This window comes from Papaver somniferum, chromosome 4 (assembly GCF_003573695.1).
Source record: "Papaver somniferum cultivar HN1 chromosome 4, ASM357369v1, whole genome shotgun sequence".
Taxonomy (NCBI): Eukaryota; Viridiplantae; Streptophyta; class Magnoliopsida; order Ranunculales; family Papaveraceae; genus Papaver; species Papaver somniferum.
In genome coordinates, this window is record NC_039361.1 from 29,030,811 (window position 1) to 29,102,899 (window position 72,089).

Genomic DNA, 72,089 nt, shown 5'->3' on the forward strand with positions numbered 1-72,089 from the left:
CTTATATTTTGTCCTTAGGTTTTGTAGGCACACCTCTGGTAAACCTTCACGAGACTTCACTCGTCCACTAGGGACACTTAGTGGTTTAAAAGGCTTAGTGCATACGCTAAATGCATTCGAGAGACCAGCGACAGTGGTATAGTTAGGATTTCCTTAGTTTTGTTTTACTTGAGGACAAGTAAAATTCAGGTTTGGGGGTATTTGATGAGTGCCAAATATTGTATATATTTATCCCTTTTTGTTGGCATTTAACTCATCTTTTGTGCAGTAATTCTACATTTTATCCCATATTCTGTATTTTCATTGTTTTCAAGAATAAATATTTTTCTTACTTAATTTTGCATTTTTAGGTAATAAATAAAGTCTGGATGACTTGCGGAGCGGAAAAGAGCAGAAAAGTAGTGAAAAGCCGGAAGAAATTACGTAAGGAAGCCGCAAAGAATGGAGCGCACGTCCAAAAAGCTAGGAATGGGCTCAAGAAGGAAGAATTGTTCTTGAAGAAGATATGGGCTTGGCATACCCAAGGCCCAAAACCCTTACCCAAACCCATTTTCTATAACCAAAACCGCCTCCATCTTCAGCCGTCGGATTGGATCCATCTCATCATCCGATGGTCGCTCCTTCATCGCGCATCAAAATCTGAAGCTCCTACAAAACACCATAGTGCCTAAATTCCAAGCCTTCAGATTAGATCACATTTAGATCCTACGGTCGCTTCTTTGCCTGCGCATCAAACCTCGATACTTCCGCTTAACACTACAACACCTAACTCCATCCGGCACCGTTAGTTTCGTTGTATATCTGCATCCAACGGTCTCTGCCAGCCTCTTCACTTTTAGCCGTTAGATTGATCCATCATCTCCACATCCCACGGCTCATCCTCGTTGTTCATCCAATTTGCTACAACCGCCCAACACCCGAGCACCCGATACCTATACCCATGCCAAATATACACAGACCATGCGGCTTTGAAGTATCTTCTTTCCAAGAAGGATGCTAAAGCTCGCCTTATTCGATGGATACTCTTATTACAGGAATTCGATCTCGAAATCCGTGATAAGAAAGGTTGTGAGAATGTGGTTGCTGATCATTTGTCTAGATTAACTTTAGAGTCTATTGATGAATGTGAGCTGATTAGAGAATCATTCCCAGATGAACAGCTGATGTCTATCTCAGACCTTCCTTGGTTTGCTGATATTGTTAACTACCTCGCTACAGGAAGGATGCCCTCACGTTGGTCGAGACAAGACCGCTCTAAATTCCTGGCTGAAGTCAAACATTTCATTTGGGATGAACCATATTTGTTTAAGTACTGCCCAGACCAAATCATTAGGAGATGTGTCCCCAACACTGAACAGAAAGATGTGATATCTTTCTGTCATGACCAAGCATGTGGAGGCCATTTCAGTGCCAAGAAAACCGCTGCAAAGATCTTGCAGTGTGGATTCTATTGGCCATCATTGTTCAAGGATTGCCATGATTATTGTGTTTCTTGTGAACGCTGTCAAAAGCTAGGAAGCATTTCGAGGAGAAACATGATGCCATTGAACCCCATTTTGATTGTGGAGATTTTTGATGTTTGGGGGATAGACTTCATGGGTCCATTTCCCATGTCTGACAGCAAGTTGTACATCCTAGTCGCAGTTGATCACGTTTCTAAGTGGGTAGAAGCCATAGCAACAAGAACAAATGACCACAAGGTGGTACTTTTATTTCTAAAGGAAAACATATTTGCACGTTTTGGTACCCCTAGAGCTATCATCAGTGACGGCGGTTCACATTTTCGTAACAAGTACTTTGAGTCTTTAGTACGCAAGTATGGCATAACTCACAAGGTTGCTACTCCGTACCACCCCCAGACGAGTGGACAAGTAGAAGTTTCTAATAGGGAAATTAAGCACATTCTGGAGAAGACGGTCAACCCGTCCAGGAAAGATTGGTCATTGAGATTGAATGATGCTTTGTGGGCCTATATAACATCTTATAAGACACCAATTGGCATGTCCCCCTATCGTCTAGTGTATGGAAAGCCGTGCCATCTACCTGTGGAATTAGAACATCGTGCCTACTGGGCAATCAAAGAGCTGAACTTCTCTCTGGACGAAGCTGGAATTCAAAGGAAACTTCAACTCAACGAGTTGGAAGAATTGAGAAATGAGGCTTATGATAGTGCCAAGTTATATAAGCAGAAGATGAAGATGTTTCATGACAAGCGTATTCTACGCAAATCCTTCACTCCTGGTCAGAAAGTCTTGCTGTATGACTCCCGATTACATCTTTTTCCAGGAAAACTGCGTTCCAGATGGAAGGGTCCGTACCTAGTACGCACAGTTTTTCCTCATGGAGCTGTAGAGCTGGAGGATGTCTCCAACAAGAACGTTTTCAAAGTCAACGGGCAGAGATTAAAGCCATTCCTTGAGCCATTTCCACCCGACATTGAAACAACCAACCTGGAGGACCCAGTCTATGTGGACTAAACTGGTCCACTCTTTCCCTAAATAACCAAAAAGTTTTCCAAATCTTTCCCTAAAAACCAAAATTTTTCGTTTTCCCATCAAAACCAAATGTATCCCAACAAAACCAAATTTTTTCCAAAAAGTCCAATCCCATTAAAAACCAAATTTTCTTGTAGATAATGTGTTAGTTAAATTTCCCTTTGTGTATATTTTGTGCTCATCCATTGTGACTCCTAATATGATGGATTTTTGCCTTGAATAACGGAGTTTTAATCAAGCTTTCGCCGTACAATCGGGTATTCTCTCTCCTTTTACTCTACTCAGCATGTTCCTCTTCATATATTGTTTTATAATTCTTTCCATATTTTGAAACATTGAGGACAATGTTTAGTTTAGGTTTGGGGGTATAGAGTAGATACCATGATAATTTGCCATAATTGAAAACGAACTCCTTCTTTTTTTGAAAAAATTGAAAAATTCGAAAAAAAATTTGAAAAATCAAAATTGAAAAAAAAATTAAAAAATGAAAAATCATAAAAATGGAGCTCATTTACCTTGAAATGTTGACTCTTGTGCAAATATGTAATTATTAGGAGTCTTAGTCTAGATATTTAGGCACCCTGATTCTAGCACAATTCACATAGTGATAAGAAATTTGCACGCGCACGATCTACCAATACATGTATGGCCTCGATCTTCAAGGTGTTTGATAGGAAGTTACGATTGCCAATCACTTTAGAATACTGAACGAAACTTGACTAGCTTGTTCTTTGGTTGGTTGGGATAGAAGGTGGAGGTTACATTAAGAAAGACAACCATCGAATTTAACTGGGTGCATCAAAAAGGGCTACCTCTTGCAAAGTGTCATGTAATATTTTGTTTCCTTTTGTATATGTATCAAAAGTGTTTCCTTATCAATCAAAAAAAAAAAAAAACGATGTATTTATTCAGAAGAAAAAAAAAATATATCAGAAAAATACAAAAAAAATCAAGTATTTATCAATTTCATCATCTCTTGTTCCAAAAATAAAAAGAGAGTAGTCAATGTAAATAAGAGTCATGTAAATAGTCATTTTGTTGTTTCATTGTAATAAGCAAGGAGGGTGTATGCCATTGATGTACAACGCGAGTAATTGTGAAATACCTCCAACTCATTCACAATTATCGTAAAGTCCGGACAGCTAGCTAGATTTCGACCTTGGTTCTTAGCCTGAGAAACTATCTCTTGGTGATTAGTAGTCATAACTTCAGATCTTTCTTTACACATGTGTAGATACACTTTACACTCTTATCACATGTCTTTATTTGTTATCAGTGCTAGGATTGTGCCTTTGATAGCTAGATTGACATCTCCATTTTGCTGTGAGCTTAACTATTTTGCACATGTCACATTTGATGGAATCTGAGCTTATATTTTGACCTAGAACTTTGTAGGTACGTTCTAAGCAAACCTTCACGAGACTTCAACTCGTCCACTAGGGACACTTAGTGGTTTAAAAGGCTTAGTGCATACGCTAAATGCATTCGAGAGACCAGCGACAGTGGTATAGTTAGGATTTCCTTAGTTTTGTTTTACTTGAGGACAAGTAAAATTCAGGTTTGGGGGTATTTGATGAGTGCCAAATATTGTATATATTTATCCCTTTTTGTTGGCATTTAACTCATCTTTTGTGCATTAATTCTACATTTTATCCCATATTCTGTATTTTCATTGTTTTCAAGAATAAATATTTTTATTAATTAATTTTGCATTTTTAGGTAATAAATAAAGTTCGGATGAGTCGCGGAGCGAAAAGAGCAGAAAAGTAGTGAAAAGCCGGGAGAAATTACGCAAGGAAGCCGCGAAGGATGGTGCGCACAACCTCATTTTCTACACACAAAAGCGCCTCCGTTCTCAGCCATCAGATCAGTTCTCAGAAGCATCCGACGGTCGCTCCTTCATAGAGCATCAAAATCTGAAGTCTCTGCCGAGCACCACAGCGCTGAAATTCCAAGCCTTCAGATTAGATGGTTGTCGAATCCAACGGTCGCTCCCTTTCTGTTCATCAACGTTTGATATCTCCGCCTTACACTACAACACCTAACCCCATCTAGAGCCGTTAACTTCGTTGTATCAAAGAATCTGACGGTCGATCCTCGCTTGCCTCCGCATCACCATCCGATCTACCTACCATCTTCGCATCTCGCAGCTCAGAGTCACAGAACATCAAGACTCGATGAAGCCGCCTAACACCCTAGCAACCGAACCTATACCACATACCCAAACACCCCCCTTCTCCCAAACAGTCGAGCCATCTCCTCCATCACCCCTCCTCTGCAGAACCATCACCCTGCAACTGTCGCCACCATCATCGCCACCACTCCCTGTCGCCACCAAACACCACCATACCACCTCCGTCATCATCCTACACGTGATTGAACACCTTCCCCCATCATTCTAGCCCTTTATCCCATCAACTCATTACCTAACCTAAACCCTAGGTTATGGGTTGATGGATTAACGTGTGCTAGAGAAGCAATTGATGCATGGAGGTGATACAGGAGAACAAATAGAGTAATGGGTCGAGCTCAATTTGATGTTGCTACATCAAATTAGGTGAGTAATCACCAACCCTAGCTACTGTTATTTTGGGTGAAAATGGGTAGAACCCTAATTATGTTGTGGGTATAAATATGTATTGTGGGATTGGTGTAGAAACTTTATGCTTGGAGTAGCCAACATCCAGGACTTTCATGTCCTGTTAAATGTTAATTTTAGTTCACATGTTAATTTCAGTTCATGTCTGTTAATGTTGTTTCTTTTTAGTTCAATTTGCTGTTCTGTTAAATGTTCATGTTTCAGCTCAAATTTCAGTTTTGTTCATTGTTAGTTCAGTTAGTTATGTTCATGTTTGTTGTTGCTCACTGTCAGTTACATGTTCACTGTTGTGTTTAATTTGCTGTCACATTTGATGGAATGCTAGGCTAGATACATTTGAAGCAATGAACTAATTGTGCAATGGAAGAAATCAGTGCTCATAGCAAGCTGATTATCTTGCCATTCTTGTTGTATGCTTAGGTTGCACTGTTGATTGAGCATTGGGAGAAATTAGTGCTCACTAGTGACAATGAGCAAGCTAATTCTCTTCCCATTCTTTTAGTATACCTCCTGTAATCTTGCCTTAGCTTAGCCTTGCTCTGTTAGCTTCACCACATCCTTGCCCTTGGCCTTAGGCCTTGGTTCATCTTGTTTTGTTCTTTGCTTTTGCCATGTGTTGCCCTGTTTGTGTTTCCTTTTGTTTATTTTGTTAGCCATCTTCTTTATTGCATTATCTTTGCTTCACTGCCATCTTTGCTTCCACTGCCCTGCAACTCTTTTGTTCATCTTTAGTTCACTACCCTGTTGCTTAGGTCTTTGCTTGCACTGTTTTCTGTGGCTTAGGCCTTTGCTTCTGTTGCTTTGGTTCATCTTTAATTCACTGCCCTGCAGCTGCTGTTGCTGTTTTCTTTCACTGCATTGCACTGCCTTAGTGCTGCTATTTGCTTCCCCTGCTGCTACTCCTTTTCCTGTTAACTGCTTTTCCTTCTTCTTGGCCTTGTGCTGTTGTGCACTGCTTGTGCAGCTGCTACATTGCCTTCTCTGCCACTTCTGCTGCTGCATTGCCTTTTCTTTCCCCTGCTGCTGTGCACTTGCCTTGCATTGCTTGTGCAGCACTGCTGCTGCTGCTGCTTTCTTTTCTTTGCTGCTGCAGCTGCCTTTTCTTTCCACTGTTGCTGCTGTTGCTGTTGTTGCTGCTGCTGCTGTTGTTGCTGCCAGGCCTGCTGCCAAGCAAAAGCCCATCAGTCCACAGAACCTAACCAAAGGCCTAGCTAAACCAAGCCCAGTCTCTAAGACCCAAAACCCAAACCATTCAACTGTGGGCTTAACCCAAAAGCCTAACTCAAAAGACTGAGCCCAATTCACAAGTGAACTGTTGAGCCCAAGTTCAGTTCACTGTAAGGCCAAAGCCCATTTACACTTCAGAGACCAACTGAGCCCAAGCTCAGTTCATTTTATTGTTATTCAAACCCATTAGCACTCAAAGCCCAATTTAAGCCAAAAGGCTTCATAGCCCAATAGCAATTTAGGAACCCAAATAGCTAAACACTCCAAAACACACCCGATCTCCGTGGATCGACCCGTACTTGCACGAGCTACAACCGACGACCGTGCACTTGCGGTATTACTGTAGGCCCCCGTTTTTATTGCGCTCAATTTCTATACACTTCTCCGGGCCTGCCAAGTTTTTGGCGCCGCTGCCGGGGATTGTTTTGCATTTAAATATAATATCTTTGAGGCCTATCAAGTTTTTGGCGCCGTTGCCGGGGATTGGTGCTGTGTTTTATCTGTGTTTTTCTTAGCTATTTTTGCATTTCACTGCATAGCATTTGCATCTGCATCTGCTTCACTTCATTTGCTGTTGGACCTGCTGTTCTGAACCTGTTTTTCCTCTGCTGGGACGCCACCAAGGAAAAGAACCAAAGCCCAACTGGGCTTTTGCAACAATATCAGAGCAGCTGGGCTGTGCTTAAAAGGTAACCCATTTAAGAGAACCCGAATTGTGGGCTTCCAATTTTTAATTGTGGGCTTGTAATATTAAAGCCAATTTTTGGGCTTTTTATTTTCTGTTGGGTTTGTAATTAATTTTTGTGGGCTTGTTTGTTTAATTTGTGGGCTTGTTTAAATTCTTTCATTGGACTTGTATTTTGGACTCTGGGTTTAAACCCAGCTGAGCTTGTAACCGATTGTGGGCTTGTTTCCACTCAAGAGTGGACCTCGAAACCAAAGTTTTAAAACAAACATCGGGCCTTAACCAACTGGGCCAAATTAAACTTTCAAAATTAAAACTTAGTGTTTCGTGGGCCGCAGCCTTCCTCCCATTCCATTAGAGGACCAACAGTGGGCTTGCTCCCAAATTCAAAAAAAAAAAGAAAAAAAGAAAACAAATTTATTTTCTTAAATAAATATTTTCTCTCCCATTCAAAAATCAAAAATTTCTCCCATAAAAACCAAAGTTTTCCAAATGTTTCCCTAAAAACCAAAATTTTTCTTTTTCCCATCAAAACCAAATGTCTCCCGACAAAACCAAATTTTTCCCAAAAAGTCCAATCCCATTAAAAACCAAATTTTCTTGTAGATAATGTGTTAGTTCAATTTCCTTTTGTATATATTTTGTGCTCATCCATTGTGACTCTGAATATGTTGGAGTTTTGCCTTGGATAACGGAGTTTTAATTCTGCTTTCGCCGAAATCGGGTATTCTCTCTCCTTTTACTCTACTCAGCATGTCCCTTTCCATATGTTGCATTTTAATTCTTTCCATATTTTTAAACATTCAGGACAATGTTTAGTTTAGGTTTGGGGGTATAGAGTAGATACCACGATAATATGCCATAATTGAAAACAAAACTCCATCTTTTTGAAAAAATTGAAAAATTCCAAAAAAAATTGAAAAATCAAAATAAAAAATTTAAAAATTGAAAAAAACAAAACATAAAAATGGAGCTCATTTACCTTGAAATGTTGACTCTTGTGCAAATATGTAATTATTAGGAGTCTTAGTCTAGATATTTAGGCACCCTGATTCTAGCACAATTCACATAGTGATAAGAAATTTGCACGCGCACGATCTACCAATACATGTATAGCCTCGATCTTCAAGGTGTTTGATAGGAAGTCACGATTGCCAATCACTTTAGAATACTGAACGAAACTTGACTAGCTTGTTCTTTGGTTGGTTGGGATAGAAGGTGGAGGTTACATTAAGAAAGACAACCATCGAATTTAACTGGGTGCATCAAAAAGGGCTACCTCTTGCAAAGTGTCATGTAATCTTTTGTTTCCTTTTGTATATGTATCAAAAGTGTTTCTTTATCAAAAAAAAAATATTAAAAAAAAAAAAAACGATGTATATATTCAGAAAAAAAAAATATCAGAAAAATACAAAAAAATCAAGTATTTATCAATTCCATTCTCTTGTTCCAAAAATAAAAGAGAGTAGTCAATGTAAATAAGAGTCATGTAAATAGTCATCTTTTGTGTTTTATTGTAATAAGCAAGGAAGGGTGTATTCCATTGATGTACAACGCGAGTAATTGTGAAACACCTCCAACTCATTCACAATTCTCGTAAAGTCCGGACAGCTAGCTAGATTTCGACCTTGGTTCTTAGCCTGAGAAACTATCTCTTGGTGATTAGTAGTCATAACATCCGATCTTTCTTTACACATGTGTAGATACACTTTACACTCTTATCACATGTCCTTATTTGTTATCAGTGCTAGGATTGTGCCTTCGATAGCTAGATTGACATCTCCATTTTGCTGTGAGCTTAACTGACTTGCACATGTCACATTTGATGGAATCTGAGCTTATATTTTGACCTAGAACTTTGTAGGTACGTTCTAAGCAAACCTTCACGAGACTTCAACTCGTCCACTAGGGACACTTAGTGGTTTAAAAGGCTTAGTGCATACGCTAAATGCATTCGAGAGACCAGCGACAGTGGTATAGTTAGGATTTCCTTAGTTCTGTTTTACTTGAGGACAAGTAAAATTCAGGTTTGGGGGTATTTGATGAGTGCCAAATATTGTATATTTTTATCCCTTTTTGTTGGCATTTTAACTCATCTTTTGTGCAGTAATTCTACATTTTACCCCATATTCTGTATTTTCATTGTTTTCAAGAATAAATATTTTTATTAATTAATTTTGCATTTTTAGGTAATAAATAAAGTTCGGATGAGTCGCGGAGCGAAAAGAGCAGAAAAGTAGTGAAAAGCCGGGAGAAATTACGCAAGGAAGCCGCGAAGAATGGTGCGCACAACCTCATTTTCTACACACAAAAGCGCCTCCGCTCTCAGCCATCAGATCAGTTCTCAGAAGCATCCGACGGTCGCTCCTTCATAGAGCATCAAAATCTGAAGTCTCTGCCAAGCACCACAGCGCTGAAATTCCAAGCCTTCAGATTAGATGGTAGTTGAATCCAACGGATGCTCCCTTGCTGTTCATCAAAGTTTGATATCTCCGCCTTACACTACAGCACCTAACCTAATCTAGCACCGTTCGTTTCGTTGTATCCCTTCATCGGACGGTCGCTCCTCGCTTGCCTCCGCATCACCATCCGATATACCTACCATCTTCGCATCTCGCAGCTCAGAGTCACAGAACATCAAGACTCGATGAAGCCGCCTAACACCCTAGCAACCGAACCTATACCACCTACCCAAACACCCCCCTTCTCCCAAACAGTCGAGCCATCTCCTCCATCACCCCTCCTCTGCAGAACCATCACCCTGCAACTGTCGCCACCATCATCGCCACCACTCCCTGTCGCCACCAAACACCACCATACCACCTCCGTCATCATCCTACACGTGATTGAACACCTTCCCCCATCATTCTAGCCCTTTATCCCATCAACTCATTACCTAACCTAAACCCTAGGTTATGGGTTGATGGATTAACGTGTGCTAGAGAAGCAATTGATGCATGGAGGTGATACAGGAGAACAAATAGAGTAATGGGTCGAGCTCAATTTGATGTTGCTACATCAAATTAGGTGAGTAATCACCAACCCTAGCTACTGTTATTTTGGGTGAAAATGGGTAGAACCCTAATTATGTTATGGGTATAAATATGTATTGTGGGATTGGTGTAGAAACTTTATGCTTGGAGTAGCCAACATCCAGGACTTTCATGTCCTGTTAAATGTTAATTTTAGTTCACATGTTAATTTCAGTTCATGTCTGTTAATGTTGTTTCTTTTTAGTTCAATTTGCTGTTCTGTTAAATGTTCATGTTTCAGCTCAAATTTCAGTTTTGTTCATTGTTAGTTCAGTTAGTTATGTTCATGTTTGTTGTTGCTCACTGTCAGTTACATGTTCACTGTTGTGTTTAATTTGCTGTCACATTTGATGGAATGCTAGGCTAGATACATTTGAAGCAATGAACTAATTGTGCAATGGAAGAAATCAGTGCTCATAGCAAGCTGATTATCTTGCCATTCTTGTTGTATGCTTAGGTTGCACTGTTGATTGAGCATTGGGAGAAATTAGTGCTCACTAGTGACAATGAGCAAGCTAATTCTCTTCCCATTCTTTTAGTATACCTCCTGTAATCTTGCCTTAGCTTAGCCTTGCTCTGTTAGTTTCTCCACATCCCTGCCCTTGGCCTTAGGCCTTGGTTTGTTTTGTCATCTTTCTTTGCTGTCTAGTATTATCTTTGTTTAGTTCTTGCATTGTTCTCTGCTTGTTTTCTTTATTGTCTTCACTGTTTAGTTCACTGCCCTGTTGCTTAGGTCTTTGCTTGCACTGTTTTCTGTGGCTTAGGCCTTTGCTTCTGTTGCTTTGGTTCATCTTTAATTCACTGCCATGCAGCTGCTGTTGCTGTTTTCTTTCACTGCATTGCACTGCCTTAGTGCTGCTATTTGCTTCCCCTGCTGCTACTCCTTTTCCTGTTAACTGCTTTTCCTTCTTCTTGGCCTTGTGCTGTTGTGCACTGCTTGTGCAGCTGCTACATTGCCTTCTCTGCCACTTCTGCTGCTGCATTGCCTTTTCTTTCCCCTGCTGCTGTGCACTTGCCTTGCATTGCTTGTGCAGCACTGCTGCTGCTGCTGCTTTCTTTTCTTTGCTGCTGCAGCTGCCTTTTCTTTCCACTGTTGCTGCTGTTGCTGTTGTTGCTGCTGCTGCTGTTGTTGCTGCCAGGCCTGCTGCCAAGCAAAAGCCCATCAGTCCACAGAACCTAACCAAAGGCCTAGCTAAACCAAGCCCAGTCTCTAAGACCCAAAACCCAAACCATTCAACTGTGGGCTTAACCCAAAAGCCTAACTCAAAAGACTGAGCCCAATTCACAAGTGAACTGTTGAGCCCAAGTTCAGTTCACTGTAAGGCCAAAGCCCATTTACACTTCAGAGACCAACTGAGCCCAAGCTCAGTTCATTTTATTGTTATTCAAACCCATTAGCACTCAAAGCCCAATTTAAGCCAAAAGGCTTCATAGCCCAATAGCAATTTAGGAACCCAAATAGCTAAACACTCCAAAACACACCCGATCTCCGTGGATCGACCCGTACTTGCACGAGCTACAACCGACGACCGTGCACTTGCGGTATTACTGTAGGCCCCCGTTTTTATTGCGCTCAATTTCTATACACTTCTCCGGGCCTGCCAAGTTTTTGGCGCCGCTGCCGGGGATTGTTTTGCATTTAAATATAATATCTTTGAGGCCTATCACTACTATGGTTCCCGTACTTTGAATAACTTGCAACAGTTAGCATACAAGAACGCATACTATGCTATATCCAATCAATGGTTAATCGTTTTGAACTCCATCTTAATCATTGAAACATTCTTGGAAGACGGGAATAACTGTCTCACACAGACTATTAGCTTGAAATCAATTTCAAGTGATCAATAGATCAATACGAAACTGAGTCTATATCAAATGACTGTCTCATGCAAATCATGTACGATGTTACCAGGCGATTTTCATATGATCATCTTTTGACTTTCGTCAATAATAAAGATGAACTTGGTTAAAGAGAAAGCTTACCAACACATATTTCGAGAAATATGTAAGCGAGTTAAACTCAGCTCGAAATATCAAATGTGTATAATGCAAAGACTATATAGCTATACGACTTTTGTCTCAATAGGAGATAGAATAGAAATAGACTTCTGATTGATAGATGAGTTCAAGTCTCCACATACCTTTTGTTGATGAAGTTCTACAAGCTCCCCTTAATAGTTCTTCGTATTCAATCGATGAATGCCGTGAAGTCTCAATTATGGGTTTTGGATACTCTTCATTTTCTTCATTCATTTAGATTAGCTCATTAAATATGGAGAAAAAAAATTAGTATGCATATATAATTGAGCTTGATTCAACAAAAACAGAGATACAAAAAAAATGAGATTACAAAGAGTTTTTGTTTGGTTACTGTTAATTTTAGTAATTGGACTAGAAATTTCAGTAATTGAAGCTTTGCCTAAGAGGATTCTACTGGATATTGATGTTGTTACTGATGATATCTTGTTGAGATTATTAGTCCCACATTATCTGGGCAATCTAAGATCCTGCAATTTATAATTATTAGGGCCACTCCACTCATTGCCAATTGGTTTTGAGTTGGATGTCCATATTCTAACATGGTATATCAGAGAAGGCTATTTGTGTCGAGTCATTTGACCGCACCTTCACTCCGCGTCACCCGATTTATTGTCCACGTGTTAGACCCAACAAGGCTACACGTAAAGGGGCGTGTTGAGATTATTAGTCCCATATTGTCTGGGCAATCTAAGATCCTGCGGTTTATAATCCTTAGGGCCACTCCACTCATTGCCAGTTGGTTTTGAGTTGGATGCCCATATTCTAACATATCTTCACTCTTTTATATCTATTGAAGTTGAATACATCACTGATTGACTTGAAGGTACGAATTTCTCAAATTTGAAATTACCAATTTTATTTTATTAAAATTTCTTGTTTTAAGTAGGGTGGATGGGCTTCAAAATTGCAGGAAGTTACTATCAGCACTAATAAATGGACAGATGGTGGGCATTCAATGAATCTTAAGAAAACTAAAACTGAATCTAAAGTTGAATTAGAGAAAAAAAAATTACCGCATTCGAAATCCTTGAAAAAGAATGTGTTGTAATCATCCACAAATATTCTAATAAAACTTGAACTATTTGAGTTTCATGGTTTTATAAAATAAATACGTCGCAAAGAGTATTTTTGGACTGTATTTTTAACAGCAGGAGGAAGGAACTCGTACACATCATTGATCTCAGACCACCCACCTATTAGTTTGACTAAATTAACTCGTTCTGGGTGGCTACATATATGCACAGAGAGTACACCAATACCAACCTGTTTTCTTATATTTTTGACTTTGTGTTCTTCATTTTGCTCATAGTTGGTTGATGCTTTTACTTTTTTCTTGGATTCATCGGAAACCAGAAACTAGAGCCCTTTTCCAGTAGCAAGTACTAGGTCGAGCAGAGATAAACCGCGTAACGATCTTATCTCCAGAGATGCGGCTAAGTTTTTACACCGGCTGCCTGCAGGCTTAGACGCAACTTACCCAGAGGCAAGACTAATCCTTAACACATCCCGTGTCTTGTTCGTTTTCGGTACAGAGGGTGCAGTGTCCATCACTTCAGTGGGATTACGCGTTCGCGACCATTTAGGTGATGTATTCACATATTCCATGTCCCTGCTGCAGGGCTACAGGGGGGGTCCCCCATTCACAATTCTGCCTTAGTTGTTTACATGTTCGCGGTTTAGACAATCCTACTAATAATAGAGACATAAATTCAAAGGTAATAGGGTCAACTCATGTACCTCGTGTACATACCTCCTTCACGTGGATCGCTGCTTTCCACGTACTTCTGTCGAGCGCCAACTCTCTCCAAGCCTCGGTCAGTCAGATCTCGTTTAATCAGTTCATCCCATGTGAGTTTTGGTCGTCCCGGAAGCTTCATTCTACCTTCCGGTCGTGTGATGTGTCCTAAACGAACTGGGGCGTCAGGTGGTCTTCACTGGAGATGCCCGAACCAGCGTAACCGATGTTGTGATAGTATATCCTTCATTGGCGCTACCCCAAGTTTCCCACGGACACAATCATTTCTGATTTTATCGTGCCTTGTGTGTCCACATGCCCACCTTAGCATCCTCATTTCCGTCGCATGGAGCGCCATGAGGTGCGAGCTTCTAGTTGCCCAACATTCCGCTCCATACAGCATTGCGGGCCTGAATGTTGTCCTGTAGAATTTTCCTTTCAGCTTAACTGGCACCTTGCGATCGCAAAGGATCCCAGTCGCCAGTCTCCATTTAGCCCATCCTAACTGGGATCTGTGTCTAATGTCCTCCTTTATCACCCCATCACTGTGGATCATAGATCCCAGATATCGAAAGGATTCTTTCCTTGGTACAATCTGGCCGTCTAGTAACAGTTCTCCATCATCCGTCCCGGTTCCGTCAAAATCACACTTCAGATATTCAGTCTTTGTTCTACTGAGTCTGAAGCCCTTCGATTCCAGAGTCTGGCGCCACAACTCAAGCTTGCCTTCTGTCTCTTGCTTGGACTCCCCAATAAGTGCCACATCATCCGCAAAGAGCATACACCAAGGTATCTACCCCTGTATATCCTTCGTGACTTGGTCCAGTACTAGCGCAAACATATACGGGCTCAATGCTGACCCTTGGTGGAGTCCGGTTTCATAGGAAAGTCATTCGAGACACCGTCGCACGTCCTGACCCCTGTGACCGCTCCCTCATACATATCCTTGATAAGGGATATATATTTAGGTGACACCCTCTTCTGTTCGAGTGCCCACCACATTACCTCTCGTGAGACTTTGTCATAGGCCTTCTCCAGGTCTATGAATACCATATGCAGGTTACACATTTGTTCTCGGTGGCGCCCCATCATCTGTCTAACCAGGAAAATCGCTTCAGTGGTGGATCTCCCTGGAATAAACCCAAACTGATTCTTCGTAACACTCGATTTCCCTCGTAACCGACGCTCGATAACACGTTCCCAGAGTTTCATTGTATGGATCATAAGTTTGATGTCCATGTAATTAGTACAAATCTGGATGTCCCCTTTATTCTTAAAGATTGGCACGATGACGCTTCTTCGCCACTCATCCGACATCCGTTTTGAACGACAGATGCTATTGAAGAGCTTGGTCATCCAACTAATCCCTTCATCTCCCTGGGACTTCCACACCTCAATCGGGATGGTATCAGGTCCCAATGCCTTCCCTCGCTTAGTACCTTTTAGAGCCTCTTTTACTTCACATTCGAGGATGGTGGGAAAGTCCTCCTCTCGCAAGTCCACAGGTTCAAAGAAGCCCACCAGATTGATTGTGGGATTGTAGGCATCAGCATTGAAAAGGTTTTCAAAATAGTTCCTCTAGTGAGTCTTTATCTCTGCATCTTCAACTAAAACGCGGTCTCCAGTGTCCTTTATGCACTTGACCTGGATAAGGTCTCGAGTTTTCTTTTCCCTGGACCGGGAAATCCTATAGATACCCTTCTCACCTTCTTATGTGCCCAAATTTTGGTAAAGTCTTCGTAAGCTCTACCTTTTGCCTCTGACACCATTCGTTTTGCGTGTTGTTTGGAGGCCTTGTAGCTCATGAGGTTTTCTTCGTTTTTGAGGGCTCGAAATTCTTTGAAGAGATCTTTCTTATCCTTAATAGCCTGCTGCACCTCAGGAGACCACCACCAGGTATCTTTCGGATCACGTTTTCCATTACCTTTAGATTCACCCAGTACTTCTACCGCTAGTAGTCTGATCCGACTAGAAGTTTCTTTCCACATGTGATCCGCTTCTCCATCCTCACAGAGCACGCCTTCGAAGAGAACCTTATCTCTGAAGGTACGTGCGGCCTCTTCCTTGAGGTTCCACCACCTAGTTCTCGGTGGGTTCGTAATTCTTTTCATATTGTAGCGCGCCTTAATATGAAAGTCCGAAACTAGTAGTTTATGCTGGGTGACCACACATTCATCCAGTATGACCTTACATTTTGAGCATTCCTGTCTATCCTCTCTCCTCGCGAGGATGTTGTCGATTTGGGTCAAATGTTCAGCGCTCTCATAGGTAACCAGGTGCCTATCGTCTTTCTCAAAGAAGGTATTAGCAATCATGAGGTCAAAAGAGACTGCGAAGTTCAAGATATCATCACCCGCCTGATTCTTGTTTCCAATCCCAAATCCACCATGATACCTGTCGTACCCCGAGCCGCACGAGCCAACGTGTCCATTGAGGTCTCCCCCAACGAACAACTTTTCACTTGGGGGTACACCACTTACCATGCCATCAAATGCTTCCCAAAAGGCAAGTTTGACATCCCTATCAGACCGTTCATTGGGCGCATACGCACTGATAACATTCAGAAACACCTTCCCTATCAAAAGTCGCACAAATATTAATCTGTCTCCCCGTCTACGGACTTCTACGACCTTATCTGTTAGCTTATTGTTGATGAGGATTCCAACACCATTTTTCTCATTAGTTAACCCCGAGAATAAGAGCCTGGAGCCTGTGCCTTCAACTTCTTGGACCTTCGCGCCCTTCCATCTGGTTTCCTGCACACACAGGATGTCAACTTGTCTTTTGTGTGCCACCTCTGTCATTTCTCTAAGTCTCGTCGTCGGGGAACCAACATTCCAAGAGCCTAAACGAATCCTGGTCTTCGCGACTAACTTCCTTGCCTCCCGCAACCGTCGATTTGTATGCGAAGACCCTGTAATATTCCTATTACATACCATATCCGGGTGCCGACATGATGTAGCCCTTGATGAATTTATCTCTCCACCCGGGATCCGGCTCGGCGCGTTGTTGCTGCAGGTACGCTCCCACGGTTTATCAGTAGTTTGTAAATTCATAGAGGTTTTTGACAGTTTTCACATTGGTCTCATCGGTACCAACAACCCGCTCCTTTATACCTGGCTGGGGTACAGGCTGTGCGGGGAGAACACACGGTAGGAGCCTCTTGGCGCTTTTAGCACCGAAAACCGAGTTTGATTTCCAAGTCATAGCAGTGACAAGTCTCCCCTCTTATCACCTCGCTGGTTTCGCCAAAACCGGTTTAGGGAAGGTGTTAGTCAGTTCCCTAGCGGGTTCTAAGGTATGTCCTTTAGTCCCATCCTGGTGTGGGGAGCACACACACAAACGGGGTGACAATGAACTGATATCAGAAATCTCTTACCTGGCGTATCCATGATCATCTCCCATCCTACCATATCACCGGATACGCGGAACACGACTTAGGAAAGGTGTTAGTCATTTTCCTAGTGAGTTCTGACCCCTACCAGGGTAGCATACTTGTTTGTAGGAGATGATTGAACATGTTTGCATGTTGAGGGTTTAACCATCTAGATAGTGTGACCCTGTTGAATGTATGTAACTTTCTGAATACCCGAAGGGGGTTTTGGCTATATGCGTCACGAGAGTTATCGTATCTCGAGGGGGTTTACCCTAACGCAAATTTCGGACTTAATGCATCAAGAGATGCTACTTCACGAAGATTGGGCACTCGAGGGGTTTGACCCTAATGCAAACTATTAAATGCGTCAAGAGATGCTACTTCACGAAGACTGGGCACTCGATGGGGGTTTACCCTCACGAAAACTTCGGGCTTAAATGCGTCAAGAGATGTTACTTCACGAAGATTGGGCACTTGAGGGGGTTGACCCTAACACAAACTTCGGGATTAAATGCGTCAAGAGATGCTACTTCACGAAGATTGGGCACTCGAGGGGGTTTACCCTAACACAAACTTCGGTCTTAAATGCGTCAAGAGATGCTACTTCACGAAGATTGGGCACTCGAGGGGGTTGGCCCTAACACAAAACTTCGGGCATAAATGCGTCAAGAAATGCTACTTCACGAAGATTGGGCACTCGAGGGGGTTGACCCTAACGCAAATTCGAGCAGACACCTGGCTCCATCAGATGCTGATCCTAAATGGCCCTAACACCCAACAAGTTTGTTCTAATCGGGGGTAATCTGGCTTATCGTTCGCTGCATGATGCAAAGAGCCAAAAAGCGCTTGATTACCCTAACACCACTCATACGCCAACACATATTGTCCACCAGACAACGTCTGTCTATAGTAGAACTAGCAACTCGAGCCAATAAAGGGGGGAGAAACACGAACACTAGAGCGCAAACGTTCTAGAGGGACACGCTGAGCGTGCAATTATTCTTGGATTCATCATGGAAAAGAATTTGCTCTCGCAGTGCGAGATCCTTTTTTGATCTAACATGTTTATAACCATCAGATTTAGTACGATGTGACGTCATATAACTATGACTTAACCCCAGTTAGTTTTTCACTGAACATTTGACTTTTAATTCATATTCTTTTGGCTAAATAATATGGATAGTACTCTGCGTCCTTTGTTGTCGCCATGATATAAAGGATCCCTATTTTTTGCGAACCAAAATGTTTCCTCCAGCTTGATGTTGTCGTTACTTTTTAGTGGTGAGGATGGTTGTTGCTATGGGTATTGACGTTGGTGTTAATGGTCGTGATTATAATATAACTGTGAATGATTATAAAATTTGCGATGAAGATGTATGAGATGATGAACTTTGTTTTTGGTTGGTGTGGAAAAGAAAGTCATAGAAATTCAAGTTGATTAGTACTTAGTAGCCTAGTTTGATATGGGAGGTACTGAGCAGGATGATAATAATTGAAAATTTTAAGCTTTTATACAATCCTCACAAAATAAGGCATTAATTATTTTTGATCATGAGCTTGATTGATTAAATTTTTATCCCACTGAAACAGAAAATTCAAAAAAAAAACATTTTTCATATAGTAAGCAAGAACATCATCACCATTATGCTTAGCAGAACGAACTAAGGGAGATTTTAGCTGGTTGGTTTGTTTATGACGAGAATGATATACATTTGGTGATTCTCCGCAAAGCACTCCAAATAATATGACTTAACCAACAATCTTATATGGAAGAGATTTCACTTTGACCAATTATCTGGCGGGAATAATGGGTTTAACTCACAGTTAGGTGACATCACATCATCCAAGATCCAGCGGCCAAAAATCTGCTAGTTCAAAAAAGCTCTCGTGCTGCGAGAGTAAAATTTTTTCCTTTCCTCATCCCATAAAAAGTTTAGCATATAACAAAAAAATTTAGAGAGAAATATGAAAAAGGAGGAGAAAAAAAAGTAGAACAGGTGCAAAGGAAACAGTGGATCTATGTGGTGGAGAATCGACAATTAGTGGTAGAGATCCGACCGTCGGCGACATCGACTATATCGAGAGACATAAAATACACCGGTCAAGACTCGACTCATGACCGCTTGACTCTTAGTTAAAGACAAACACAGTACTGTATGCCATACTCTCAGACTCTCAGTTACGGGTTTTGGATACTTTTCGTTTTCTTCAATCATTTAGATTAGCTTTTTAAATGTGGAAAAATTATTAGGTATGCATATGCAATCGAGCTTGATTCAACAAAAACAGAGATACAAAAAATGAGATTACAGAGAGTTTTTGTTTGGTTGCTGTTAATTTCAGTAATTGGACTAGAAATTTCAGTAATTGAAGCTTTGCCTAAGAGGATTCTAGTAGACACGGATGTTGTTACTGATGATATCTTTGCTCTTTTATATCTATTGAAGTTGAACACATCACTGATTGACTTCAAGGTTTGAATTTCTCAAATTTGAAATTACCAATTTTTATTTTCTTGCTCTAAGTAGAGTGGGTTGGCATCAAAATTGCAGGCAATTACTATCAGTACTAATACATGGACATATGGTGGGCATTCAGTGAATCAAGTGTATGATATTCTTTACATGATGGACCGTGATGATATTCCGGTTGGAGTTGGAGGTGAAGGTGTGATATTGCCGAATGGTACTATACTCCCTGATGTTGGCGGATATCTTCCTTTAATCGATCAGGTGCACAGGAATAGCTCTTGCATTTTAGTAATGAGTATATCATTTGCAGTTATCATTTGTGAGGATACTTGCGTTATGCTGTTTAGATATGTAAATTTGAACATTGGTGTAATTTGGGCAGGGCATGTCAACATTTGGGAATTGTAGGTACAGACAAGCTATTCCTCTAGTACTTGGAGGACGGTTAGATACTGATACAAATTACGGCTTACGGAGGGGTTTCCTTCCACAGGTAATCATAGGGAAGCTTATTTGGTAATGAAAATAGCTTTGTTAATATGGGGAATGGGCGTTGCTGTTTTTGTATCACATATTCTTACTGTTTATTATGTATTTTGGTTACCATATCCCGTTGATGGCGTCCGAAGGCTAATTGAGGAAGTCCCTGTCTTCCCTCTTTTGCTTCTCAAGTTAAAATGCACTGTTCATATCTACTCTATGATACTGATATAACTAGTGACTAGGGCATTACATTTTTGTTTGAAGTCTGGTTTTGTTGAAATATGGGAATAACTAAGATGATACGAATGATGTCTGGTAGAGGTTGAATAGGGTTGTGGGGGTAAATCCCAGTATCTTCTGATTCATTGATCTCACTCTTTTTGAGATCTTACTCTTTATTACTTAATGAGATATTTGGTGTTCACATGTCAATTACCATCTGAATTATTCATAACGCTTAGATCCTAGCTGCTCTTTCAAACCAGCAACAGCAGTTACATTATGAAATCCTAGACTGCCGATGATGCCCATTTAGAAAATAGAGGTATAAAGACCAGACAACAAATACAAAAGACTGGACACTATGCATATAAACTGTAAAGGGGCAAAATTTTGTACTATCGGAGTTGACGAGAGCATGTTGGACATATCAGTATGACTGGGGATTGTTTTTCAGGTATCCACTATAAATTCCAATGAAGTTTTTGTGCCGAAGTGGATAGCTTGTAGACAATTTCTTATCATGTTCAAAACCATGAAAGTGATTGAATTTTGAATTTGTCAATACAATTCACTTTTTTTATTGATTCATTTTTTAGTGGGCAATTGAGTTGGTTTATCTATTTTATTTGTCTTCTTATACTATAATCGCGTTTTGTTGGTCTGGAGATATGGCCTTCATGTTTGCAGCCTCCCAACGTGTAGATCTTCCTGGTCTGTTAAGTTCTACTATTGTATTATTCTTGTTATTCCAGCTAATATTATACATTTAACTCTTGTGTATGGTCATGTAAAGAGCAGGGATTTAGGAAATATTCTCCTCTTCACCAACCTACTACACAGCAAGTGATGATTGATACAATCTCTAAGGGTCCCACTACTATATTTCTCATCGGAACACACAAATTTTGCCATTTTTCTTATGAGCAATCCTCATTTGAAGAAAAATATTGAGCACATTTATGTTATGGGTGGTGGTGTGAGGTCAAAAAATCCAACTGGTTGTTGCCCTAAGAATGCCAGCTCTTCCTGCAAGCCTCAACAGTGTGGTTACCCTGGAAATTTGTATACAAGCTACACTAGCAATCCATATGCAGAGTTTAATATCTTTGGAGATCCTTTTGCTGCATACCAGGTACAGAATTTGTTTCTGATGCAAATACATATTATTGAGCACACATTAGTAAGTTAGTGTGCAAAGTAAATTATACTGTTATATATACTGATAAGAGGTGCGACCGATTTCTGGTAGTCTAAGCTTCACTTGTTTTGAGTAAGATTCATGAAGAGGTTCCAATTAAGTACTACAATTATCACAGGTTTTCCATTCTGGCATTCCAGTTACCCTCGTGCCTTTGGATGCAACAAACACTATCCCCATAAATGAGAAATTCTTCGACTCGTTTGAGCGTAATCAGCACACGTACGAGGCACAATATGCATTCCAATCATTAAAGATCAACCGTGATACATGGTTCGATGATCAGTTCTATACGGTAATTCCCTGAAACCTGAAACGTTTTCATCTGTCTATTCTGTTGCTTTTCCTGGGTGCCTTCATCCTACATGATTATTCTGTAACATATTTCTTTACAGTATGTCAGTCATAACTTATACGTCATATTCTTTCAGAGCTATTTCATGTGGGACTCATTTACATCTGGTATAGCATCATCAATCTTGCACAACTCTAGTGCCAATGGAGAGAATGAATTTGCTGAGATGGAATATATGAATGTCACTGTAGTTACTTCAAATGCACCGTACGGCATATCGGATGGCTCAAATCCACTTTCTCTGGTTGTGCAACTCCAAAGTTTGATCTACAGAAAGATGGTGTACATAGCGGTCATGTTCAAACGGGACCGGATGATCCATTTTGTATTGTAATGAATGAGATAGGAAAATGCCAGGTAATTTCATATTTCTAGTTTCCTGCTTACAATTCTAGATTTTCTATTTATGTTAGTTCAGAAGAATTGTTCTCTTTACTCAATAGGAATCAAGTTATTTACAAACACATTAAGGTTTTTCGTTGCATGATCTGATAAATTGTTCTCGTAATGCATCCTAATCCTTGTTTTGCAAATGGAGAATGCAACTAGCTGTATGTAACAGTTGTACAGCTTTTGGGTTTTAGCTCTGCCCTTTTGAATCCATACCTTCAGTGATGCAATGAAGGATGGCTTGGATCAGAGTCGTTGTACAGTATAATCTTGAGATGTTGGTCCTTTTAGATTTGCAACTCCTTATTTAGCAAAAAAAAAAAAAATTTGCAACTCCTTATCTTCGGCAGTTTTCTTTTGCTACTCGCTCAAAAAGAAAAAAGATCGTACAGTTTTTATCTTAGCTTTTCAAAGTAGAATTTTACTAAGGCAATAGTCATTTGGGAGATTTTGAATCTTTTGATGCTTTGCTAACGAAAAAATCTTAGGCAAAATATAGTTTGTTTCATGAAGCAGCAGTTTATACATCTCTTTTTTGGAGATTACAGAAATAATCTCCTAACTAAATCGAAAACAAAACAGGATGGCTACACAAAGGAAGTAACTGGTGTAGATGGAGCTGGTATTCTTGTTGCTACAAAAGCAAAACCAAATCGAGATACTAGTAGCTTGCTTGACAGAGAATTTTTTGTAAGCTTTTTAGATGTAAGTTCTGCTTGGTTTCTTCCGCTAGAATTTCTATCTATTGTTATTTCATTTAATTGGTTAAAGTTTTCGAGGGAATAAAGTTAGGCTTGACCAGAAACATGACGTGAACTAACCTTATCCATGTGCAGGTTCTAAACCTACCTCAGCACACAGGGAGGTTCAACTTTACTACACAATTTCCTTACTACAAGGAAGTTTTTTATAAACCGAATTTTGGAAGCAGAAAATTGGGAAAATCTGTTGTTTTTGACATGGATATGAGTGCGGGAGATTTTATTTCTCTAATATATCTCTTGAAAGTCCCAGTGGAAGTAATCAACTTAAAGGTAGAGACACTTACCTTTTTAGTAGTTCTTTGATTGTGTCAACTAGGTTCATGATCTAAATGTGGTGATATCCGACATCTAATTGATTCTCCAGGGAATATTAGTTAGTGCAACTGGATGGGCAAATGCTGCTACAATAGATATCATCTATGATATTCTACATATGATGGGCCGCGATGACATTCCAGTTGGTCTTGGAGATGTATTTTCCTTAGGACAACCAAACCCATCTTTTTCTAGTGTTGGAGTTTGCAAGTACGTCGAGGCCGTCCCACAAGGTAGTGGTGGACATTTGGATGCTGATACTCTCTATGGTTTTTCTCGTGATTGGCCTCGAAGCCCTAGGAGGTATCTCCTAAGCTTATTTAAATATCTCTTTTATACTTTATTTTCTTTTTCTTTGTTGATTTTCTGGGTGATATCTCAGGTACACAGCAGAAAATTCGGTGGAATATGGAGCACCTAGGGACACTGAACACCCCGAACTAAGACAGCCATCAGCACTAGAAGTTTGGCAATCCATTTCAAACTCGATGGATCCTGGATCCAAAATTACTATCTTGGCTAATGGACCGCTGACCAATTTAGCTCAGATTATTCTTTCAAAAGAAAATTTGAGTTCAGTGGTAGAGGTAACGATCTCTTCTACATGTTAACCTAAACAGATTAGGAGTAGGTCCACAGAAATCCAACAAATGTATACCTGATACAACAAGTCTCCTGAACTTAATTGTAAGCGTGCTTCGTAAACTATATTCTGCAAAATAATATTGTTTTGTTTTGATTGCTGCTACAGAATGTATATGTTGTTGGAGGTCACATCAGCTATGGCACAAAGGACAGAGGAAACCTCTTCCCCGTTCCTTCTAACGAATATGCAGAATTCAACATGTTTCTTGATCCTATAGCTGCAAAAACTGTTCTGGAGTCAGAATTAGATATAACACTAATTCCTCTGAATGCTCAACGCCAAGTTAGTTCATATTCTGATATCCTTAAAAGATTGCAGCTCACGGAGAAGACACCTGAAGCTGTGTTTACATATCGTTTGCTCTCAAGGTTATACCATTTGCAACAAAAGCATCACAGATACCTCCACATGGTTTGTGTAACTTTAATTACTTGTAGTAATATGTCGTATCTCATCATTATATATTTCATTTCCTTGTTAGAGTGATATATTCACCAAGAATTAGCTTATGAATTGAACTAAATAATTAGTGCGTGCACATTGCAGTTTAGCGTATAGGTAATATGAGACTATAATTGGTATTTTAGATTGAACGTGTCCTTCATGATGAAAAGATCAACTTCCAAAAACTGTCTGTTAAGTAATACGAGACTAGTGCACACTCAATGCATATTCTGGTTTTGTCTGGAGGGATTTTAATTTACATGTGTTTTCCATTGTTCTTTTCTTATAATTGTTCTTTTCTCCAACAGGATACATTCTTGGGAGAAATCCTTGGTGCAGTGATCTTGGCTAGTGATCAACATCTGAATCCAGTTTACCAAGTTAAGCCAGTCAAAGTCTTGGCAACAGGGAATTTATCGGAAGACGGACAAATTGTCGTAGATGAGAAACATGGTAAGTTCGTGAAAATATTAGAGACTCTGAACGAACAAAGATATTATGGTGAGTTTGCCAAAATATTAGGTGAGAAAATGCAATCTGCTGTGATCGGGAGCTTTCGTGAACAGAAGAAAATATGGGGTACTAGACCAGCATACAAGTCGTACGTCAGTGAATCTTCTGAGGATATGGAAGTATAAGAAATGATTGTTTTTCACATGCAACAAATTCCTGTACATAATAGAGCGGTTGATTCGGTTGTGTTTATTGTTTGTCCTGTCGAAGAGCCATAAGATTGAAGTATCTTTTTTAGGTGGATGTTACTCTCTCGGGAGGCTTTGTAGGTGATTATGAGATCCCCTGCATATATAAGATGTAATATGGGTGGTGTTTTTTGTGATATTCTGAGAACTCGAACCTGATTTTTGGCTTCCAATTTGGCAAGATTTGTTGATAGAATTTCAGCACATATAATGAAAACGTATGAAGATATGGGATCACCTTGTCTTATGCCTCTCATTGGTGTGATGAAACCATGAGGGGTACCATTGATGTTGATGGCGTAGGTGACTGAGCTGATACATAGCATGATATAGTCTACAAATATTGTCGGGAAGCCTAATTTAGTGAAGGTTTTTTTTAATGAAACCCCAGTCAAGGCTATCATATATGCCTTTTGAATATCTAGTTTAAGAGCAATTGTGGGCTCTTTGGTGATGGCTGAAGTTTTGATGTAGTGGAATAGCTCTCATGTAATAGTGATGTTATCATGAATTGAGCGCTGAGGGACGAAGACGCTCTGATATGGGCTTATTAAAAATAAGAGAAGGGATTGAATGTTGTTGACCAGAATTTTTTATATGATTTTGTAACAGACATTGCAGAGGCTGATAGGTACGAATTGAGATGGTTTTGTTGGGTTGTCCACTTTCAGAACTAACGTAATGTTTGTGCGGTTCATGAGGGGTGAATATTTAAAGAACTAAAAAAACTTTGTACCATGGCTATTATTTGAGTGTGTGGTATCACTGAAAACTTTGAAAAACTTACTTATGTAACCATCCGGTCTTCTGATAAAAAAAAAAAACCATCCGGTCCAGGGGCACTTTCTGAGTTGATGGAGAATAGAGCTTGCTTGATTTCTTATACTGTTACTTCCGCCGAGAGTAAATCACATTGTGTTGTCGCTAATTTTGGCTTATTTCCTCAAATAGATTTTCATCTATTATTATGCTCGGAGCTGTGTATTGAGTTGTGAAATGATCTAGGATGATCTGAATTATTTGATCTTTATCGGAAAACCAGTTGTTTTGCGGATCTTGTAATTGTTGAATGTTGTTGCAACTTCGGTGTATGGTTGATTTGGTGTGGAAGAAGGTCATATTATTATCCCCCGATTGGAGCCATTGTATTCTGGACCTTTGTTGCCAATATGTTGCATGACATTGGAGTAAGGTTAGGTGTTGATTCCTTATCTCTTTTTCTTAATTTAGCCAATATTCTATTTCCTCGCTATAATGAATGGCACACTGATGTTGTGCCCTCTGAATTTGCATTGTTGACTTGCATGTTAATTTTGGAAGTTGCCCAAAGGTGTCCTTGTTCCAATCCACAAGAGTTTGGCCAATGGTGATTAGGTTTAGATGAAGGTCCAGTGCAGGTTCAACATCGCTTTGTTGGGTCCACGAAGATTCTACAACTTGCTTGAGATGAGGGTGCGTCAACCAGATATGTTCAAACTTATAATTTTTTGTCCCTTCCATTCAATTGCTTTGGTGTGCAAAAGGATATGGGCGTGATCATACACTATCCTTAAGAGATGAGTGACACCAGCATGAGGATTTGTCCTACGCCAATATGGGGTTGCAAGTGTTGTGTCCAATCTCTATAGGATGTTGTCTTGACCATGTTGATTGTTCGTCCAAGTGTATGGATCCTCATGAAATCCTAGGTCGATGAATCCCATTTGATCTATCATTGTGGGGAAAGGCTGAGTCTCGCTATAATTGACTTTGTCTTCCTCCTTTCTTCTCCGATTGGTTCGTTACTTCGTTAAACTATCAACACCTATGAGGTTGAATTGCTTATGTTGGGGAAGATTTTTGGGAAATCCTTCCAAAAATTAGATCTTGCATCTAGATGTGGAGGACCGTAAATGCATGTGCAGAGCCATGGTTGTGCTGGAGCTGGGGAGTGACAAGGACATGGATTTAACTCCGGATCGAATTAGCACTCGAATGTTTAGGTTGTTCCACATGAGGCAAAGTCCTCATTTTCAACCAGTTTTGGGGATTATGGTTAGGTTTTAAAATTGAAGGAATTGAGCAAGTCTTGACATATGTCTTTCATTAGCTAAAGTTTCTGAAAGGAAGAGAATATGGGCTTGTGTAAAAAAAAAAAGATTATATCTTTTAGGTGTTGTATTGTGGTTGAATTATTGATGCCCTGGCGATTCCAGACCAAAATGTTCATGTTTAAAAGTTTAGAATGGAACTGGTTGTGGGGAGGTGTTGAAAGCGCAGTCGAGATAAAAACTGATATGGCTGAGAGGTTTGGAAGAATGGCGAGTAAAAACCAAAGGGTGATACAGTATAAAGATTATTTAAATGGGCTTGCCGATAGGCTTTAAAAAAATTCAGCTAAAAAAATATTCCGGGCTTGAAAAGGTTGGAAAGATAAGGGAGAGAAGAGGTTCAACACAATTTTTGTTTCTTGTGAGAATCAATAATGAGTTTGGTAACGAGGCTGATATCGAGGAAAAGGAGATTGAAGAAGCTAAAGGGTTCTAAAAAGTGAAGTAGATGATAGAATGTTCGGTTAAGCTAAGGGCTATGACGAAGAAAATATGAGAAAATCACCTCCAGAAGCAGTCAGAAAAAGTTAATAAACACAGAAACAGAAATGGTAAAAGTGAAGTCCAACCAAAAAGGAAAACTACGAGTCAAATGCAACTAGGACAAACTATATTCTGAGCTAAGAGAGGAACAAAGAAAACCTATTAATGAGGACTAAAATGAGTGCTAAAATCTGATCCGTAATTAGGATATGATGGCTACTACAATACAACACACAAGACACACAAAGAGGAGACTAAACACAAGAATGAAAATACTAAGATTTCATGGAAACTTTAAAAACAGGCCCAATTAAAACACACAACTAGATCAAAAGCACTCTGTTGCCAGAGAGATTACACTTCAACAGACAAGTTAGAACTTATAGTAAAAAACTTTGACAAGGATGCGACCTAGAGATACTTATATCTAATATTCTAAAAATGCAGAATGCAAGGTTACATAAAGGAGTAAAAAACTGATGACAAACAGAAATAAAGTACTAAGACAGATATGCAAGATTAAGACACGATTATAACCCAAAAAAAGGAGGCTCCACTGGCCCCAAGATATATCTTCAAGTTAAGTCACTGTTCAAGTCTGATCGTCTTTGTTGGTGATGTGCCGCTGTTTTCATTCTCTTGAATGGTGTAGAATGAGCTCTCCATTGTTTTAGTTCCTCATTTGGTACTCTCCTAGAGCTGTCTGGTTCAGAAGAGGTGCCAATTCCATTCTTTAGGAGGAATGCTTGCTGCTCAGGGTTCAATCTTTTCAGGCATTGGTCTAGAATTTTGAGAGCTTGAAGATGAGTCAGAAACCAGTGCAAAATCTATATGGATGTCTGAGGTTAGGAAATTGACTGGACTAAGATCATGATTTTGCTGCGGAAGAGTTGATTCTTCTTCTAGTTGTATCGGCTGTGCAGCTTGTACTGAATCATCTGCTGAACTGCTGGAGATGTTGATATTATTGCTATTAGAATCTGTGGACATATGAGAATTAAATCCCCTTTGGTTATAGCCTTCAAAATCAAGATCTCCCTCCGAAAAAGAAATGGCAGATTGATTTTGGCCTGAGGAAACAGGTGAATGGTGGACCTCCAAACTCCAGTCACTCCAATCAGAGTCTGGAACATCAATATCCACATTAAATCTCTCTTCATCAGTGTAGTTGTCTTCAGGTTCAGGAGTGTTATGGGGAGGTGGAGGAAGAGGAGAATCTGGTGATTGCATTCTTTGCTGGGAGAGAATATAAATGTCTGTGCAATCTTCCACAACATGGCCCAACCTGTTACAGCAGTTGCAAAACAGCCTAGGGAGCTCTAAGAACTGGAAAGCAATCCAGTTAACACCATGATGATTATTTGGGGCTGGTAAACCAAAAATCAGAGGTTGAGATAAATCAATTCTTAACCTAATACTCATGCTGCTGTAACCATTTTGATGAGTGATAGGGTCATTGTATGCAATAAGTTCTCCTAGTTCTGAAGTGATTTTCTTGACATTGATAAACTGAGTTTGCTCAGGATACAAATTATGCATAAGTATTTCGAATCTCCATATTCAATTGAGAAAGTAAGAGGGTTTAAATATGGATTCCAAGAATGCAGCATGAAAATATCCCCTGCCTAAGGACATTAATCATTTCATGATGAAATTCAAACATAATAAGATAATAAAACTTACTGAACTTACTAGCAGATAACCCTCCGTCAATATTGCTGATTTCGCAACGAATTTAACTGAAATCATACTTGACAAAATGAATTATCTCCATGCAGCACTGACAGAGACCTTGAGGCTATACCCAGCCGTTCCAGTGGTAAATTTCATGGAAATTTTTAAAAAAAATTAGTTGCTAGATTTAAAGCTAATTTATGTTGATTTCTGATCAGTGCATAGTATCTTTGATAAATTATGCAGGATGGGAAGTGTGCAGAAAAAGATGATGTCCTCCCTGATGGTTATAAACTCAAGAAAGGTGATGGTATATATCACATAGCATATACCATGGGTAGAATGACTTACATTTGGGGAGAAGATGCTGAGGATTTCCGCCAGAACGTTGGCTCAATAATGGTGTTTTCACACCTGAATCACCAATCAAATTCGTTTCCTTTCACGTAAGTACCAGCTTAGTTATAGCTCAACGAGATTAACAACCTTTTGAAGATAATCGCCATGGGGGGGTGGGGGTGGGGGCCGTGTGGGTGGGTGGGTGTGGGTGGTGGGGTATCGCTTATCGGCAGATGAAGATAATCGCCATGGTTCTTCTTTACTGCTTTAGGTTAAAACTAGAGGATGAAAACAAACAAGTGACATACATACAGGACCATGTTGACACTTCACATGAAAGGAGGCCTCCATCTTAATGCATTTTCTAGGGTTTGAGTCTGATATGTTGCACCACATAATGTAGGATCATCAATAAGTTGATGTCATTAATCTTTGTCATTTGTATTTTCCGTCTTTTTAATTGTAATCCTAGAAAGGAATGAGTACATGTGAACTGACCGGGTGTTGACAAAATCGACTTCTCCTTTATAGACAGAATTTTCCTCAAATTTTAATTGCTGATGAAGCTGTTACCTGATTCACAAAGTTAATGCAAAGCAACCAACTAGTCAAAAACTTGGATGAACATAACAAACATTTTAGGCTTTTTAGCTACCAACATGGGCTCAATGGACAGATAAAACTACCTTTTTTTATTAGGAGTTCGGCATCCTCAGGTGATAACAGATTTTTGACAGTAGATATATTGGCTACCACTGATTTTTGGGAAAGAAAGTTCTTTCAGTCGCAAAAAACCGATTCATATCATCTCAAATCTCACCAGTCATCACTCCAGTAAGAACCATTTCTATCTCCTTCATCATAGTTACAGGACATCCACGCACTGAGAATTCATGAATGCTGCCATCTATTTCGATCTTACTACAACCAGGTACTATCTTTTTAATCCCTCTCTCCTCCATAGCGACTCTAATGCGTTTGACATCATCGAACCTATGAGCTTTTGCATATATGTCAGACAAGACCACATAAAAAGCATGGTTTTGAGGCTCCATCTTAATAAGATACGAAGAAACCCTCTCTCCTAACTCTACATTTCCATGCATCCGGCAACTTCCAAGCAACGCACCCCAAACATAGACATCTGGTTCCATTGGCATGCTTCTAATAATATCCTCGGCCTCTTCAAACAGTGCAGCTCGACCAAGTAAATCAACCATGCAAGCATAATGTTGAACCTGTGGCTTAATGAAGTAAACTTCTCTCATTATCTCAAAACACCACCGACCCTTCTCTACTAGCCCTGAATGAGCACAAGCTGATAACAACCCAACAAACGTAACATTATTTGGCTTTACCCCTTCCATTTTCATCTCTTCAAATAGATCAAAAGCTTCATTCCCAAGTCCATATAGAGCAAACACCGAAATCATAGCCGTCCATGCAAGTACATCTTTTTCCCCCATCTCTCTAAAGATGGCAACTGCATTTTCTAAACAACCACATTTTCCATACATATCCACAAGTGCAGTTCTAATCACGATATCACTCTCTAACCCACTCCTTTTCAAGTAACTGTGCACCCATTTCCCCTGATCTAGCGCACCAATAGAAGCACAAGCCGAAATAACACTAGCAATTGTTACCTCATCTGGACTTACCCTATCTTCTCCCAGAACCTGCATTTCATGAAAAAACTCCAAAGCCTCAATTGCCCTACCTCCTTGTACAAACCCGGTAATTATCGAATTCCAAGAAAACACACTCCTCTCCTCCATCACCCTAAACACCCCCAATGCAGATTCCAAATCTCCACAACGCAAATACCCAGAAAGCAGAGAGTTCCAAGAAACAATATCTCTATGCAACATTTCATCAAACACTTTTACAGCATTACCCAAATCCTCAAATTTCGAATAAAAATTGATAACAGAATTCTGTACAAACAAATCTATAGTAAACCCATTCTTAAACACATGACCATGAACAATTCTACCCATTCTATCATCAACCTGATTAGTACATCCCTTAATTAAGAAAGGGTATGTAAGATAATCAGGCTTAATCCCATTTTCAAGCATTTCTTTGTATAGAATCATGCATGAATTTCCAACCCCGGAATGAATATTACCACTATGAGCTCTAATCATAGTGTTGTATACAAACGGATTAGGCTTTTCGATGTGATTGAAAATGTTGATTGCGTAATGGTAAGAGTCATTAGATGAGAAGACAGTGGTGGTGATGAAAAGGAGTCTAGTAATGAGAAAGTAATGTTGATGAATGGGTAAGTTTGGAGAAACTAAAATGTGTGCATGGATTTGTTTTAGATGTTTTAAGTTCTTGCATTCATCAATTAATCTACCAAGAGATTTTCTCACATGAGACTCTATCATTTCTTTAGTTTGTTTGATAGGCGACATGGGCTAAAGGCGCCAGGCGATTTTGGTGCATGTCATACTCCTATTTAAGACTGTAGCTTGACTTAATCGCTGAAGTATTCAAAGGCTATATCTGCAGATGTTAATATCCCAGGGTATGGCACCTGCCATAACGGCACGTGCTTTGGGTTGTTGTTTTACGGTATATTGCGACTTTGAAACGCTGTGTACTTAGATACATATCTAGTAGGCATAGTGGTGAAATTAAAGAAAGAGAACATGGGAAATGGAAAAGAGAGATCATTGTTTATTTAGCAAGAGATGCCTATATATTTGGTTGAACTTGCAAGGAGGTGATGCAACATTTCATCAAACAGTGCCTCCGGCGATTTCATAATGGGAAAATCAAAATTTTCACTGAAATCATCAACCTAGTAGTAAAGTTTATTTCATTAACAATCTTGAATGGCAGAAAGGTTTACAATTGATTAATCAATTGTCTTGTGTACAGAGAAGAACGCAGAGACACTGTATTTAACAGACAGAAAGACACACTGACAAACTTACACACAGACAGCCAATCAGAAGAGGACAAGACAGTTATGAAAGCAAGGCAATGATGAAGACAGTTAACAGAGAGGGTGTAAGAAGAGTGTCACTCATACTGCAATTAGCCCCCCACCCCCACCCAAGTTGAAGATGCTGAAAAAGCGGGGTATAACGACCACACCTAATAATTCGTTCGGCAATCTGTATGGACTAAACTTCAATGTAATTCCGAGAGCACCAACTTAAAAGCGAGACTCAATCAAGAATTATATCAAAGAGTTTATATCTCTTTCTCAATACAATGAGAAAATCAAACAGATAGAAATCTACGAGTCTGATTTATGTGAGAAATAACTTGGACGGTAGCAAAGATCAATTCCCAAGTGTCAATCAAGTTCTATCCAACAAACAAGGTCAGATTTATCAACTAATTGAACTACGCACAACCTGTGATATTTCAATTATATAAAAATATAATTCGGAAAAAAAATAACACAGACACCAGAAGTTTTGTTAACGAGGAAACTGCAAATGCAGGAAAACCCCGGGACCTAGTCCAGATTTAAACACCACACTGTATTAAGCCGCTACAGACTCTAGCCTACTACAAGTTAACTTCAGATTGGAATGTAGTTGAGCCCTAACCAAGTCTCACACCGACTAAGGTACAGTCACGTTCCTTACGCCTCTAGAACCACGTCGGATTCTGTGCACTTGATTCCCTAAGCGGATCTCACCCACAACTAAGAGTTGCTACGACCCAAAGTCAAATACTTATAAACAAATTTGTCTCCCACAGATATGTTTATTCTTTATTTGGTTTCATCTTCGGATAAAATCAAGGTGAACATGAACCAATTGATAATCCGGTCTTATACTCCCGAGGATCAGTGATAAGCACGAAAGTACGACGTATTTTCACCCATAAATACATTAGCTGGGACTCTTTTTATCATTAATAAACTTGTTTTAGTTGTTTTTGGAATAATAAGCTCTTGTGGAGAATTGAATCGAAAAAACTGTTATTTGCACCCGAAGGACACATGTTATTCGGACTCTCGATGTAGGTTAAGGGGCGTCCAGTCGCTAAGGGCCACCTTCCTTACTATTTACACCCCATAAGACAAGTGCTAAAGGGACGCACATACAAGATTAAGGGGGAGTTCATCTTCAACAATTCAAATTTCAGTTTTGGCGGGAATTTTTGGCAGCAGCGAGCCAGATTAGGGTTCGTGTTTTGGAGGAAATTCAATTAGATTCAATGGCTGAAACTTCATGGGATGACTGGATTAAACTCAACAGGGATGGTAATGGTCTTCTTTTGGACCAGAATTGGCTAGAATAGTGGATTTAATGATTCAACAGATTCTCGGGTTTATCTTCCGGCGGAAACCCTGTTAACAATTTGGACAAATTTGAGTAAGACTTGAGCGCTGGATTTGGTTGCTTCGGGCCTGTTTGGACAAAACATGGATGGTATATGTGATGGTTTCGATTCAGTTGGGATGGATACTCAAATTCGAACAAAACAGAGAGAGTTCAAACAAATTGGTTTCTGCGGTATTCCTTGGATTTGGTTTGCATGAGTTCTACATGGATTCGGTTGCTGATTTGGTTTGCTATTATCCTGTTGCACTAAAATAGGACCGGTAAGTGACCTGGAATCGAAAAAAAGAAAAGAAGATATTGTGTCTACACGATACAACAAGGAAGGAAAGAATATCGAGTATTATTGGATTCTATTTCATTACGGAAGGATTTCGATATATCTTAAACAAGGAAAGATATCTTGAGCCAACTCAGTCAACAGCGCACGAAGAGTATTCCCATTCCAAACTCGTTCCGACAGGGTGTGAGATATTCCCGTGTTTACTGTGTAAATGGCCTGTGACTGATCGTGTTTGACTCACTCTGTGACTTATTGGAGTTTGTTTTCTGCGAGAATAATTCGTGTAGAAGATATTTGACAGCAGCAGAAGCCGTGCAGAAGTAAAGAAGGAAAAAAAATCTCAAGTTTTTCCAAGAAAAATAATGAGAAGATATTTGCATTTAATCGGAGGATTAGAAGGTGTTATGAGTATAAATAGGCTTTACAGGATTCGTAGAAGTATCATCGAGAGTTTGGGGCAGAGACTGAGTGTAAAATAGGAGGTTGCAGAGTGAATCATCACCTGCAGGAAGAATAAGCCACGAAGAAAATAAAACTGCAAACTGCAGTCGTTATTTCTAGTGTCTTATTTTTCCAACATCCTAGCGTCTTAAATTTTGTAACAATCCATTGTAACAAGTAGCTTCAGTTTGCAACAAATATTGTAACAGTGATTTCTGTAACGCCTATACAGCGTTGCAGATTCATTGTTTTATTAATAAAAACACCATTTGAGCTATAAATCATATTTTTTGAGTGCGTTTTTATCATGAGAAGCTAGACCCCAAAACTGGGTCGACGGAGGAAGCCGGACTTCATACATGGGTGAATTTGTTTTATAAAATGTATGTGATTGATTTCATTTGGATTCTTGTTCTATTCTAACTTTCTAATCTATCAAAATATATGCTCACTCTATGGAACAATTCCTATGACGGAATGAGAGTTTAGATTACATAACCATGTATTCCTTAATCCGAAGTTTTCGAACTTTGTTGATTGAGAGAAACCGGAGGAATTGGGTTTTACCAGTCCGCGAACCCAGTCCGCGAACTGACGGAAGTTCTCTTGCCGAGAACTTCTGCTTGGATTTTCCAAAAACTCGTTTGCGTGTTTAGTCCGCGAACTGGCAGAAGTCTTTTTGCCGAGATTTTCTGCTGAGTTTGGAAACTCTACTGGTGCCTTAAGTCCGCGAACTTGTTTGCGAACTTGAGTGGGTTATGATCTAAAGATGTGCTCTGAACATAAACTTAAAAAGACTAATGAATGCAGTATGCAAACCGTGGCTATAAGTTCATGAGCCGATTCAAGTGAATCGAATCATCTTTGTTTCAATTGTGTCTTGTGTAGTTACATAAGATCTCATAGCAATTGAACAACTCTCTAACTAGTTCATATGAAGTCAATTTAACTAGTTATGGTGAAGAAAAATATGGTTAATATGGAAGTGATCATATGGCTAGATACCACATGTATGAGTCTTAATTACCTAACTTTATTTGTGATTGAAATTCTTAAATTTAACAGGTTAGAAGCAATTATCAAAGCCATGGATGTTGGTTTTTATTGTCAAAGAAATTTTTTCATTCTCTTATGGTAACCATTCTTGGTGTAAATCCTTGTGGAAAAGTTTATTCTTCCTTCTAAGCATATCAAGTCTTGTTTATACAAGTTTGTATCTTAGAAAAGATGATCAGAATACTTGATCTTCATGATCACATATTGTGTATTGTTACCATGAGATAGTTCTAAACATTTTAGTAACATGATCTCATGAGAGACTTTCAATGATTGGTTCTTAAATCATATCTCCTTGTAGGATTTCTAAGATCCATTATAAATCTTTCTCTCTGGAGTAAGGTCGCTCTTGTTGTTCTTTCGAGAATGACATCAAATGTGGGAGAGTTCTTCTGAACTTGTGCTTAATGGTAATATCTTGCGGGGTGTGCAGCTGTGGAATTTTATAGGGGTTATCTTGTATCTTAAAACTCCTTGATGAATGCATTTAGCTTCGACTTTATGATTTCATCTAAATTAAGTTGGTATGTATTTTTTTTTCTTTTAGTCTATGAAACGTCTCTTCTCGGAAATTTCATTAGGATCCCGTTCTTGTACCTTTGCCAATTTATTGACAAAAAGGGGGAGAATTAATGTGTAGTTATATTACATATACATATGGTTTTCAGATCATTGTGTAAGGGGGAGTGGTTTCAATGTGAGATGGAGTATTGACTAAGGGGAGTGATACATATCACCGTAATATTATTGTCAAAGTTGTGATACAATGATACTTTGATGCTGTGTAATAATACTATGATGGATCTTCAACAAGTACAGGATGAACACATGAAGAGTTGAAGAACCAAGGAAATCAAGATTGTCGTTTTTACTTTTAACAAGTACAAGCCATATGTAAAATGGTTTTGTCACTAAAATTGACAAAGAGGGAGATTGTTAGAGCACTGCTCGGTTGAACCCACTAGCGTTGGTATGTCAAGTTAGTTGTCAATTTTAGTTGCCAAAATTCATTCTTGATTTAGCATACTAAAGATAGTTTCGGACTAGATTAGGTCTAAGAAGTTGAATCGAAGCTATCCTTAAAGGATGAAGATTGAAGACTACAAGAATACATCAACAAGTACTTCATCAAAGGTATGTGATTGATTTCATTTGGATTCTTGTTCTATTCTACCTTTCTAATCATCAATATATATGCTCACTCTATGGAACAATTCCTATGACGGTAAATGTACATTTATGTATATATACTTGAGGTTATTTGATTCATGACTTTGGTGTTAATAACCTTTATCCCTATAAAGGATCTCATGTTATAGTGAATGAGCTTGCGAATCCAATGAGCCAAGAATTACTCAATTCCGAGTTATAACAATAAAGTTATGAGTGATTTAAGTTCATTAGTAGGAAACATTCCATGGGCTTTGGAGTGGTCCGCGAACTTGGGCCCAACACGTGACTAAAAGGGATTTTTGGTCAAGTTGGTGATGTTTCCTTATCTAGGCAAGTTAGCTATTGGTCCAAACACTTTTGATTACCATATTAAAGTGTTTGTGATTCCTGCCTAAGTTAAAATGTGATTTATTCACATAAATATAATTTTTTGCTAAATAAGTTATTTATTTAATTATTTTGGCAAGAGTTTTAACTTAGGAAAGACTCCCATATTTAAGAGAGTCTTGTAAAAAGAAAATAGCTTTGCTTAGATTCCAAGCTATTGTTCATTATAAATAAGGAGTTCGTGAGTTTACAAGTTTTTCATCCCTTTGGAAAATTGGCGCAAGCTCTGCAGGTTGTTTTCCACGTCTTGCGTTCTTCGTGAACGACAGTGAGATAAAAGTCTTTGTATTAGGGATCACAAAGCCAAGTTGGATTTAATCTTCGTGATTAATCATACAACTTGTAATATAGGTTTTTCACCTCTTGTCTATTCTAAGGTATTTTCTTCTGATATAAAACCATTCAAGAGTTGTTGATCATAAACTCTAGGTTCTGATAGATTTCAGTTTCCGATCGTATACCAACACTTGTTAGTCGAAATCGGAGACTAGAAAGAAAAAATTCTATTGAGGCATCTCGTAAAAATCCTTGAGAAGTTTTAAACAAGATATATCCAGATTTATTATAGTTGTTCTTGTTGTAGAATTATTAGGGTTTTCTTAACTTGGAAATTGATCTTTGGAATCACCCAAGTTTACTTATGGAAATCAGGTTCACGGACTCCTTGTGTGTACGCATACTGATTGTAAGTTAAAACCCTAATCTACAAGTTTATTTTGATATTACTTTTACCTAGTAATTTTTTTTATCAAATTAAACACAAGATTTCCAAAACCTTAATTCACATCTAAAGGGAAATCAAAGCGGTGTTTTGTGCATACAAGATATCGAATCGTATCAATCGTGGTGGTGTGTCTTCTAAAGTGAACTTTGGGTTCTGCTAGAATATTTGTATGAAGAGTTCCTAAAGAGAATCGGTATTCTGCTAGGAGTTCTACAAGTGCTGAAGAAGGTATTACATCTAGTCCGAATAGGTAGTATGAAATTGGTGTAACAACTTATTGTTCAGTGTGTGTTTATTCTGGACTAGGACCCGGGTTTTTTTTGCATTTTCAGTTTCCTCGTTAACAAAATGCTGGTGTCTGTGTTATTTCTTTTCCGCATTATATTTTATTTATATAATAGAAATATCACAGGTTGTACGTTAAGATTAATCAGTTCTTATATCCGGCCTTAGGGTTGTTGAGTGAATTGATTGACACTTGAACATTGATCTTTGGTACCGTTAAAGTTAATTCTCTTATATTCAATCGGGCTCGCAAATCCCTATTTGATGATTGCGGATTGAATCAAGAGATAGAGATATAAAACTCTTTGATATACTTTTCATAGATTGAGTCTAATTGTCTAGTTGATTCTCTTGAAAGTATATTGAAGTTTGTCTATTCATATTGACAAACGAAATATTGGGTGGTGTTGTTAGACCCCCGCTTTTTCAATATGAACACTTTTGTCTTAGCCGTATTCATATAACACTTCTAGATCAAATATGAAGATCAATCAATCATGAAAAATAATCAAATGAATCTAATTGTGTTTCAAATAGATTTGTTCAATTTTTCACTATATCATAGAAATATACATGAACAAATTGAATCGAAATCGGTTCGATTCGTAATCGTACAAAGTACTTATACAAGAATCAATTTATGAACATTAAGCCACGATATGAAAAGATTGCATTCCTTATATCATAAATGTATTAGTTCATCATTACATGACTGATTCTAGAAATTTACCATTGTGTTCGCCAACCAAGTACGCGAACAGCAGCTCCGGACTTTGGCTTGTCAAGCCATTCGCAAACCCGGTTCGCAAACAGCCGTCCCGGACCCAACCTATATAAACCCGTTCGCATACTAGGTACGCAAACAAGAGTTCCGGACCTTCTCAGGTAAATCCTTTTTCATACTAGGTACGCAAACAAGAGCTCCGGACCTGAATCATCACAATACAGTTCGCATACTAGGTATGCATACTGTGTTGTATCCAGACATGGGTAATTGTTCTAAAATCTCATTTCAATAATTGAAACATCCTTGGAAGACGACAATGGTTGTCTCACACAAACCATTATCTTCAAGTAATTTTCAAGTGATCAAATGATCAATATGAAACTTCCAAGCTAACATCAAATGACTATCTCATACAAATCATATAAGATGTTCAAGGTAATTTTCACATGATCATCTTTTGACTTATATTTAGTTTCCAATAAATAAATTGTTTCCAACTAAACTCGTCAAGAATATGATGAACATAGCTAAAGAAAAAAGCTTTTGAAAAACCGAGGGTCTAACAACCACACCCAATATTTCGTTTAGGAAATCTGTATGGACTAACTCCAATATATTTCCAAAAGAATTAACTACAGTCAGACTCAATCAAGGAAAATATATCCAAGAGTTATATCTCAATTTGTCAAATCAATCTGCAATCGAACAGATAGAAATTTGTGAGCCGGATTAATATGAGAAATAACTTGGATGGTACCATAAACCAATATCCAAGTGTCAATCAATTTATATCAATAACTAAAGGTGGTATAATCTAATTGATTGGACTGCGCACAACCTGTGATATTTCAACTATATAAAAATATAATGCGGAAAAGAAAAAACAAAGACACTAGAAATTTTATTAACGAGGAAACCACAAATGCAGAAAACCCCCGGGACCTAGTCCATATTTGACAACCACATTGTATTTAGCCGCTACAGACTCTATCCTACTACCAATTAACTTGGACTGGAATGTAGTTGAGCCCTAACCAATCTCACACTAATTAAGGTACAGTCGCGTTCCTTACGCCTGCCTCTTGAACCACGCCGGACTCTGCGCACTTGATTCCCTTAGATGATGTCACCCACAAAAAAAAGTTGATACGACTTGTCTCACACAGAAAAGTCTATTGAATTGATAAATATGTATCCCACAAAAATACCTACGAGTTTTTGTTCCGTATTTTGATAAATCAAGGTGAACAAGAACCAATTGATACACCTGACTTATATTCTCTAAGAACATCATAGTAATATCAATCACCTCACAATAATCTTGATTGTATGGAAGCTAAACAAGATATTGTGGAATCACAAACGATGAGACTAAGATGTTTGTGACTACTTTTTATCTTACCTACCGGACATTAAATCTCGAGCAAATCTTAGAGAATATAGTACTCAACACGATAGAACAAAGTAAGATCAGAACATGCAACTACAAAGAAAATAGTTGGGTCTGGATTCAGAATCCCCATGAAGTCTTCAAGTCGTTAACCTATAATGGTTTTAGGAAAAACCTAGTTTAAAGGAGAATCGACTCTATTCGCAACTAGTATCATACAGGAGGTGTGGGGATTAGGTTTCCCAGTTGCTAGAGTTCTACCTTATATAGTCTTCAAATCAGGGTTTGCAATCAATGTTACCTTGGTAACAAAGCATTCAATATTCAACGTTAGATGAATACCTGATTAGAGTCAATCTAATATCTTTCAACCGTTAGATCGAACTTAGCTTGTTATACACAAATGAAATGTGACTTCATTTAGGTATGAGTAACCGTACCCAAACGTGTACACATAGTTGGATCAACAATACTTAACCGAAGTTAGCCATATAAACACTTTCATATCAACCTTGTTCATCTTAATCACAACTAGTTCAAATGACTCAAATGGAACTAGTTATGGAGTTGTTCAATTGTTTATATTCTCATAGAAGTATACAAGATACAATTGAAGCAAAATCGATTTTGATTAGCTTGAATCAATTCATGAACATTATAGCCACGGTTTGCAAAAGATTGCATTCCTTAATATATAAATATATTTTTCATGAACACACCGATTTTAGAACTTAACCCACTCAATTATGCAAACGGGTTACGCATACTTAGAGTTCCGGATTTGGTCTGGGTTCGCTAGTATGCAAACGGGTACGTATACTGTCGTATATGACCAAACTCAGTTGAATTACATAACTTGAACTTAAAAACCGGTACGCATATGGGTATGCATACTAAGTTCCCGAAACTTATCAAACCAGTACGCATACGGGTATGCATACTATGGTTCCCAGACTTTGAATAACTTGCAACAGTTAGCATACAAGTACGCATACTGTGCTACATCCAATCAATGTTAATTATCCTAAACTCCATTTTAATTATTGAAACTATTAGCTTCAAAACAATTTTCAAGTGATCAATAGATCAATACGAAACAATATATCAAATGACTGTCTCACACAAATCATGTAAGATGTTACCATGAGATTTTCACATGATCATCTTTTGACTTTCGTCAATAATAAATATGAATTTGGTTAAAGCGAAATCTTACCAACACATATTTCGAGAAATATGTAATCGAGTTAAACTCAGATCAAAATATCAAATGTGCATAATATAAAGTCTATATAGCTATATGACTTTTATCTCAATAGCAGATAAAATAGAAATAAACTTCTGAGTGATAGATGAGTTCAAGTCTCCACATACCTTTCGTTGATGAAGTTCCACAAGCTCCCCTTAGTAGTTCTTCGTCTTTAATCGATGAACGCCGTGAAGTCTAATAATCAACTACACATTCTATCCTAATCTGAGACATAGCTATAGGTAGACTAGAAATCAAGACTTATAGTTTTGGCAACTAAACTTGACAACGAGCTTGAGATAGCAACGCTTGCAAGTTCGACCGAGCGGTGCTCTAACAATCTCTCCCTTTGTCAATTTTAGTGACAAAACTATCAATACATATGGATTACAAAATAGATAAACTTTGGAGCTTCTCATCCAAATGCTTGATTTCCTTGGTTCTTTAATATTATTCGAAATCTTCGTCACTTCCAAGTACTCCAGTGATTCTGAACATGTTCAACTCAGCATCATAGTTGTTGAAGATCCGTAGTCATAACAATAAGAAAACAATTGTTCTCAATTATTGTTATACAGTGTCATAGTATTATTACACAACATCAAAGTCCAATTGTATCACAACTTTGACAATAATACTACGGTGATATGTATCACTCCCCCTTAGTCAATACTTCATCTCACAATCCTCTTACATAGTGATCCGTAAACCATATGTATTTATAGTGTGAACTACACATTAATTCTCCCCCTTTTTTCCAATATAAATTGGCAAGGTACGAAAACTAGTGTCATAATGAAATTCTCATAGAGATACTTCATGACTAAAAGAGAACATATCAACTTTGTTTCGATGATTTCACATAGTCGAAACTTAGTGTATTCATCAAGGATTTTAAGATACAAGAAAACTGCTACTATATTGCACATCCGCACTCCCCAAAAAGATTTGACAATTAAGCACAAGTTCAATTAAGAACTCTCCCCCATAAAATGTCATTCCCGAAAGAACAACAAGAGTGACCTTACTTTTGTAAGAAAAGAAGGATTTATTTGGACATCAACAAATCACATGAAACATGAATTTGTATCCAGAAGACTCAATTAAATTAACCACAAGAAAACTCATGATTAATTTAATCGGAGATGCTCAACATAAGAGAACTTACGGAGCCAAACAGTACTTTCACATAAAAGTGGATCAGGGAAAGATCAATACTGCGGAATATTCAAAGATTCATTCTATTTTTCATCAATATTTGCATAATGATATCATATACTTAATCTTTGCAATCAAAAGTTCATCCTATCTTCCATCAGTATTTGCATATTGACATAATAGGCTTAACTTTTGGCATATATGGGACAATCATAGTTCACGGACGTAAACACACATATCCAATAATTTTTTTGCAATATATAAAACCAATAAAAATTAGTACTGCAAAATCATCTTCCAAATAAACTTTAGAATTTGAATAAATAAATCTAAAAATATTGAAAATCACTGGCAATAACAATGTGTAATCACAATATATGCTATTCCAAACCCTAGTTATCCTTCTTAAAACACAAGAATAAATTCTCATAAAAAGTTTCCTAGACATTAAGGTCTCTAAAAAATTATTTATCGTCCCCGAACACCTTGTCGTCGCCATTGGACCATAAGGTTCATAAAGAAATTAAAGGAGTCAATTCCAACAAGCCTTATTGATTGATGCCGAACCAGGGCCTTCTGAATTTCAAGAGTCCTTAAAACAATAGCCTTTATTTTTTGAATCTCCTTCCTAGTTTCCTTCAACTCTTCATGAACGCCAGAAAACTTCTAAAGATTAAAGAGGATAGCCCTTGGTTTCTTAATGTTCTTCATTTTTCTCTTTAAGGTTGTAGAGGAAGGAGACTTATCTTTTTCCTTCATGATTGATGGCTTAACATTCATTTTGACATCTTTTCCATCAGAAGACATGATGCTTGGAGTCTCCATACAAGTATGGAATTGTGAAAGAAATACACAAATAAATCTCAACAAGCAATCTTGTGATAAAAAAAGTTTTTCAGGGAAGGAAAAAGGAATGTTGGGTTATAAAATCTATTATACAAAGTAGGACTCACGTACGACCAATTCATAAAGAAGGTAGAATTGTCGATTTTAACCCCTTTTTTAATGAAAAAGAAATTCTTTTCAATACCAATTTATGATATGAAAAGATCAACAAAATTCCAAAAAAAAAAAAGCAACAAGAAAGAAAAAAACTTTCTTTTCCTAAGGCCTGAACTGTGCAAAACTCTTGTCTCTTTGAAGTCAGGCACATGAGACAAGGTGCACTTTGAACACAATTAAGCTTTGTTGGGGTGAACAATAATTTGTCCACCATACACTTCTTGTACGAAATTCTTAACACCATTTTTCATAGAATGTTTAGACCTTGTTCTTTTCCGGAGAGGTCTAATTAGTTCTTTAGAAATTAACTTTTTCGGAGAAGAATTGAGTTTTTTACTTACCCTCAGGTGAATTAGACTTCTGAACAAGTTTGAGCTTGTTTGCTAATCGATTTGCTCCCCGTTGAAGTTTATTGACATATATTATTTTACGTTTGTACTTGTAACACACAGAGAGTTCATGACCCGTAAAAGTACAATAAAAACATGTCAATGTGGAGGACGGTTCAGACACTGTAGCTGAGAAAACATGTGAAATAGAATTTTCAGTAGACAGGGAAAATCCATTTTATCCTACATAGTAGTTGACGAAGTTTCTCCAAGAAGAATATCAAAATATTGATGTATGTATTGCTACAATTATCAAAATCAATATTTTCACAAAGGAGTGCAACACTTGGCTTTTCATCTTCATCTGAACCATAGTGATTAGACATCTCATCAAGAGTTACATCAAGACCTTTGTTCCCAGTGTATTTTATACGATTTGGATACTCATTAGCAAAATGACCAAAACCTTTACACTTGAAGCATTGTGGCATATCCTCATCATCAGTGTCGACGGTGTCTCTGTTTTTAGGAGGGGCACGGACGTGAGGTTTAACTGATGACCTGGGTTTATCTCTGATGAACCGTTTATTTCTCTTCAACAAAAGATCTCTAAACTGTCTAGTGATCAGTGAAACTGAGTTGTCAAGATCTTCATCTGATGAATCAGTCTCAATAAGATCAACTTCAGAGTTACCAACACTTTTACTTTTATCAAGTAATTTAGTGGTCTTTTGTGCTTTGGAAGTAATATCCTTCCCAAATTTGGATGTATGCTCATGATAAAAAATATTTAACTTCCCGACAAGAGTATTTATGGATAAAGTATTAAGGTTATTTCCTTCAATGATGGCATGCTTCTTAGAATCGTATTTGGCTGGCAACGATTTGAGAATTTTCATCATAATGTCCTTTTCAGGAATAGTCTTACCCAACGCAAAAGATGCATTAACAATTTCAGACACTTTGTGATTAAACCCATCAAAAGATGCATTAACAATTTCAGACACCTTGTCGTCGCCATTGGACCATAAGGTTCATAAAGAAAGTAAAGGAGTCAATTCCAACAAGCCTTATTGATTGATGCCGAACCAGGGCCTTCTGAATTTCAAAAGTCCTTAAAACAATAGCCTTTATTTGTTGAATCTCCTTCCTAGTTTCCTTCAACTCTTCATGAACGCCAGAAAACTTCTAAAGATTAGAGAGGATAGCCCTTGGTTTCTTAATGTTCTTCATTTTTCTCTTTAAGGTTGTAGAGGAAGGAGACTTATCTTTTTCCTTCATGATTGATGGCTTAACAATCATTTTGACATCTTTTCCATCAGAAGACATGATGCTTGGAGTCTCCATACAAGTATGGAATTGTGAAAGAAATACACAAATAAAGCTCAACAAGCAATCTTGTGATAAAAAAAGTTTTTCAGGGAAGGAAAAAGGAATGTTGGGTTATAAAATCTATTATACAAAGTAGGACTCACGTACGACCAATTCATAAAGAAGGTAGAATTGTCGATTTTAACCCCTTTTTAATGAAAAAGAAATTCTTTTCAATACCAATTTATGATATGAAAAGATCAACAAAATTCCAAAAAAAAAAGCAACAAGAAAGAAAAAAACTTTCTTTTCCTAAGGCCTGAACTGTGCAAAACTCTTGTCTCTTTGAAGTCAGGCACATGAGACAAGGTGCACTTTGAACACAATTAAGCTTTGTTGGGGTGAACAATAATTTGTCCACCATACACTTCTTGTACGAAATTCTTAACACCATTTTTCATAGAATGTTTAGACCTTGTTCTTTTCCGGAGAGGTCTAATTAGTTCTTTAGAAATTAACTTTTTCGGAGAAGAATTGAGTTTTTTACTTACCCTCAGGTGAATTAGACTTCTGAACAAGTTTGAGCTTGTTTGCTAATCGATTTGCTCCCCGTTGAAGTTTATTGACATATATTATTTTACGTTTGTACTTGTAACACACAGAGAGTTCATGACCCGTAAAAGTACAATAAGAACATGTCAATGTGGAGGACGGTTCAGACACTGTAGCTGAGAAAACATGTGAAATAGAATTTTTAGTAGACAGGGAAAAATCCATTTTATCCTACATAGTAGTTGACGAAGTTTCTCCAAGAAGAATATCAAAATATTGATGTATGTATTGCTACAATTATCAAAATCAATATTTTCACAAAGGAATGCAACACTTGGCTTTTCATCTTCATCTGAACCATAGTGATTAGACATCTCATCAAGAGTTACATCAAGACCTTTGTTCCCAGTGTATTTTATACGATTTGGATACTCATTAGCAAAATGACCAAAACCTTTACACTTGAAGCATTGTGGCATATCCTCATCATCAGTGTCGACGGTGTCTCTGTTTTTAGGAGGGGCACGGACGTGAGGTTTAACTGATGACCTGGGTTTATCTCTGATGAACCTTTTATTTCTCTTCAACAAAAGATCTCTAAACTGTCTAGTGATCAGTGAAACTGAGTTGTCAAGATCTTCATATGATGAATCAGTCTCAATAAGATCAACTTCAGAGTTACCAACACTTTTACTTTTATCAAGTAATTTAGTGGTCTTTTGTGCTTTGGAAGTAATATCCTTCCCAAATTTGGATGTATGCTCATGATAAAAGATATTTAACTTCCCGACAAGAGTATTTATGGATAAAGTATTAAGGTTATTTCCTTCAATGATGGCATGCTTCTTAGAATCGTATTTGGCTGGCAACGATCTGAGAATTTTCATCATAATGTCCTTTTCAGGAATAGTCTTACCCAACGCAAAAGATGCATTAACAATTTCAGACACTTTGTGATTAAACCCATCAAAAGAATATTCATCATCCATACGAAGGTTTTCCCAATCAGAACTTAGGTTTTGAAGCCTAACTTATATCTCAGAGGAATTTCCTTCGAATACGGTTTCTAAGATATCCCAGGATTCTTTAGACTTAGTGCACGTAGTCACATGGTGTTGAAGATCTGGGGTAATGGCATGTATGATAGCATTTAAGCCGTCAAAATTTTGCTTTGCATCAAGGATTTCTTAAGGCTCATATCTACCAATATCCTTTGGAACAGTTACATCTCCTTCTGTAACAACCGGAAGATCATAGCCATTAACTACACGAACCCATGTTTGAAAATCACGCGCTTGAAGAAGGCACGCATAAAAATTTTCCACCACGAGTAATTTGAGTCATCGAAGACTGGTGGTACGTTTATAGAGATATCACTTTTGTCCATAAAGTCAGATTGCTACAAACACATACTTATGAGGTCTTAAATGTGTTTGCCGGCTCTAATACCAATTGAAAAACCGGGGGTCTAACAACCACAACCAATATTTCGTTTAGGTAATCTATATGGACTAACTCCAATATATTTCCAAAATAATCAACTAGACATTCAGAGTCAATCAAGGAATATATATCTAAGAGTTATATCTCAGTTTCTCAAATCAATATGCAATCGAACAGATAGAAATCTGTAAGCCGGATTAATATGAGAAGTAAATTGGATGGTACCATAGACCAATATCCAAGTGTCAATCAATTTATATCAACAACCAAAGTTTGGATTATCTAACTGATTGAACTATGCACAACCTGTGATATTTCAATTATATAACAATATAATGCGGAAAAGAAATAACACAGACACCAGAAATTTTGTTAACGAGGAAACCGCAAATGCAGAAAAACCCCGGAACCTAGTCCATATTTGAATACCACACTGTATTAAGCCGCTACAGACTCTAGCCTGCTTCCAATTAACTTCGGACTGGAATGTAGTTGAACCCTAACCAATCTCACACTGATTTAGGTGCAATCGCGTTCCTTACGCCTCTTGAACCACGCCGAATTCTGCGCACTTGATTCCCTTAGCTGATCTCACCCACAACTAAGAGTTGCTACGACCCAAAGTCGAAGACTTGATAAACAAATATGTCTCACACAGAAAACTCTATTGAATAGATAAATTTATCTCCCACAAAAATACCTACGAGTTTTTGTTCCGTCTTTTGATAAAGGTGAACAGGAACCAATTGATACACCAGACTTATATTCCCGAAGAACATCCTAGTAATATGAATCCCCTCACAATAATTTTATTCGTATGGAAGCGAAACAAGATATTGTGGAATCACAAACGATGAGACGAAGATGTTTGTGACTACTTTTTATCTAACCTATCGGAGATTAAATCTCGAGCAAATCTTAGAGAAGATAGTAATCAACATGATAGAATAAAGTAAGATCAGAACACACAACTACAGAGAAAATAGTTGGGTCTGGCTTCAGAATCCCAATGAAGTCTTCAAGTCGTTAACCTATAATGGTTTTAGGAAAAACCTAGGTTAAAGGAGAATCGACTCTAGTCACAACTAGTATCACACAGGTGGTGTGGGGATTAGGCTTCCCAGTTGCTAGAGTTCTCCCTTATATAGTCTTCAAATCAGGGTTTGCAATCAATGTTACCTTGGTAACAAAGCATTCAATATTCGTTGTTAGATGAAAACCCGATTAGAGTAAAGCTAATATCTTTCAACCGTTAGATCAAACTTAGATTGTTATACACAAATGAAATGTGACTTCATTTAGGTATGAGTAACCGTACCCAAACTTGTACACATAGTTGGCTCAACAATAGTTAACCAAAGTTAGCCATATAAACACTTTCATATCAACCTTGTTTATCTTAATCACAACTAGTTCAAATGACTCAAATGGAACTAGTTATGGAGTTTTTCAATTGTTTATATTCTCATAGAAGTATACAAGACACAATTCAAGCAAAATCGATTTTGATTTACTAGAATCAATTCATAAAAATTATAGCCACGGTTTGTGAAAGATCGCATTCCTTAATATATAAATATATATGTTCATGAACAAACCAACTTTAGAACTTAACCTACTCAAGTATGCAAATGGGTACGCATACTTAGAGTTCCGGACTTGGTTTGGGTTCGCCAGTATGCGGACGGGTATGCATACTATCGTACATGACCAAACTCAGTTGAATTCCCGGAATTGAACTTCTCAGCCGGTACGCATACGGGCATGCAAAATAAGTTCTCGGACTTCAACTTATCAAACCAGTACGCATATGGGTATGCATACTATGGTTCCCGGACTTTGAATAACTTGCAAAAGTTAGCATACAAGTACGCACACTGTGCTATATCCAATCAATGATTAATCGTCCTAAACTCCATTTTAATCATTGAAACATTTTTGGAAGACGAGAATAGTTGTCTCACACAAACTATTAGCTTCAAAGCAATTTTCAAGTGATCAATAGATCAATACGAAACATTTCGAGTCTACATCAAATGACTGTCTCACACAAATCATGTAAGATGTTACCAGGCGATTTTCACATGATCATATTTTGACTTTCGTCAAGAATAAAGATGAAATTGGTTAAAGCGAAAGCTTACAAACACATATTTCAAGAAATATGTAAGCGAGTTAAACTCAGTTCGAAATCTCAAATGTGTATAATATAAAGTCTATATAGCTATACGACTTTTGTCTCAATAGAAGATAGAATAGAAATAGACTTCTGAGTGATAGGTGAGGTCAAGTCTCCACATACCTTTTGTTTATGAAATTCCACAAGCTCCCCTTAGTAGTTCTTCTTCTTCAATCGATGAACGCCGTGAAGTCTAATGCTCAACTACACATTCTATCCTAATCCGAGATATAGCTATAAGTAGACTAGAAATCAAGACTTATAGTTTTGGCAACTAAACTTGACAACAAGATTGAGATAACAACGCTTGCGATTTCGACCGAGTAGTGCTCTAACAGCTTCCAACACATATTTCGAGAAAAATATAAGCGAGATAAACTCGGCTCGAAATATGAAATGTGTATAATGTAAAAGTCTATATAGTTATACGACTTAGTCTCATTAGAAGATAGAATAGAATAGACTTATAAGTGATAGATAAGTTTTAGTATCCACATACCTTTTGTTGATGAAGTTCCTCCAAGATCCTCAATAGATCTTCGTCTTCAATTGGTGAATGTCGTGAAGTCTAAATCTCAACTACACATTCTATCCTAATCCGAGACATAGCTATAAGAGACTAGAAATCAAGTATATAGTTTTGATCAACTAAAGTTGACAAAAAAGATTGAGATAGCAACGCTTGCAAGTTCTAACGAGCAGTACTCTAACAGATGCTCTGGAGGAAAAATCTTTAACTTGTCTCTTAGTAAAGAAAATATTGGCCCTGCAAGTCCTTTAGTAAATACGTCAAAAACCTGTGGAAGTGTTGAGATATAATGAACATGAAATACTTTAGCCTGCACAAGCTCTCTGATGAAGTGAAAGACCACTGCTAGATGCTTCATCATGCTGTGAAATACAGGATTGGAGGACAAGGAGATAACACTGACATTATCACAATGAATAGTATGTAACAGTGGAAGAAAAATGTGCAAATCTATAAGTATGTTACAAAACCACATAACTTCAGCTGCAAATTGAGAGAAACTTATATATTCAGCCTCTGTTGAACTCCTAGCAACAATTGTTTGTCTTTTGGTTGACCAAGAAACTGGATTAGAGCCAAAGAAAATACAATAACCACCGGTACTTCTCCTAGAATCAGGTTCACCAGCCCAGTCAGCATCGCTAAAGCCATGAACATCCAAAAGACCTTTCGAGAAAAGTATCCCATAGTCAATAGTTCCCTTAATATACCTTAAAATTCTCATTGTAGCTATAAAGTGTACATCAATGGGATTTTGCATGTGTTAACACACTTGGTTGACATCATAGCTTATTTCTGGTCTTGTCCAAGTCAAGTATTGTAAGGTACCAACTAAAGACCTGAACTCAGTTGGGTTGGATAGTAGTTTTCCATCAGAAGCATAAAGTTTATAACCAAAAGGAACTGGTGAGGAACAAGTGTTAGCATCTGACATATCTGTTATGTCAAGAAGATCAAGAACATACTTTATTTGAGAGAGAAAAATTCCAGAATAATTGATCTTAACCTCAAGGCCCAAGAAGTAATGTAAAGCACCTAAATCATTGACTGGAAAATAAGTGCCTAAAATGGTAATGAACTCACTACAATAAGATTTATCATTCCCGGTGATTAGAATATCATCCACATAAACTATAAGAATACTGATTCTAGTACCTATTTTCTGAACAAATAAGGATACATCAGTTGTAGAAGTTTTGAAATTTTAAGATAATAAAACACTGTGAAGTTTTTCATACCAGGTTCTTGGTGTATGTTAGCAAACATGATTTGGTATTTCTGAATCAACAAATCCCGGAGGGTGAACCATATAGACCTCCTCTTGCAAGTGTCCATGAAGATGCATTGCTGATGTCTAGTTGAGAGATATGCCAGTCAAAGTGAACTGCTAAAGATAAAAGAATTCTGATGGTTGTGGGTTTAGAAACTGGACTGAATGTCTCAGTGTAGTCTAGACCTTCCTTTTGATGAAAGCCTTTTGTTACCAATCTGGATTTGAATCTTTCAACAGTGCCATATGGATTCTGTTTAATCCTAAAGATCCATTTACATCCTACCATGTTCTGAGATGGGTGTTGTGCTTCAAGAGTCCATGTACCAGCATCTCTGAGTGTTGTAACTTCATCAACCATGGATATTATCCACTTTAGAATCTTATTGGCTTGGGTAAAACAGGTTGGAGCAATATTTAACTGAGTGGCAGACAAGGCATGTTTAGTTGAGAATACTTTCTTCTTAGAAATTTTTTTTTACCTCTTGTAATCATTAGATGATTATTTGTAACTGTTGCATCTGAGTTATTGTTGATGGACTGAAAAGTCTGAGAAGACATTAAAGCAGTAGAAGTAACTGAAGTATCTGAAGTTGATGCAAAAGTACCAGAAGTAGTGGCAGTGACAAAATCATCAACCGGAGTAGAATCAGCTGGTAAGACATCTTCAAAATGAATGTTGTCAGAGAAAGCAGTTGGTTGGATAACAGATTTACTTGAAGTACTTGTTGTAGTAACAAAAAATATAGTATGTGGTCCTGATACAGATGCTAGTGAAGCTGAAACTCTTAATGAAAAGGTAGTTTCATCAAATATCACATGCCTTGAGATAAATACTCTACCTTTGAGAGGATTAAGACACCTATACCCCTTATGATGGGGACTATATCCAATAAATATACACGATATGCATCTTGGTTCAAGCTTATGCTGAGTATATGATCTGAGCCAAGGGTAACACAGACATCCAAAAGACCAAAGTGTAATCCGGTGATCTGTGATACATAACTTCAAAAGGAGACTTGAATGACAGAGACTTCGTGGGTAATCTATTAAAGGTATAATTTGCAATCTGAAAAGCTTCCACCCAATAAGAGTCTTTAAGACCAGATTGAACTAGAGAGGTTCTACCTACATCTACTAAATGCCTGTGTTTGGATTCTGCCACTCCATTCTGCTCAGGAGTGTGTGGGCAAGAAATTTCATGAACAATGACACTTTCAGATATAAAAGTTGATAAATCATTACTTAAAAATTCTCCACCGCCAGTTGTTCTTATAAAATGAATAATACAATGTAAAAAATTCTCAACTTAGGCTTTAAACTGAAAAAAGACTTTTTTAAAATCTGATTTCTCATACAAAGGAAAGATCCAGCAGTACTTAGAGAATTCATCAATGATGTTTACATAGTATCTGAATCCAGAGTTATAAGTTGCATTACTTGCTCCCCACAAGTCAAGATATAACAATTCAAGTGGCTTAGTCCTAGTAAAGGTAGAAATAGAAAAAGGTAGCTTATGACTCCTACCGATCTGACAATCATGACAAAATAAAGGTGATTTGAGAACATTACTTATTAAAAGTTGTCTACAAACATGTTGTAAAGTATGGAAAGAAGGATGTGCAAGTCTGATATGCCAAATGCTTGCAATTGTTGTAGAAGAATGTGATCCAACACTTATTATCTTTAGTAAATTTGTGAACAAATAATAGATTATTGGAGGCTTGTGATACTACGAAAACATCATTTAAAGAAAAATTATGAGCAAAAGTAGCCAGTATGTGTAATTCTCATACCTTCACCATTGGCTGTTTGGATTTCCTCAGAACCATCATAAGCAGACATGAGTTGTACCTCATTCTCATCCGAAGTAAGATGATTGTTAGCACTTGATCAGCATAACATGGGTTTTCTCCTAATATATTTGCAGTAACAAGCATGACACTCATATTGTGAGGTGTATTGACATTCTGGTACACAAAATTGAGCCTGTGTATACATGCTAAAGCTGAATGAGGAAACACTAAAACTTGGTGCAGAAGCAGAAGGAAATGAATAAGACTGTGAAGATGGCATTCTTGGTGGTAATTGAAAATTGCTCATATACTGTGAAGAATATCCTGTAAGAAGGCAAAAGAGAAGTTACCTCTTCCTTTTGGTCTGAATGAAGAGCTAGGTTGAGAATATCCAGAAGTAAATCTTTGATGAGAAAGAAAGCCTGTTGAGATTGAAAAGAAGCAAATGCTTTTCTGTTTTCCGTAGATAATAATGATTTAGATATTTCTTTGACCACAATTTCTTCACTCAACAACAGATTGTGTAACTCATGAAAATAAACAGGTGGATTACGGATGCGAATAGATATACTAAAAGAGTTTTAGTCTTGACCAATTCCATTAAATATTAGAACCACAAGTTCATCATTGGAAATCTCAAATCCAGATGCAGCTAATTGATCTGATAATTTCTTGACATCTCCTAAATAAGTAGACATTGTACCAGATCAAAGTCTATAGAGATTGTAATTGAGTACGTATCTGTATAACATGAGTAATTGAGGTTCTAGCAAATCTTGATTCAATATTCAGCCATATTCTCTAGCAGACTCTGCATCAACAACATATGAAACTACCGAATCATAAATAGTTGATTGTAGCCAAAGAATGAGAGTGTTATCATCATCGCAACAAGCAGTATAAGAAGAATTAACATTACTTTGATCCAGATTTGCTTCTGTGAGAAATTTTAGTGGACAATGTGTAGATCCATTCAAGAAACCAGAAACTTTGTGTCTTTTCATTAGAGACAGAATGAAACTCTTCCAGGTTAAGAAATTATCGTCTTTGATTTTGTATTGAATAATGTTTGAGATATGATTAAACGAAATGTGTGAGATTCTTGATTCATATGGTAAATTTCCCTTTGAATTGAGAAGAAAGAAGAAGATTGAAAAATAGGATTGAAACGAAAAGAATTTGCAGAAGAAAAGATTCACAGAGACACCATTAATGAGTAAAAACAGCGAAAGTAAGGATCGATGTACTATCTGATCATACCATAGTAGTAAAGTTTATTTCATTAACAATCTTAAATAACAAAAAGGTTTGCAATTGATTAATCAATTGTCTTGTCTACAGAGAAGAATACAGAGGCGCTGTATTTAACAGCCAGTCAAAAGAGGACACGACAGTTACGACAACAAGGCAATGATGAAGACAGTTTACAGAGAAGGTGAGAGGAGTGTCATTCATACTACAATTACAACCATTACCACACACAAACAAACATAACCAAATCAAAATTACAAGAGAGCAGGAATCAAAGAAAGCCTATAGTTGTCTATAAAATTTTAGTTTGATTGTGTTTGTTTGATTTACATGGGAGCAACGCAGGATGTTGGAAAATTGACACTAAAACAGGGTGAAGAAAAGAATGTTGTATTAGGGTTCAAGGCTCTAATGAAAGATTCTTTTCGACAATTATTCGACCCTTTCCCAATTGAATTGTCGAGTACAAACAGGTCAATGAATATTGCCGTCAGGATACTTGAAGCCCCACAACAGTACTGGATTCAAAGCTTGTACGACCTTGATCCAACCAAGAACACACTGGTTTTGTTTCTGATGATGCTTGTAAGAAAGAAAACAGAGAGAGTTGAGATGTATTTTGAATGGAAAACAAGTCTCCTATTTAAAGAGGAAATCACACCCTTTAAAGATGACTTTTCATCTCTACGGGCATCTTTTCAGAGTGAACAGGCGCGTCTCTTCCTTCTATGCGTCCATTGGTGAAACGAGATTTTTGTTCAATTTTTCTAACTGACAATGGAAACCCTATAACAGAAATTTTCCAACGAGACAGCCTAAATGCCTACAATTTAATGGTTTGTTGAAAATATCCAACACATGATTCATAGAAAGCCTATAGTTATCCATAAAATTACAATGGCATAATAAACTACTCGTGTTATATAAATCATGCCAATGATAACCGGGCTACATTGTGCACAAGCCTCGCATAACAGTAGGTACTGCGAAAAAAACATCAAACCAGCATAAAGTGTATATACAATGTTTCAAAAGATTATCTCCAACCCTTATTACTTTGATTTTAGCCTAATAGGTCGGCAGTAGTAGTAAACTAATTATTGAACTGTTCTCGGTTAGCCATACATTTGCGAAATCTATATCTATGCAACACGTTTCACCATAGCAGTAATCCTCTGGATCATAAACGCTGACCTCAACTAGTCTTGATTACAACCACATCATCATGATCTCCTTAACAAAGGAAACCAAGATACATGAAGATCGGACTGATACGAAACCATGATGATAAGAAAAACGAGAAGCACCCCAAGACCCCAAGGTGATCCACCGGCCCTGTGAATCGAGTCTTTTGCAGGCATCGGAAGCAAAGTTGGAATCCATCCTCCACTCTCTTTATTATTCGACGACAAGGTGCAGTAGACGAAAACAAGTAAAACGAGAGGCAAGATCATGAATCCAAACTTAAACTGATCCATTAGTCCTTCTAACATGGATTCGTAATTGATGTACAAAGTAAATCCTAAAAATGAAAATAGTACAGCAACGACCAAACATAACTGCATCGACATCGACGTTATGAAAGAAGAATAGTACGGAAGAGATGATGAATATGAAGATGTAGATGATGAGTAATATCCATTAGTAGCCATGATTGATTATCTACGAAACTCAATCAAAAAACTAAACCAGATCTAACAATAGTACTTAGTAGTAGGTAGTAATTTGTTTCCAAGCTCTTGTGGTGTGTTGTGCTAATGTACAAATGTATGCTTGGAGATGCACGCACTTGACTTGATATAAACATTGGCATGTGCCTGCCCACTTTACTTGGAGTTATTATAGTTGGATAAAATATGTCGACTGCAGGTACTCAATGAAATGTTGCCAAGTGCCACCGTCCATTCCCTCGATCCAAAACTAAATGACTTTAAAGCGAAATGAATGGGCAAGCATGGAACATCTCTAGCATTGGGTGAGGAGTTGAGGTCGATCAAGAAGCTTTCCATAAATTTTTGTCTGTTGTCAATTTCTTAATCAAAACAAGTGCTGCGTATTTGGAATTAGAGTGGGGACTCGGAGTTGTCTATTATGCTGAGACTACTTTAAGAAAAGGGGGGATTCGCTTCCTGTCTTTTCCTGTCCTACATATCTGGTGACCTCATACTGATACAAGACACTGGCCAAACAGGGTCGGTAGTGGAGGTGGAGGACAAAATGTTTTCAAACAAAAGTCTTCGTTTTAATCCATAGAGAGGTAACCTTTCTTTTATAAAGGTAGGACGCACATTGAGGTGTAATCCGGGCTGCACCAGCACAACACAAGAAGATTTGAGCACAGTCCAGCACGATACAACATGTTAGTTTTATGGAACTGGTAGGACGCACATTGAGGTGTAATCCGGGCTGCACCAGCACAACACACGAAGATTTGAGCACAGTCCAGCACGATACAACATGTTAGTTTTATGGGACGGACTTTATTTGACCAATCGGCACAGTAGTCCAGTCCAATACGCGGTATGCATAAACACGTGACACGACACAGCACAACACGTAAGAAAGTACGTCATGATATACTCAATATAGTACACAACATGGCACAATACACCATATTTTGTCTATTTTTCACAAAAGAACTATTATTCTAATCAATTATTGACATTTTATTATCAACTTATTTTTATAATAACACATATAATACCTAAATATTTGAAAAACATTTATATTGAAAAATATAAAATAAATATGTTTGGCACGGCAAAACACGTTTATTTTTCTGACACAGCCCAATACAACACGCCTTCTAGAACGGCACAACACGGCACGTCATTATCTCCGGCACAGCACGACACATAACATGCTAAGCACGTGATTTCGTAGGCTGGTGCTAGGCCGGCACGTTTTACACCATTGTCTTTTCATTTTGATACTAAACTTTTATAAGGTTAAATGAAAACTGATTAGATTCCTATTTTTTGGTCGAACGTTCTTTTCATTGTGCATTACAGTTCTATAAAAAGAAATGAACAATAATCATTGGATCGAGTATCAAAATATATCACATTTATTTTAGTTGTGTGGTAGTTTCGTGCCAGGTACTAACGGTGGGCACAATATGCAAAGTGTAAAAAGTACGCAAGATGCAAATAGGCTTACAGATATTGTCACGTTAAATCTGAGTGCTGCATCCTGCATGATACAACACATTTTGGTTGTGTGGTAGTTTCGTGCCAGGCACTAACAGTGGGCTTGAATATACACGCAAAGTGTAAAATGTACGCACGACGTAAATAGGTTTGCAGGTATTGTCACGTTAAATCTCTCTGCTGCATGTGCACTCAATAATAGTCTTATTGATGTTCTTTGCAACTTTTAGTGGAATGGGCACAAGTTATTCCACAATAGACAACATGTGTCAGATTGCTGAATCTTTGGGATATTCTGATCATGCCGTCAGTACCTTTATTTCGCTTATAAGTATCTGGAGCTATTTTGGGAGAGTTTGTGCAGGTTTTATATCTGAAAGCCTTCTTACAAAGTGGAAAATTCCTAGATCACTTGTAATGACTTTCTTTATTCTCTTCTCTTGTGTTGGTTTCTTACTCATTGCATTCCCATTTCCTGGTGCTCTCTACATCGCTTCAGTTATCATCGGCTTCTGTTTTGGAGCTCAGTCTATATTTAATCCTACAATCATTTCTGAACTCTTTGGTTTAAAGCACTATCCAACCTTGTCGAATTGTGGTGTACTGGCGATTCCCCTCGCAACTTATGTGTTCAATGTAAGAGTTGCTGGAGTAATTTACGATAACGAAGCTTTGAAACAAATAAAGATTATTAAGGGACTTGGTAGGGATTCAGCTAAGGAGTTGAAATGCATTGGGAAACAATGTTACAGACTAAGCTTTATTATAAGAGCAGGCGCGGCAATCACCGGTACCCTTACTTCCCTTATTTTGGTAACGAGGACTCGTAAGTTCTACCAAGGAGATTTATATAACAAGTACAGAAAAGAAGTCATTGCTAACACAGATGAAACTACAATCGTTTTGTCTACGGATGATAACACCAATACAAAACCTGATCGGTGATTTGGGTGTTGTGCTTTTCTAAGGCATAACAGATGAAAACAGCGCTAATTACTAATTAGTTAGCATGCAAAGTAGCTTCACTGCAAATGGGTGCAAAGGTAGCACCTAATTAGTTAGCATGCAAAGTAGTTAACATGTTTATAGAACATCCCGATGGTCAGAGTAATCTGAAAGTTTGATATGTTTCGAACCCTGCCCCTGGAGTGCAATATACAATGGTATAACAGCCATATGGTATTGTCGCATATGTCCTATTCTCCTTGTATTTGTAGGCCGTTGGATTGAACCAAAGCTTTTGTATGTTGGGTGCAACCCTGCTATGAATTGACGGACCAGGTGGGCTTAAAAAACTAATGGGACCTAGGCTAACTAAATCGGCCATTTTTGTTTTTTTTGAACCCTGTTTTAGGGCATACAAGAAAATTTTATGGCATACCGAATAAAAACAAAAACGGGTTGGAAATAGTAAATCCAATAGCCCCTTAACCAAATATTTTTGGTAATGACAAATTTACCCTTTCTGTATTAGTGTTAATAATAATAAACAATTTTGATTAGTGTTTGATGTAAATGATTAGTGATTAAGATAATTAAGCTATAAAAGTGTGTTGATCATAATTTTTGGGGAAGAAAAGAAAAGTTAGGTTTTTTGGAGAAGAACAAGAAGGGGAAGTGAGGAAAAACTTGTATTTTTATGAGCTAAATCCAGGAGATGAATACAACGATGAGAAACCCAATGCTAATATTACACGAGTATACTTCCAGATTATGTTTAATTTCATTTATGTAGGTTGAAATCATCAAAAAATTGATTCTTTTCACCCAAGTTCGGCGAACCAGAGATAGGTTCGGCTTGAAATTATCAGCCGAACATGTATACTACTCCCTCCGTTCCACTTTACTTTGATGTTTTAGGGTTTATTTTCTGTTTCAAGATAGATGAGAGTTTTAGTATTTTCCCCAAATTCTTTCTGATTTATCCTTGCTTTGGAATCACACCAGAGCACAAATTCTCATCGTAATCAACACATAAAAAATTACTCTAATTTTTAAATATTTCTTATGGAGGATATATAGTCTAATCTATAAAAGTTTAGTACACCCCAAGTAAATTACAATGGGATTAGTAACTTTTCCTAGAATCTAGAAACTAAAAACTAGGTTATTTAATTTTTTTTAAAGGTATTAATACGGGTAGAATTGGAAAAATTTAACTCTCTTTGATGTTTCTTAATCTGCGTGAAAAACTCTACAACATCAAGTAAAATGGAACGGAGGGAGTACAAAAGATGAACAGTTCGGCTTACTCGAAATACAATAGTTATTGGTCGAACTTATAGTTTGTAACTCCCGACCTACTTACTAGTCAAATGTTCGGCTAATAAGAAATTTTCATTACAATCCGAACCTTCTCCTGAGAGTTAGGTTTGGTTTTCACTCTAAATATCATATCAGTCGAACCATATATTTTTTCAAGTTCGACTCATATTCAAAAAATCATATCAGCCGAACTTGTTACTGATTTTCTATAAAACACTTAAGTTCATACACATTTAGGGGTTAGGCTTTTTATTACATATGTTTTCTATTGTGCAGCCTTTTCATATGATGAATCAAAAAAAAAAGTGGAAATTACTAAAAGTGTTAAGAAAGTGAAATCTACTAATGGAGAATACCCAGGTCCAAATTCAAATCACTAAAACCAAGGAGATCTTGTCTTCAAGTTCAAGAGAATGAAATGACAAACACAACGCAAAAAGAATGAGGCCATTCGATATCGGACGAAAAAGTTATGGCCAAAACAAGATCGAAAGACTTGAGTCTATAGAGAGAAGGTCCGGCTGATAACTCATCAGCACGAGCTAGCCGAACTTATAGCCTGCAAATCAATATTTTCGAAGGGTTTACAAAGAGATATTCGGCATGAAAGTGATCTAATCGAGTCAGCCGAACCTGACAACCACCTGGAGAAAATTTCACTTCTCAGGTTCGGCGTGGAAAGGTTGGCAAGGTATTAGCCGAACCTGACACTGTTCTGGGACATATTTGGACACCAAATTGACTTTCATCTCAAGAAAATACGATCCCGGAAGGATTATAAAGCCTAACTTTGAAAGCTTTATATAAGAAGACATCCAAAACCCTAATAGGAGATCTTTCAATCTTTATCATCTCTCTACACCACATTCTATCATTTATATTTTCTTCCACGTCATAAAGAAGACATCCAAAGCCTAAAAATAAAATTATCAATTATGAGAAGAAAAATCAAGTTAGAGGTCCGACCTATAAACCAAATAAAGAAGTCGCTGAATCATTTTAAATTACAAGTTCGGCTTATAAACAAACTATCGAATCAGCCGAACCTGGCTTATTTATAGAACCTGGAGAAATAATGTCAGGTTCGTGTAGGATCAGAATCTCGCAGCAATAATACCTCAGCGAAATTATCAACAACACAACAGCGTCGCAGAACAATTTTAGAAGTGACATAATAAACGACGTCAGCAAAAATCATGAGAAAAATGTAATGATCTACGAAAATAAGAGAATTTGCGAGAGTAACATTTGTAAGGTTGCGAGACATATCCGAAAATAAAGGACAGATTAGTTGTCATCCACTAGGTACTTCCCTATAAATAGTCGTTCAATTGTAAAGGAAAGGGAGAGATCTTTTTTGAGTAAGAAACAAGTAATTAGGAGAGATAAAGTCTAGAGCAGTGGTTATTCTTGATTCCTTTATATTTTCTTGTAATATTGTTCAAAGATTCATCAATAAAATTAAGATTGTGAACCTAAAAATGAGTTGAGTGTTAATGAAATCATATGAGGGGTGTAGTGTAGGATTTCCTGCAACTACATAATGGCGCTAGAAACAGGGAGTATTGAAGATTATTCTAAAAAAAATTGAAGATTAATATTGAGATTTGTGAAGATTTGGAGTGATTGATTAAGAATTTTACATAATTTCTTTCGTTAACATTGAAGAAATGGCTAGAAGAAGATATACATCAGAACAACCAACTACTGTTAGAAGAAGCAAGAGAATTGCTGGAAGAGAAAGAAGTGAAATGGGAGAATCTACTAGAATGAGAAGTAATAGAGAAAATCAAATTCAACCACCAGTTCAACAAACACTAGTACAAGGAAGGAATATAGATTATGATAGGGTGAGTATACACACTTGGCAATCAAATTCCGCAGAAGAAGTAGAAGAAGAGCAGCAAACCAGAAACCATAGACAGGTAGAGAGAAATCAAGAAGCAGATGAAGGAATAATTCATGGAGATGAGGAAATTGGAGCGTTAGAAACGTTGAGACGAAGAATACATGAAGAAAGAAGAGCTGAGGCAGAGGAACGTGCAAATCTAACAAGGCAGAATCACGAATTGGGGATGGAAAATATGAGATTACAGAGTAGAAGATCGAGAAGTATTACAAAATCATATTCAAGATCGACTAGAAGAGAGATGATGCGAAACTCACCCACAATTAATGCTGGAGACAATATTCAAGAAGAAATATCAAATCCTAATGAAGAATATCGCGAAAATAGAGAAAGAACTGATGATCGTTATGTTCCACAAAATGAAACTTTTGATGATAGGAAAAATAGTAGAAATCAAGAGAATGGACAATGTCAGGGACGAAATGATCAAGATGGCGAAGGAAATCGAGAGGAAGGAAGGATAATTTTACATGAAAGAGAAACTCAAAGAAACCAACAGACGATTGAAGAAGAAATTGAAAGACATTATGCTGAACAAGCACGTTTAATTTGTGAACGTGAAAGATTGAGAGCGGAAATGGAAGAACAAGAGCTTCAGGAGACAATTCGCCAGAACAATCACGACAATCGAGAAAGAAGGCGTACACAAAACCGGAATAACGGTAATATCAATGAAGAGTATGATAGAATATAGAGGATGGCTGAAAGACAGCGAATGGAATTAATAAGAAATGAACAAAATCATGAAGGAGAAAATGAGAGACATAATCATATGCGAATTCAAGATAGAGATGAAGAAGAGACTCGCAGAAGAAGACGAAATGAGGATAATGAAGAAGAAATGCAAAATTTCGCGAGAGAAGAAAGACATGAACGCAGAAGAAGAGAGGCGAAATTAAAAAGACCAATGGATCAAAATTCAGGTGTAAATAAACAAATCTTGAAAGAGTTAGAAGAAATGAGAGGAATGCTAAATAATAGAGGAGAAGTAGGCAGAAGACAATTGGATGAAGCTATAGAAGAAGCTGCGAAAACTCCATTTACAAGGGAAGTACAATTAGGAGGAATACCACCGAAATGCAATTTGCCCGCATTAACCGGCATTTTTGATGGAACAACTTGTGCAATTCAACACATTAAAGCCTACGTGAGGTGCATGTTGCAATGGGAAAATCATGATGCTGTATTATGTAAATATTTCGCATCCACCTTAACAGGGGAGGCGTTAAAATGGTTCGAAGGTATACCAAAGAATACAATAACATCCTTCAATCATTTTCAGACTACATTCCTAGGGGCATATATAAGTAATAATTCTTCGCGACCTGGTATAGAAGATGTGTTTGGATTAAAACAAAGGATTGGCGAAAGTTTGAAGCACCTAACTAAAAGATGGAGGACTATGTGTGGCGAAATGGCTGGCCGTGTAGATGAGAGATATCTTATATTATCATTTATCAATGCTATGTTTGCAACCAACCTATTGTATGTCCAAATTTTCAGAGTCAAGAATACGATCACAATGACTGAATTGCGAGAACTTCAAGAAGAATATATTTCTCTAGAGGAAAGGAAAAATGAAATGGAATCATACCCATTTGCGAACACCAGTTCACAAACAGCGAGTGCAAGCTTATTACCCAAGCTAATAAACACAGTAGCGAACACTTCGCAAGTACAACAAGAGAAGGTGACAGGTAACAATCAACAGAAACTGGTGGCTATGGGAAGCCGAGATCAAAAGGAGTATGAAGGAGAAAGAAATTTCTACAATCGTGGTGGAAATAACAAGATTCAAAGACTCGATCAACCACAAGAAACTTATGGAGGTCAAAGACAAAACTATAATAGAGGACAAGGAGGTTACAAGGTAGTATGGGAAGAAATCAAGATGCCACCTCTAAATGAAAGTGTGGAGAAAATATGGGAAGCTATAATTTTGATGGAGAATATACCAACACCATGGAACATGGGAACGAAACCACCTCCAAACCACAGAAGTCATGAGTTTTGTTCTTATCATCATTTTCATGGACATACAACAAATGATTGCAGAAATGTAAAAAGAATTATTCTGAGAATGATAGATCAAGGAAAACTAAACCACTTTTTGGTAGGGCACCCACAATCTCAACCATTTCCACCACCACCAGAGCATCACAAAGTAAACACGATGAAAAAGAAGGAAACATTCTTCATAGAAGTTGGTGCAAAAGCAAAGAATCTATTCTATCACTCTATCGTACATTCATACAAGACAATTGAAGATTTTCATGACAATGTTTTAAGTAGAGTGTTCGCAAGAGATAATGATGGAATAGAAGTTATGAATATTGCGAAAATCTCGCCACTAGAGGAATGGCAGAAACAGATCATTTCTTTTACCGCAAAAGAAATCCCCGAAGGTGAAGAGGTACATGATAATCCATTGGTAGTAAAATTAGAAATTAATCCAAAACCGAAAGAAGATGAGGATGATGAAGCTGAAGATTCATGGGAAATTAATAGAATTCTAATCGATACTGGAAGCTCTGTGAAAATCTTATTTTATCATACTTATAAAACTATGGGAGGAAGAGATGATGATCTAATACCATCAACATATAAGATATATGGTTTTAATGGTACTGCTAACAAGCCTAAAGGAGAGGTTACTATGCGAATTCCATTAAAGGGAATATCTTCTGAAATCCAATTATGTGTCGTTGATGTAGAATCACCCTACAATGCATTAATTGGTCGACCTTGGCTACATGGGATTCTAGGTGTAGCTTCAACTTTCCACAAGTGCATCAAATTCCCTCACCCCAGCGGTGTAGGAATCATAAAGGAAGATTGGGTTGAAGGAAAGAAGTGTTACGAAATTGAGATAGAATCTTGCGAAGGAAGAGCAAACAAGAAGGAAAATTGGCGACACAAAATCAAAGAGACACAAAGAAGTGAGAGGTTGATGGTGGATGCAATCGAAAGAAAATAAGAAGAGATGTTGCGAAACTAATGCTAGCTCAGAATAAAAATGATGAACATACCACTACCAAGGAAGCAGTAGCCAAAAATAATTAAGAAGCAGAGGACGACAAAGGTAATAAAAACAAGAAATGTATGAATGATTAATTTGTTGCGACACTCTCGCAATAAGTAAAATTCTCAAAAATACATTTTATTGAATGACAAAATTGAGATTGCGAAATGCAAATACGATATGATGGTGTGCGATAATCTCTCAGAGATAATGAATTTTACAGAAGACAATCAAAGAACAATGACAAAAGAGAAAGGGGCGAACCTTTATGGCGTACACCCTAGTTCGCGAATACAATTTCGCAAGAGGCAAATGTAAGACCTAAAGTACGTCATATAAGGGGGTACCTGTTGCATGGCTCAGGGAAAGGCTACACCGCCACCGGAACCTGAGTCATGGAGATTTGGGGTCAATAAAGCCCATCTGGTTCTTCATTCTTTGTACGAAATTGAAGATTATTCTTTTCAAGATTTCGTGTCTCCTCTCTAGATCTGAGGCAACAACGAAAGAAGCTTTTCCAGCCTGCGAGAAAATATAAAAAGTACTAATACAGAAAAAGATTTTGAGTTACAACAATGAAGAAGTAAAAGGATGAAAGTATACCAGACTATTAAGAGAATGCAGGAAATCGGGAGTCACTGATCTAGAAACTCCACGAAGAGAACTATCACCATCCAGTAAAGGGACATCGCAAATTGTAGCGAGAGCTTTGCAGGTATTAGCGAATTGGCTATCTCTCATTCCTTGCAAAGAATCGAAAAAGAGGCCAGAGTGCTTAACCATAGAAGATTCAGGTGGAGAATCTTCACTTGCGGCAAGGTCATCATTATCCTCATCATCCTTGTCACTCTCGGAATTTTCATGAGAAGGAATAGTTAAAGGAAAAGAAGAACGAATTTTTCTCTTCTTTGAAGGAGGAGCAGTTGATTTTTCCCTGCGAAGAACACCTTTGCCTTTATCACCAGTCTTCGCAACATTAGCAGGCTCTTCTATTTCAGCAATAATCTTCACACACAAATAGATGTAAGAAATGGAGGCAACAGTATACTGTTTAAAATCATAAAAGGATATTTCTTACCTCATATGTGTATGAGCGAAGAGCTAACAAGGTACTAGTCTTCCCAGTCCTGTTATAACTATCTTTCAGTTTTTGGATCTGTAGAATTTCGCAAGAGTTAGCGAATAAAAGAATAAAAATAAATAAAGAGATGGACATGAGCGAAACTGGAAGAAATATACCTCTTTCTCCTTCTCGGGCCAAGAGAATACCCAAGGTTGATAAGTAGCGAGATTCTCAGGAAGAACATTTGACCCAGCAATGTAAGGTCCTTTCAGCATCAAGGGAAAAACACACCATTTATCATCTTTGGATTGGCGAGGAGTTGCGTTCTTACCAGAATGCCAATCAACGTCTTGCATGAGTGTTTTAGCTTCATCAATGTTATCTTTCCTTTTCAAACGAATACCCCAGCGAGTATTCTTTTTCTTCATGGATATCAATTCATAATTTTCAAAGAAACTCGCTACTGTGTATTTCTCAGCAATTATCTCGAAGTCTGCGAATTTAGGATCCCTAAGTTCTTTGGAGTACATAGATCCTTTACCATCACCACGGTTAGCGAATTCTAGCATCAGACGGATACAATCCCCACTCAGCTGGAAGATAGCTCGCGAAAATCCCGAATTAGCGAGAATTTCATAGAACAGAGGAATATCTGGGTCGTAAAGAGGAATGCGGAGACCTACGAGAGTTTGACCTAGCGAAATTATGATTGATTGATCATCACAATATTGATCAGAAAAAAGTTTGATAGAAAGAATTGATTTGGCACTTCACCAGGAATGGTAGAAAGTGTAAAACCTCTCTCTGCAAGATCTTTTTGGACGTCTTTTAAGTTTTTCTCATGTTTATGGCCACTTGGAGGCCTATTTTAATATAGAGTATGGGAATGAATCAAAAGTAAGAAGATTGAAGAAGGAAGGATTATAGTAGCGGAACTTACGGAAGAAAAATAGAGTTGCAGAGATGAGAGAATAAAAAGAGAACAGAAAGTAAAAAGAAAGTGGAAAGAAGAGTAAGAAGAATATATAAAGAAGATTTTTTACTCGAAGAAATAAACACTATTAAGACGAAAAGACACGAGCGATTGAAAAGCAGCGGTTACAGAAGACGTGTCAAGAAACAGATGGAAGAAAGAATACGTGTGATAAATGCAGAATATGAAGAGATGAACAGCTGCTTCATTTCTCACATCATTCTCTACTTTGCAGAGAAGATATGAGAAGAGGCAAGATGTAGGATCAGAATCTCGCAGCAATAATGCCTCAGCGAAATTATCAACAACACAACTCAATAGCGTCGCAGAACAATTTTAGAAGTGACATAATAAACGATGTCATCTAAAATCATGAGAAAAATGTAATGATTCTGCGAAAATAAGAGAATTTGCGAGAGTAACATTTGTAAGGTTGCGAGACATATCCGAAAATAAAGGACAGATTCGCTGTCATCCACTATGCACTTCCCTATAAATAGTCGTTCAATTGTAAAGGAAAGGGAGAGATCTTTTTTGAGTAAGAAACAAGTAATTAGGAGAGAGAAAGTCTAGAGAAGTGGTTATTCTTGATTCCTTTATCTTTTCTTGTAAGATTTTTCAAAGATTCATCAATAAAATTAAGATTGTGAACCTAAAAATGAGTTGAGTGTTAATGAAATCATATGAGGGGTGTAGTGTAGGATTTCCTGCAACTACAGTTCGACTAATAATTCATCTTTCAAATCAGCCAAACTTGAACAACTTCAATGATTTATATATAAATACTAGAAAGTTCGGCTATCATTTAAAAATGAATTATTAGCCGAACTGTTCATAAGCACTTTCAGAACGAAGAACAATGAACAGTTCGGCTGATAATTCATCTCGCTCATAAGCCGAACTTCATTTTGTGACCGCAAAAAGCTCTAGTTTTTTTTTTATGAATTAATCCTATTTTATCAATAAAAAACAGTAAATTTTTTGTAGAAAATATATTTCCATCCTCATTTCAGGAGTTGGTTCTTCATTCGATTGAATTTCTGCTTCCAATCCTTCAACTTCTTCTTGTTCTTCAATTGGCGGATTAGAAGAAGATTTAGTATGACTACCTACTGCAAGCTTCTTTGTGCAAGTCATTTATGTAGTTATGTTTGGTCGACGATCAAATTTTCACGAATTGAAGATCAAATTTTTTGTCGACGGTTCCACGAGTGGAGATCGGGTAGAGAAGAATAGAAGATGTGTAAGTTTAAAACTGATTTTGATTTTTGGTTTTCAAATTGAGAAGAAGGGAAATTTAGTAATATAAACCATTTAAGGATATATAAGTCGTTGCACAACCATTAGACACCACTTATAAACACACCTTAGTTTGGAAAATAAATTTGTATGCCCTAAAAAAAACCGTATGCCCTAAAACAGGGTTCTGTTTTTTTCCTTTCTAGATGAAAATTTCAGGAAGTGGACTTGAGGGGCTCACTAGGGCTTAAGCGCTGGTTAGCCCTCTCATAGGTCCGTCGTCAATGAGCTGTTCGAGCGCTCTTACCATAGCAGTGATCCTCTGGATCATAAACGCTGACCTCGATTAGCCTTGATTACAATCACATCATCTTCATGTTGGAGTTAATAAACCAAACACGCCTAGGACTAAGTTGATTGATTTAATCTTTAAAAAATCATGGGATTAATCCAAATATTTAGGATTGGTAATGTACATATTAGTCCTAGTACTCAGGGAGTAATTGGTAGTTTTGAACGTGGGAGTATATTTCCTATTAACTAGGAATTAATGTGTTTAGTGGGTTAGTTGTTAACAGTTCATTCAAGATTGTAATATCTATTTAAAGGCTTTTATGTTAATGAGAAAAGTGTATCAGAGTGTTAAGCAATGTAGTCATATCTCTCTCCAAATATTATGTTCTTTAAAAATTCTACACTTCATCTCCTTAACAAAGGGAACCAACATTCATGGAGATATGACCGATACGAAACCATAATGATAAGAAAAACGAGAAGTACACCAAGACCCCAAGGTGATCCACTAGCCTTGTGAATCGAGTCTTTGCAGGCATCCGAAGCAAAGCCGGAATCCATCCTCCACTCTCTTTATTATTCGACGACAATGTGTAGTAGACGAAAACGAGTAAAAGTAGAGGTAAGATCATTAAACCCCACTTAAACTGATCCATTAATCCCTCTAGCATAGATTCATAGTTGATGTACAAAGTAAATCCCAGAAATGAAAATAGTATGGCAAGGACCAAACACAGTTGCATTGGCATCGACGTTATGAAAGAAGAATAGTATGGAAGAGATGATGAATATGAAGATGATTATGACGAGTAATAACTATCATTAGCCATAATTGATTGTCTACACAACTCAATCAAAAAATTAAACTAGATCTAATAATACTTCAATTCAAGATTCATACAAAAAATGAGTACAATCCGTGAAGTATAGCACCATCATCTAGCACTTTGAAAAAATTAATGGTCAAAATTAGAATCAGTAGATGGTGAAGTTTCGTTTATCGCATTGTCTCATTTTTGATAGGAATCTAGAGTTTAACAAGAGGAACATGTCATCAAAATATTGGGTTCAAATTCGCTTTCATTTGGACTATAAAAAAATGGTGCAATCTTGTATGGATGGTGTTCATATAAGATTGTCCATGGATCTCCCCTCATCTTTTAATCTAAATATATAAACATACTGAAATAATTTCAGAAAAGGAAAAAGAATGAATACTGAAATTTTCAAAATTACGTCAAAATTTAGCTATTATTTTGTATTTTCTTACTTATACATCCTGGTCCAAAATATCTAAAAGTTGGCGCATACTTTTTCAAAGAAAAAAATACTATTGTGCAGATAAGATTTGTAAAGAACGACCTAAAAATATGCTCCAAAAATAAATTTATAAAAAAAAAACACAAAATCAAATTGGTACAACTCCAACCACTCCCTTCATAGTGTAATAAGAAAAAAAAAAGTACCTAAAATAGAACTAATTCGAATCGATCGATGCCTAAATAAAAACATTATCTTTTCTAACATAACGGAAAACTAACAATAAGAAAAAGCACATAATGTTTTATTTTTTACTTCCCACCCTATATTGTTATGACTTTAAGTGAATTATCGGATTTAAACTCATGTTTTCAGACATTTTCTTCTTCTTTCTATTCCTCGATCTTTCATCAGTTTTTGTGTCCCAATGCTTAAGGATTCCGATAATTTTAACTGGGCATGTAGTGCTATTATGACCAACATGCTTATAATATGCACATGTTTTCTTCTGCTTTGTTATTTGTTTTATTTATAGCTTTGATCTTATTTTTCTTCGTACGACTTTTGAATACGGATTTTGGAGGAAGTTGGATAACACTATTAGCAGTTGGCAATTCAATAATATTATCACTTGTGATTTTCATTGCATTATCGTTTTCAAAGTATCACTTCACATGGCCTTCTTCACATGAAATATCTCTATATTATCAACCTGGTCAATAGGCTTTCGAATTGTTTGTAGCTACAACTAGTTTTCTTTCCATCCCACAATACCTTTTGGCGCTTTGTGTTATTGCTTTCTTGAAAGTATCTCATGATATAGTCGTAACCAAAATTACTGACAGTTCCATACTGACTTGCTCTTACTAGTTCTTCTTTAAAAAAAATTGAAGGCAAATTTTGTTAGAGTCATTTAAGCTTGTTTTTCTGTAGGAGATACGATGATTGAAACAATGATACCTTGTTTGTGTAGCATTGTGTCATACCTTTTTATTTGCTCAATACTTTCTATAGCATGATCTACCTATAAAATATATTACCAAGTTACAGAAAAGATCGATTTACTTTAATAGCATGTAAATAGAAAAAGTCTGACCTGTTTCAGAAATTGGCAGAAGTTTATGTGTGAATCAATTAGTCGTTTGACAAAAAACGTTAATGCTTTGGAACGTCCCGTTGTTGTCATTCCATCAAAGAAATATATTTGAAGAAATGATAGAACCTAAAATGTTCTCACATAGAATAATCCAATAATATGCATATTTCACTTTAGTTTGTACTTTAAGAATGTCATGAACTGCCCACTCTCAAATTCTTCAATAGTTTCTACTCTATATAATTTATAAAAAAATCACTATACCATACAAAATATTTACTAATAAGAATAAAAAAAAACCACCACTAAATGTAGTCTTAAAGTGTCAATCAAAATACTATGATGTGTCTCATCCAATTCTACTTCAATGGATATTGTTAGCGATATATATTGATCACTTGAGATATTTTGTGGTGCCTTTCGCATCAAATGCAAACTATGTCTTATACTTGCAAACATTTTTTCATTTTATCGAGAAAGCACCACAGACTATCTTGACAGATCAAGATCCACATCTAACAATAACCGTTGAAGTAGAATTACACAAGATGAAACATAATTTTTGCAATTAACACCTTATGGCCAGATTTAGTGGTTGGTTTTTGTCTATTCTTCGCAGTGAAAATTTTGAATGGTGGAGTGATTTTTATAACTTATACATGCTAAAAAACAATTGCAATATTTTCGAATAAGTGACTCATAACAATCTCAAAGTACAAATTAGAAAGAACTATAGAATATCATTTGATTATTCAATATGAGAAAATTATGGGTTCTAGCATTTCTTCGAAGCTATTTCTTTGGTAGAATGACGACAACGGGACGTTCAAAAAGTTTTGTCGCTTTTATCAAACGGTTCATTGACTCATGCACAAGTTTATGCCAATTTCTAAAAGAGGTATTTTCTTATTTATTTTTTATTAAAGTAAATCAATATTTTTTTATAGCTTGATAATGTATCTAACGGGTAGATCTTGCTATAGAAACTATTAAGCAAACAGAAATGTCTGACACAATGCTAGACAAAAAAAATATTGTTGTTTCAAGGGTAAGATCTTCAATAGAGGAACAAGCTCAAAAGACTCTAACACAATTTGTCTTCAAAAAAAATTACTAATAAGAGCAAGTCGTTATGGAATTTTGAGTAATTTTGTTAACGACTATGCCATGAGATACTTTCATGAAAGCAATAACACAA

General features: G+C 37.4%; 5 protein-coding genes and 1 pseudogene across 7 annotated transcripts; 2 read left to right on the forward strand and 4 right to left on the reverse strand.

The window, feature by feature from the left end:
- Nucleotides 1-14,012: 14,012 nt before the first annotated feature.
- Nucleotides 14,013-14,597, reverse strand: LOC113272249. Its single transcript, XM_026522120.1, has one exon. The coding sequence runs from the start codon at nucleotides 14,595-14,597 to the stop codon at nucleotides 14,013-14,015; it is 585 nt and encodes a 194-aa protein (XP_026377905.1).
- Nucleotides 14,598-19,179: 4,582 nt separating this feature from the next.
- On the forward strand, nucleotides 19,180-26,132 carry LOC113275034 (annotated as a pseudogene).
- Nucleotides 26,133-28,065: 1,933 nt separating this feature from the next.
- Nucleotides 28,066-29,881, reverse strand: LOC113273669. Of its 3 annotated transcripts, none has more exons than XM_026523312.1 (2): nucleotides 29,780-29,881; nucleotides 28,066-29,493 (listed from the first exon to the last, which is right to left on the reverse strand). In XM_026523312.1, exon 2 carries the CDS (start codon nucleotides 29,291-29,293, stop codon nucleotides 28,508-28,510), a length of 786 nt encoding a protein of 261 aa, XP_026379097.1. In that variant the 5' UTR covers nucleotides 29,294-29,493; nucleotides 29,780-29,881; the 3' UTR covers nucleotides 28,066-28,507. The 3 variants fall into 3 exon arrangements, with proteins under 3 accessions (XP_026379097.1, XP_026379096.1, XP_026379098.1); XM_026523311.1 differs by having other exon boundaries at nucleotides 28,066-29,552; XM_026523313.1 differs by lacking the exon at nucleotides 29,780-29,881 and having other exon boundaries at nucleotides 28,066-29,039; nucleotides 29,447-29,459.
- An 86-nt stretch (nucleotides 29,882-29,967) lies between these two features.
- On the reverse strand, nucleotides 29,968-32,372 carry LOC113275035 (pentatricopeptide repeat-containing protein At2g20540-like). Its single transcript, XM_026524460.1, has 2 exons — nucleotides 30,454-32,372; nucleotides 29,968-30,340 (listed from the first exon to the last, which is right to left on the reverse strand). Exon 1 carries the CDS (start codon nucleotides 32,188-32,190, stop codon nucleotides 30,577-30,579), a length of 1,614 nt encoding a protein of 537 aa, XP_026380245.1. The 5' UTR covers nucleotides 32,191-32,372; the 3' UTR covers nucleotides 29,968-30,340; nucleotides 30,454-30,576.
- A 23,472-nt stretch (nucleotides 32,373-55,844) lies between these two features.
- LOC113272250 lies at nucleotides 55,845-56,273 on the reverse strand. The gene has a single exon (XM_026522121.1). It carries the CDS (start codon nucleotides 56,271-56,273, stop codon nucleotides 55,845-55,847), a length of 429 nt encoding a protein of 142 aa, XP_026377906.1.
- A 1,761-nt stretch (nucleotides 56,274-58,034) lies between these two features.
- On the forward strand, nucleotides 58,035-58,715 carry LOC113272251 (probable transporter MCH1). Its single transcript, XM_026522122.1, has one exon. The coding sequence runs from the start codon at nucleotides 58,035-58,037 to the stop codon at nucleotides 58,713-58,715; it is 681 nt and encodes a 226-aa protein (XP_026377907.1).
- Nucleotides 58,716-72,089: the final 13,374 nt, after the last annotated feature.

What these genes read in the sequence shown, in the direction of transcription:
- LOC113272250 (XM_026522121.1), bottom strand. Translation starts at nt 56,273, where the DNA reads ATGGCTACTAATGGATATTACTCATCATCTACATCTTCATATTCATCA.
- LOC113272251 (XM_026522122.1), top strand. Translation starts at nt 58,035, where the DNA reads ATGTGTCAGATTGCTGAATCTTTGGGATATTCTGATCATGCCGTCAGT.
- LOC113275035 (XM_026524460.1), bottom strand. Translation starts at nt 32,190, where the DNA reads ATGTCGCCTATCAAACAAACTAAAGAAATGATAGAGTCTCATGTGAGA.
- LOC113272249 (XM_026522120.1), bottom strand. Translation starts at nt 14,597, where the DNA reads ATGCTCTTTGCGGATGATGTGGCACTTATTGGGGAGTCCAAGCAAGAG.
- LOC113273669 (XM_026523312.1), bottom strand. Translation starts at nt 29,293, where the DNA reads ATGCATAATTTGTATCCTGAGCAAACTCAGTTTATCAATGTCAAGAAA.